The sequence below is a fragment of the Oncorhynchus nerka genome, linkage group LG7 (genome assembly GCF_034236695.1).
Source record: "Oncorhynchus nerka isolate Pitt River linkage group LG7, Oner_Uvic_2.0, whole genome shotgun sequence".
Taxonomy (NCBI): Eukaryota; Metazoa; Chordata; class Actinopteri; order Salmoniformes; family Salmonidae; genus Oncorhynchus; species Oncorhynchus nerka.
The window spans coordinates 63,205,974-63,278,062 of NC_088402.1; the positions used below are offsets into that span (position 1 = coordinate 63,205,974).

A 72,089-nucleotide genomic window follows, 5' to 3' on the forward strand; every position below is an offset into this window, starting at 1 on the left:
TAAAGTGGTGATCCTAACTGACCAAAGACAGGGAATTTTTACTAAGATTAAATGTCAGGAATTGTGAAAAACGGAGTTTAAATGTATTTGGCTAAGGTGTATGTAAACTTCCGACTTCAAATGTGTAAGTTGTGTGTGTGTATGTGTGTGAGAGAGTGTGGGAGAGGGAGAGTGTGTGTGTGTGTGTGTGTGTGTGTGTGTGTGTGTGTGGGGGGGGGGGGGGGGTCTGAGTGTGGTGTGTGTGTCATGGTTAGGTTCGTTTCTTATTGAATGCAGTCAATTGAGGAAGTAAACTGACATTCCAATTCAATCATTGAAAAAGGGGAATCTATTTTTAATGACTTCTCAATTAACCCCAACTGGAAAAGCTATTAAGGTCAAACATTCAAATCACTTCCTGAATTGACTGCTGATAGAGAGAGAGAGTAAGAAAGAATGTGTGTGTGTGTGTGTGTGCGTGCGTGTGCGTGCGAGTGTGCGTGTGTGTGTGAGTGAGAGAGAGGAGTGTGTATGTGTGTCTGGGGAGGCAAGTATCCTAGCAGTTAAGAGCGTTGGACCAGTAACTGAAAGGTCACTGGTTTGAATCTCCGAGCTGACTAGATGAAAAATCTGTCTCTATCAAGAAGTCCTGGATCCAGTTGCAGAGGGAGGTGTTTGGTCCCAGGGTCCTTAGCTTAGTGATGAGCTTTGAGGGCACTATGATGTCGAACGCTGAGCTGTAGTCAATGAACAACATTCTCACACAGGTGTTACTTTTGTCCAGGTGGAAAAGGGTAGTGTTGAGTGCAATAGAGATTGCATCATCTGTGGATCTGTTGGGGCGGTATGCAAATTGGAGTAGGTCTAGGGTTTATGGGACAATGGTGTTGATGTGAGCCATGACCAGCCTTTCAAAGCACTTCATGGCTACAAACGTGAGTGGTCATTTAGTTAGGTTACCTTGGTGTTCTCGAGCACATGGACTATAGTGATCTGCTTGAAACATGTAGGTATTACAGACTCAGACATATTGAAAATGTCATTGAAAACACTTGCTACTTGGTCAGCGCATGCTCGGAGTACACGTCCTGGTAATCCTTCTGGCTCTGCGGCCTTGTGAATGTTGACCTGTTTAAAGTGTTTAAAGTGAGCTTACTCACATCAGCTCACACACACACAAACATGCAAACTGTTTAAAGTGAGCTTACTCACATCAGCTCACACACACACAAACATGCATATTTTAAGCATACTAGTGGCTGCATTATGTTATGGGTATGCTTGTAATTATTAAGGACTGGGGAGTTTTTCAGGATAAAAAATAAATGTAATGGAGCTAAGCGCAGAAAAAAATCCTAGAGGAAAACCTGGTTCAGTCTGCTTTCCACCAGACACCAAAATAACCTTAAAAAATGGCAAATCTCATTTTCAATAAATTTGCCAAAATTTCTAAAAACATCTTTTCACTTTGTCGTTATGGGGTATTGTGTGTAGATGGGTGAGAAACAAAATCTATTTAATATATTTCGAATTCAGGCTGTAAAACAATCAAATGTGGAATAAGTCAAGTGGTATGAATACTTTCTGAAGGCACTGTATGAGTGGAGAAAGAGAGAACCTATCATTCCTAAAAAAAAACTCTCCAACCCCACACCCACCTCTGCACCCCGCCTCAAAGTGACATTGCGTAGCTGCCCATATCCCTTGGCTCCCTCTCTATCTGGGTGGCTAGGGGAAGGGATCATGGACACTTCCATAGTGAAGCCGTGGCCTCACTTCACAGCTTCTACTCCCGTGCTATAAGACTGATGAACAGCTAATTCAATGGATACCTGGACTATTTGCATTGACCCCCGCCCCTTTTTTACGCTGCTGCTACTTGCTGTTTGTAATCTATTATCTATGTATAGTCACTTGAGTGGGTTGAGTCACTGATGTGATCTTCCTGTCTGGGTTGGCGCCCCCCCTTGGGTTGTGCCGTGGCGGAGATCTTTGTGGGCTATACTCGGCCTTGTCTCAGGTATGTTGGTGGTTGAAGATATCCCTCTAGTGGTGTGGGGGCTGTGCTTTGGCAAAGTGGGTGGGGTTATATCCTTCCTGTTTGGCCCTGTCTGGGGGTATCATCGGATGGGGCCACAGTGTCTCCTGACCCCTCCTGTCTCAGCCTCCAGTATTTATGCTGCAGTAGTTTATGTGTCGGGGGGCTAGGGTCAGTTTGTTATATCTGGAATACTTCTCCAGTCTTATCCGGTGTCCTGTGTGAATTTAAGAATGCTCTCTCTAATTCTCTCTTTCTCTCTTTCTTTCTCTCTCTCGGAGGACCTGAGCCCTAGGACCATGCCTTAGGACTACCTGGCATGATGACTCCTTGCTGTCCCCAGTCCACCTGGCCGTGCTGCTGCTCCAGTTTCAACTGTTCTGCCTGTGGCTATGGAATGTTCACTGGACGTGCTACCTGTCCCAGACCTATTATTTGACCATGCTGGTCATTTATGAACATTTGAACATCTTGGCCATGTTCTGTTATAATCTCCACCCAGAAGAGGACTGGCCACCCCTCATAGCCTGGTTCCTCTCTAGGTTTCTTCCTAGGTTTTGGCCTTTCTAGAGAGTTTTTCCTAGCCAACGTGCTTCAACACCTGCATTGCTTGCTGCTTGGGGTTTTAGGCTGGGTTTCTGTACAGCACTTTGAGATATCAGCTGATGTACGAAGGGCTATATAAATACATTTGATTTGATTTGATTTAGTCACTTTACCCCTACCTACATGTACATATTACCTCAGTAACCCTGACTAACCTCTATCCCCGCACATTGACATGGTACAGCCCTGTATATAGCCTCGGCATTGTTATCTTATTGTTGCTCTTTTATTTTTTACTTTAGTTTATTTAATAAATATTTTTCTTAACTCTTATTTTTCTTAAAATTGCATTGTTGGTTAAGGGCTTGTATGTAAGTAAGCATTCACGGTAAGGTCTAGACCTGTTGTATTCGGCGCATGTGACAAATGCAATTGGATTTGAAATATGGACAGTGTATTCAGTAATGTGTTGTGTTGGATTTTTAAAGTCACCGTTGGCCTCATTTATTTTCTTCATAAAAAAAAATGTAACCTTTATTCAACTAGGCAAGTCAGTTATGAACAAATTCTTATTTACAATGACAGCCTACCACAGCCAACACTGGGCCAATTGTGCGCCACCCTATGGGACTCCCAATCACAGCCAGATATGATACAGTCTGGAATCGAATCAGGGACTGTGGTGACACCTCTTGCACTAAGATGCCTTAGACCACTGCACCACTTGGGAGCAAACTGGTGAAATCCCTGAGCGGTTTCTTTCCTCTCCGGCAACTGAGTTAGGAAGGACGTCTGTATCTTTGTTGTGACTGGGTGTATTGGGAAAGGGAAAGGGGGATACCTAGTCAGTTGTACAACTGAATGCATTCAACTGAAATGTGTCCTCCGCATTTAACCCAACCCCTCTGAATCAGAGAGGTGATACACCATCCAACTTCACCATGCTCAAAGGGAAATTCAATGTCTGTTTTTTCTTTTCTTACCCATCTACCAATAGGTGCACTTCTTTGTGAGCATTGCAAAGCCTCTCTGGTCTTTGTGGTTGAATCTGTGTTGGAAATTCACTGCTCGACTGAGGGACCATACAGATAATTGTATGTGTGAGGTTCAGAGATGGTAGTTGTTCTAAAATCATGTTAAACACTATTATTGCACACAGAGTGAGTCCATGCAACTTATTATGTGACTTGTTAAGCACATTTTTACTCCTGAATGTATTTAGGCTTGCCATAACAAAGGGGTTGAATTGTTATTGACTCAAGACATTTTAGCTTTTAATTTGTAATTAATTTGTAAAAATGTCTAAAAACATAAATACACTTTCACATTATGGGTTATTGTGTGTAGGCCAGTGACAAAACATCAATTTTATTTTATTTTAAATTCAGGCTGTTACAGAACAAAATGTGTCAAAAGCCAAGGGGTGTGAATACTTTCTGAAGGGACTGTAGTTCCCAGATTTCACATGACAATCAAGCCATTACTCTTTCACTCTATGTGGGCCTACAGCTGGCCTGATGTCCTTCAGTCCCCAGAGCCTTTGGGCCAGCTCACCTATGGCCATAGCAGCTTGCAAGTCAGGCGCAAACCACCTGTTCGATTTTGCCAGGGACAAAAAGGGCAGGATAAGTACTTCAGTAGGGCGCAAGGAGAAATGTTTGTACCCTACTTTCCCTGCCTTCCTGTCATTCTCTCTATCATGAGAACGTGTTCTCAGTCAACTTACCTGGTAAAATAACAGATAAATAAAAAAAAATTAAAAAATTCATCCCTCTGGGCTATATTTCCTATTTTAATTCCCTCCCATCCTCAGGCCTTCCACCTTTCTATATAGAGAAAAAATGTATTCCAACAAAGGAATGGCTAATGAATAATTTCTATATGAAACAGAGTTCTAGCTCAGAGAGATACGCTGCCCCTTTAGAGAGGGGGGCTGAGGGACGTAGCAGGATATAGACAGAGGGCCCTAATGCCTTTATTATGAGAACACAGGCGGGGTGCACATTGGAACACTGAGCGGGAACACACTGGGACAGATGGCTCTTTTTTTGTTGCCAGTGGACACTGTGTGTCCTGGTAGTAAAACACATAGGCCTTGGTATTGACCATCAGGCTTGATTTTGCCTCATCATCATAGATGTGTTTGGATGCACAGCAGCAGTACAGATGGCACTTGCTAGAATGGAATGCCACTGCTGTTCAACTGTCATGAGTGTCATTGAACGGTCACCCTTTTATCAACATTCTTTCTGGCTCTCTGTTCCTCTCCTGCCCCATATGGTCTCTATCTCTCCCACTGGCCCTGTTCCTCTCCTGCCCCTATGGTCTCTATCTCTCCCACCGGCCCTGTTCCTCTCCTGCCCCCTATGGTCTCTATCTCCCCCACTGGCCCTGTTCCTCTCCTACCCCTATGGTCTCTATCTCTCCCACTGGCCCTGTTCCTCTCCTGCCCCTATGGTCTCTATCTCCCCCACTGGCCCTGTTCCTCTCCTACCCCCTATGGTCTCTATCTCCCCCACTGGCCCTGTTCCTCTCCTACCCCCTATGGTCTCTATCTCCCCCACTGGCCCTGTTCCTCTCCTGCCCCCTATGGTTCTTCTTTCTTTCTTTCTTTCTTTCTTTCTTTCTTTCTTTCTTTCTTTCTTTCTTTCTTTTTCTTTCTTTCTTTCTTTCTTTCTTTCTTTCTTTCTTTCTTTCTTTCTTCCCTCCCTCCCTCCCTCCCTCCCTCCCTCTCTCTCTCTCTCTCTCTCTCTCTCTCTCTCTCTCCCTCCCTCTGTGTGCTGTCTGCTATGTACTATGTACCCATGATGCAGGCGACTGGCCAGGACTAAACACCTGTTGTCTGTTCCCAGGGTTTGTATGGAGGGTGGGGCTTTGTGCACATTGTTGAGGTCCAGTCACCTCACAAAGCAGCCCATACAGCAGCTGGGCAGGTGGCCCTGCACCAGCCTACAATAGCACTGTGTTTTCCCATGGCCTCATTATAGAGCGTTTCAGCTTTGTTTTTGTGTGGTGGCCGTTTTAACACTTTGCCCAGCCAGGTCATGTTTGTAAAAAAAAAAAAAGACACAAAAAATACAAAACAACAAACAGGCACAATGTGGGTCTATTGTCAGCGCTGCAGCATGCCCAACCCACTCACACCTGCAGCCTCACCACATCCTGGGACACACCCCAGTGTACCTACGGCTGGTGTTTCAGTCTGTTTGAGGAGTGTGTGTGCGTGTATGTGTGTGTGTGTGTGTGTGTGTGTGTGTGTGTGTATGGCCGTTCTCAGCAACAGGAAGGTCAGAGTGAATGCCAGATCACAGAGTGTGATCTGTATGGTTGCCAGAGCACCTGGGACCACAGTATCCAGAGAGACAACAATATCCAGAGAGACCACAATATCCAGAGAGACCACAATATCCAGAGAGACCACAATATCCAGAGAGACCACAATATCCAGAGAGACCACAATATCCAGAGAGACCACAATATCCAGAGAGACCACAGTATCCAGAGAGACCACAATATCCAGAGAGACCACAGTATCCAGAGAGACCACAGTATCCAGAGAGACCACAGTACCCAGAGACCACAGTATCCAGAGAGACCACAGTATCCAGAGAGACCACAGAATCCAGAGAGACCACAGCATCCAGAGAGACCACAGTATCCAGAGAGACCACAATATCCAGAGAGACCACAGAATCCAGAGAGACCACAGTATCCAGAGAGACCACAGTATCCAGAGACAGTATCCAGAGAGACCACAATATCCAGAGAGACCACAATATCCAGAGAGACCACAATATCCAGAGAGACCACAGTATCCAGAGAGACCACAGTATCCAGAGAGACCACAGTATCCAGAGACCACAGTATCCAGAGAGACCACAGTATCCAGAGAGACCACAGTATCCAGAGACCACAGTATCCAGAGAGACCACAGTATCCAGAGAGACCACAGTATCCAGAGAGACCACAGTATCCAGAGCTACAACAGACTACCTTTCAGCCTGCAGTAGTCTTTTCTCAAGGGGAAGGCTTTCTTGTGTCTAGAACCTTAACTTCTTGCGTCGAGCCAACCCGGATCCGGGATCATGACTACAGCCTCAAGTCCATTACCATAACGCAACGTTAACTATTCATGAAAATCGCAAATGAAATGAAATCAATATGCTAGCTCTCATGCTTAGCCTTTTGTTAACAACACTGTCATCTCAGATTTTCAAAAATATGCTTCTCTACCATAGCAAAACTAGCATTTAGCATTTAGCGTTAGCATTAGCATTTAGCGTTAGCATCACCAGGCAACATTTTCACAAAAACCAGCAAAAACATTCAATAAATCATTTACCTTTGAAGAACTTCGGATGTTTTCAATGAGGAGACTCTCAGTTAGATAGCAAATGTTCAGTTTTTCCTGAAAGATTTTTTGTGCAGGAGAAATCGGTCCGTTTGGTGCGTCACGTTTGGCTACCAAAAAAACAGAAAATTCAGTTATCCAAACGCCAAACTTTTTTCCAAATTAACTCCATAATATCGACTGAAACATGGCAAACGTTGTTTAGAACCAATCCTCAAGGTGTTTTTCACATATCTCTTCAATGATGTATCGTTCCTGGAAGTGTGCTTTTCCCTCTGTTATCGCATGGTAAAATGATTGCCACTGGGAATTACGCACCAACTTAGACAAAGGACACCGGACGGACCCCTGGCAAATGTAGTCTCTTATGGCCAATCTTCCAATGATATGCCTACAAATACGTCACAATGCTGCAGACATCTTGGACGAACGGCAGAGAGCATAAGCTCGTTCACAGCACATTCACAGCCATATAAGGAGACGATAGTAAAACAGAGCTTCAGAAATTCAGCTCATTTCCTGTTTGAGGTTACATCTTGGTTTCGCCTGTAGCATCATTTCTGGGGCACTCACAGATAATATCTTTGCAGTTTTGAAAACGTCAGAGTGTTTTCTTTCCAAAGCTGCCAATTATATGCATAGTCGAGCATCTTTTCGTGACAAAATATTGCGCTTAAAACGGGAACGTTTTTTTATCCAATAATGACATATCGCCCCCATGGGTTGAAGAGGTTAAAACACCTGTTCTATGGCCCACCTAAACACGGACCACTGATTCCCATCCCTGGTGGGATACTTGGTGCTTTTTGTGGAGGTTGGGCGAGGTCACCTATTGCCAGTGTAATGTGTGTCCTGCTGATTAAATGGATGATGTGTAGAAATTCAAGCTACGTAGGTCAGCCTGGATGAAGGTTGTTTGCTCTGCGTGTGAGTGAGCAGATCAACTGTGGGGTTTTAAGGGGATTTATTCAAAAGATCTGAACACTAAAGTACTATTGTGGTGAGCACAGGGGCAGTTACCGCTTTTTTATTTAACTAGGCAAGTCCATTTCAGAACAAATCCTTATTTACAATGACAGCCTAGGAACAATGGGTTAACCACCTTGTTAGCTCAGGGATTTGATCTAACAACCTTTTGGTTACTGGCCCAATGCTCTAACCACTAGGCTACCTTCCTCCCCAGTTATAGCTTATTGGTGCTCTCCACATGGGCAATTCCCTTTTTTCTCCAGAGGAGGACTGAGACAGAATGTGATGAGAGGGGAGGCCTCTCTGTCTGTCTCTCTCCATCTTTTTCCCTCTCTTTCTCCATCTTTTCTTCCCTGTCTCTTTAGGGGGTGACAGCTGTCGACTGGCTGTTAATCTCAGGCTGGTTGAGGATGAGGCTCTGTGGTGCCGTTGGCCAGCTGTGAACAGCTGGTCCCTCTAAAGGGAAGCCCCTGCACCCCACTGCACTTCCCGGGGACTTTCTATGGGTGCAGCAGAAGAGACACGGCCTCATTGTTGAGCTCATCTGGGGGTGTTTGGGAAAACAGTTGTTCAAAAGGGGCCTTGTTAGACCCGGATCATTGTCTCAGTGTAAATTAGTTAACATGTCTCCAGAGTCACTTACCCCAGACAAATCTGTTGTCACATTTTTGGAAACTAAGAGTATTCTGTTTATGGAAGTATTTTTTTTATATTTAAAGCTATACTTGGTTGGAGTGTGTTTATTTTTTAAAACTTCTTACCTAATAAAAATAAGAACATCTTTAAGCTTCTTGAGTAGGTTGTGTGTATCTTTTCTGTCTCTGGGCTATAAACAATTTTCAAATCTGATTTTGAAACCGTTCCTCTCCCACTTCACATCTGTGGATATTGAAAGGGATGTTTCAATTTCAAAGGAGAGTTTGCTAACAAAAACAGAATAGAGCTGTGGATGAAAAGGAGCATTTTGAGAAAGGGATTCTTTCCCTCCCTTTTCAACCCAATGGCAGTAGGAATTAGCATGTTTAGCAGTAGGGCTGAATAATAGACTGCAAGCTACTTGCATCAATGGAAGGGTACCACCTCTACATCTAATATATGGTATTTATCAGATAATTCTATCCAAAGCAACGTATAATCATGCATGTAGCCATCTTTCATATGGTTGGCCTCAGCAGGAATTGAACCTACAATCCTAGCATTGCAAGTACTGCGATCTACCAACTGAGCCACAGAGGACCATGACCACAATGACAATTATTTGCTCATAAGATGACTTCCAACTTCTTATCCACCTGTTACTCTTGAGCACAAAAGCTGCAATGGAGGAACTGGTAACAACTTATAAATATGCAGATGAGGTCTGTCTGGTACATTCCACATTCCACTGCACATAACATGATATGCACTGACTGAAGGAAGAGTCAGGGCTTTAGCTAATGCTGGGGTGATTGAGGAGGGGGTCAGAGAGAAGTAGCAGAGGGGTAGGTTGGGCAGGGCTGTCCAGAGCATTATAAAAGCCCCAGGCATTATTTGATTTGCTACAAGCTATAACAGTGTCTCCTATTGTGTGGGCCCTGACTGTGTATGGCTCTCAGGTCCTGGGCTTCTCCAAGCATTTCCCATTGGAGTGGAAAGGATCCCACTGCACAATGTCTATGCTCTCAATAGATCTTTGCGTGCCATTGGTGCACTGTCACTAGCAGATGGCAAGCTAATTAGAAGCTATTAAGGACCTTGAGAGTGTGTGTGGGAACCAGGCTGGTTGTTGGACCCTGGTGCTCAGGGCCCTCAAGCTGTGGCCACTGCCCCAACCAAAGCCTCGCCCTGCTGGGTGTGGGAGAGAGGGGGCAGCCCTGTGGAACCAGGCACCATGGGGAGAGAGGGTGCACCCTGGGAAGACCAGGTGACAATGTAAAAGGACAATGGTTTTTGTATTATGCCTGAGTGAGTGCCATAGTGGGGAGAAAGTTGGTGCTGCATACTTTCTCATACCTAAGTATAATATATCATGCATCACACAGCTCTCGCGGGGTGAGGGTGAGGTGCTGTGCTGTGTGTGTCTGAACTGGGCTTGACCCACTAAGACCGCATCAGTGAGATGGGTGGCAGGGGTCAAGGGTCACAGCACAGCCACAGGAGGATGCTCATTAGCTGCCTTTCAGAGGGCAGCCTGCTGCCTGCATGTTGATTCTCAGGGCTCAGTGGAAACCTATAATCTACTCGCTGACAATGGCATTAGCCTGAAATCTAGGAGTGGAATAATAACTCAAACAAACTGGTTACCAGGCTAAAATGGCATCAAATTCAGCTGAAGATGGCATCTAACGTCATAACACCATGGCATTTATGCACAATTCTAAAGCATATCAGATTTCTGAAGAACTCAGATTGACAGAACAACTTGAAATTTCCCACTCAAGTAGAAGTACTGTTATTTTAATGACATTTTACTCAAGCAGAAGTAAAATGACTCGTGAAAAAAAAAACTAAGGAAAAGTACAAAGTAACTAATTTAAAAAGTACTTTAAAAAAGTAAAAGTAATTTAGTTACTTTTAAAATAAAAACATTGACTTTGATAATTAGCTAATTTCGCTACGGTTACCTGAACATTGTTACACATGACCTTTTCCATGCATTCCATTGAAAAAGGAAGAGAGAAAATGTATGTATGGTAGGAACTAAGTCAAAAATATACTAGATTTGTCAAAAATATACTATTAAACTTTGAAAATAAATTTAACATTAAAATCAATTCTATTTGTTGATCAATAAAAATGAAATACAAAATAAAGTGCATTAAAAATAATGTTGTCAGACTTTAATATATTGTACTTCAGTACTCACAAACTCTCTCTTTCACTCACTCACAAGGGGTGGAAAGAGTACGGAAATATCCTACTCAAGTAGAGGTACTGTTACTTTATTGAAAGTTTACTCAAGTAGAAGTAAAATGACTGACTTTGAAATATACTCTAAAAAAAACAAGTACTCAGAAAAGCTCAATTACAGTAACGAGAGTAGTTGAAATTTGTTAATTTACACTTCTGTGTCTGGCTTATACGTAACTACTGATTTACGTAATACAAATTACTAACTGGTTAGGGAGCCGTGGATTCCTGTTATGCCCTGTCATTCACACCAGAGTGTATTGTGGGACAGAGATGAATATCAATGCAGACCAAGAAATTGTCCTGGATGAGACTATTCTATTTGATATACACAGGGAGTAATGCACTGTAAAGACAGAAAGCTATGCAGTATTATGTTCACATCCTGTCCTATATTTTGCAGACCTTTTATTAAAAATGTAAATTCAAATAATAATAATAATACATGTTTTATTGTCACATACACCGGATAGGTGCAGTGAAATGTGAAAAGTGAAAGGCTTATTGAAGATTGAGATCTTGAAAGCCCTTATAATCTTCTGACCCTAACCTAAATGACCATCACAATGCGTTTCTGACACCAGATGTCAATGGCTGGTGTCCATCTCAGTTTGACCTGGGGAACATAGACCCCCAGTGTGGCACATCCCCCTCCAAGCTGCACTGTGTGCTGGTGCGTAGCATCAGCTCACGCAGAGAAGAAGTGTTCCCCTTTACTTAACACCATCAATTTTTTGCTCTACTGTGGGAATTGTGCTCAAATTAACGCCATATTAGCCACTTTCAATGTAACATACGAAAACAAGACGAACTATGCAAGACTTATGCAAAACTAACTGTACAAGAGATTTCTCTACAAGAGAAACGTTAAAGTTTATGTAAATGTGAAAGGAATGTTGGAGAATATAACACATTAGATCTGGTAAAAGACAATACAAAGAAGAAAACAACCGTTCTTTTGTATTTTCTTTGTACCATCATCTTTGAAATGCAAGAGAAAGGCCTTAATGTATTATTCCAGCCCAGTTGCAATAGCAGCAGTGTATGTGCAAAGTATTAGACTGATCCAATGAACTATTGCATTTATGTTCAAAATGTTGTATCAAGACTGCCCAAATGTCCCTAATTTGTTTATTAATAACTTTTCATGTTCAAAATTGTGCACTCTCCTCAAACAATAGTATGATATTCTTTCACATTAATAGCTACTGTAAAATGGACAGTGCAGTTAGATTAACAAGAATGTAAGCTTTCTGCCAGTATCAGATATGTCTATGTCCTGGGAAATTTTCTTGTTACTTACAACCTTATGCTAATAGCGTTAGCCTACGTTAGCTGAACCATCATGTGGAAGGGACACCGATCCCGAAGAAGTTTTAAACTACACTATGTTTAGAGCATGAGCGGTTGTGGGTAGATGTGGTTGTTTGAGATCAAAGCGAGAGCTGCATGTAGCCACGTGTGCACATTTGTTCGTATTCTTCACTAGTTAGTGAGTTATTAGCCCAGTTTTAGCTAATTTCTAGTCAAAAATGGGTGAGTGATTGCTTCATACAAGAGCACAAAATGTGTGCATTTCTGGACATCTTTGAAAAGCAAGTCAGGTAAAGAGCTTTTTTTTGTCTTAGAGGGGCAGTGTTGTATTTTGAGATGGTCTTGATGAAGCTATGTAACCAATAGGCAGAGGGTAGAATAATCTGTCTGATTCAATATAATAATGGCATTTTATTTAGCATTTTATTTTGTACAGTGGGTTCTTGCATCAAACAACACAACATTTTCAGTCACTTCCTTGTCTGAAGGACAAGTGGATAAACAGGTTAATGTCAAGCCTTGCATGTTTTTTTCAAAAGTGTCATGGAATGTAGGCCTACAGTGAACTCCACACATTCGCTGCTCCTATAGGCTAGATGACAGAACAGCTATTTCCATGTAAACATGTTATGGGATGCATTTTTCTTCATTGTTGTTGATGGTAGGCCACTCACATTACGATTACGAAATAGCCAAAGTAGCCTACTTGGCCACTGTTGAAAATGTAACTTAAAGCGGGTACAGCCTCAGTGCTCATAGTAACTGTACGCCAGAAGTTGCACAGAATTCACAATGTTCAACTTTGCGCTAAGCAGACTTGACATTTGCTCAGTCAGAGTAATATACTAAAACCGAAGTGAGTAATGCCAGCATGTTAATGCTGTCTCCACCAAGTCCAGGTTCCCAGGGCCTCAGTTTGGCCATGGGCGAGGCTCAAGGCCCCACCCCCTCGGAACTCTCAGCACACCTGCTCACAAGAGATGTTATCAGTCAAGAAGGAATGGTGAGAAAAGGAAAACCACAGATGTAGCTTTCAGCTAAATGGGACATGCCTCAAAACGCATCTTTATGCCTAACAGCTCTGTCACAGCTGTTTACTGACATGTTGATATACTGTACACAGAGGTTAAACTGTGGTAACGTCACAGCTGGGGTTAAACTTTGACCAAGTGAGAAAGTCAGACATCCACAATAAATAATATGCAGATATGATTAGCAAGCATGAGATTAGTCTGGCTGACACCAGCTCTCAATGTCACAGCTTGCTGGGCAGTCAAGTGGGTCACGCGTCAGCCAGCCTAGCATTAGGAATAAAGGATTTTCCCCAAGGTCAATATACAATACACTGAGTATACCAAACATTAGGAACACCTTCCTAATATTGAGTTGCACCCCCCTAGCCCCCATTTGCCCTCAGAACAGCCTCAATTCGTCGGGCATGGACTCAACAAGGTGTTGACAGGATTCCACTGGCCCATGTTGACTCCAATGCTTCCCACAGTTTTGCCAAGTTGGCTGGATGTCCTTTGGGTGGTGGACCAGTCTTGATACACACGGGAAACTGTTGAGCATGAAAACCCAGCAGCATTGCAGTTCTTGACACAAACCGGTGCGCATGGCACCTACTACTATAACCCGTTCCAAGGCACTTAAATCTTTTGTCTTGCTCATTCACCCTCTGAATAGCACATATCCATGTCTCAATTGTCTCAGGGCTTAGAAATCCTCCCATTCGTCTACACTGATTGAAGTAGATTTAACAAGTTACATCAATAAGGGATCATAGCTTTCAATTGGATTCACCACCTGGTCAGTCTATGTCATTGACAAAAGCAGGTCTCCTCAATGTTTTGTACAATCAGTGGATAAACTGTGCATTCGGAAAGTATTCAGACCCCTTGACTTTTTCCACATTTTGTTAGGTTACAGCCTTATTCTAAAATTGATTAAATGTTTTTCCCCTCAACAATCTACACACAATACCCTATAACAGGTTTTTAGACATTTTTGCAAATGTATTAAAAATAAAAAATGTAGATATGACATCTACATAAGTATTCAGACCCTTTACTCAGTACTTTGTTGAAGCAACTTTGGCAGCGATTACAGCCTCGAGTCTTCTTGGATTTGATGATACAAGCTTGGCAAACCTGTAGTTGGGGAATTTTTCCCATTCTTCTCTGCAGATCCTCTCAAGTTCTGTCAGGTTGGATGGGGAGCGTTGCTGCACAGCTATTTTCAGGTCTCTCCAGAGATGTTCGATCGAGTTCAAGTCCGGGCTCTGGCTGGGCCACTCAAGGACATTCAGAGACCCAAAGCTACTCCTGCGTTGTCTTTGCTGTGTCCTTAGGGTTGTTGTCCTTAGGGTCGTTGTCCTGTTGGAAGGTGAACCTTCACCCCAGTCTGAGGTCCTGAGTGCTCTGGAGCAGGTTTTCATCAAGGATCTCTCTGTACTTTCCTCTGTTCATCTTTGCCTCAATCCTGACTAGTCTCCCAGTCCATGCCGCTGATAAACATCCCACAGCATGACGCTGCCACCGCCATGCTTCACCGTAGGAATGGTGCCAGGTTTCCTCCAGATGTGACGCTTGGCATTCAGGCCAAAGAGTTCAATCTTGGTTTCATCAGACCAGATAATCTTGTTTCTCATGGTCTGAGAGTCCTTTAGGTGCCTATTGGCAAACTCCAAGTGGGCTGTCATGTGCCTTTTACTGAGCAGTGGCTTCCATCTGGCCACTCTACCATAAAGGCCTGATTGGTGTAGTCCTGCAGAGATGGTTGACCTTCTGGAAGGGTCTCCCATCTCCACAGAGGAAATCTGGAGCTCTGTCAGAGTGACCATCGGGTTCTTGGTCACCTCTCTGACCAAGGCCCTTCTCCCCCGATTGCTCAGTTTGGCCGGGCGACCAGCTCTAGGAAAAGTCTTGGTGGTTCCAAACATCTTCCATTTAAGAATAATGGAGGCCACAGTGTTCTTGGGGACCTTCAATGGTGCAGAAATGTATTGGTACCCATTGTTCATGATTTTATGATCAAAAAACACTCGAACAAAGAAACAAAACGAAAGTGAACAGTTCTGTCAGATAACAGAGACTAAACAGAAAATATCTCCCCACAAAACCCAAACGGAAAATCACAACTTATATATGATCCCCAATCAGAGACAACGATAGACAGCTGCCTCTGATTGGGAACCACACTAGGCAAAAACAACAAAGAAATAGAAAACATAGATTCTCCCACAGAGTCACACCCTGACCTAACCAAACATAGAGAGTAAATAAGGATCTCTAAGGTCAGGGCGTGACAGTACACCCCCCCATGAACCTATAGCCTATAGGGGAGGGTCCGGGTGGGCATCTACTCTCGATAGGGGTTCCGGTGCGGGACGCAGACCCCGCCTCGCTTTAGGCTCCCCCCCACTTTGGTTGCGCCTCCGGTGCAGGGATCATCGCCGGGACCTCCAGACCGTAGATCATCGCTGGAGGCTCTGGACTGCAGACCAACGCTGGGGGCTGGGGACTGTGGACCGCCGCTGCAGGCTCCGGACTGGGGACCGTCGCTGCAGCCTCCGGACTGGGGACCGTCGCTGGAGGTTCCAGACCGGAGACTGTCGCTGAAGGCTCCGGACCGGGAACCGTCGCTGGAGGCTCCGTGCCATGGATCCTCACTTTAGGCTTCGTGCCATGGATTATCACTGGAGGCTTCGTGCCATGGATCATCACTGGGGGCTCCATGCCATGGATCATCACTGCAGGCTCCGGATCATCACTGGGGGCTTCGGGCCATGGATCATCACCGCAGGCTTTGGGCCATGGATCATCACGGGAGGCTTCGGTCCATGGATCATCACTGGAGGCTTCGTACGTGGAGCCGGAACAGGTCTCACAGGACTGAGGAGACGTACTGGAAGCCTGGTGCGTGGAGCTGCCACAGGGCTTACCAGGTACTGGAGGCCTGGTACGTGCAACCGGAACAGGTCTCACTGGACTGGGGAGGTGCACTGGAAGCCTGGTGGTGGAGCAGGCACCGGATACACTGGGCCGTGGAGGAGCACTGGAGGTCTCAAGCGTAGAGACGGCACAACCCGTCCTGGCTGGATGGTTACTTTCGCCTGGCAAATGCGGGGCACTAGCACAGGACGCACTGGGCTGTGCAGACGCACCGGAGACACAGTGCGCAGAGCCGGCGCAGGATATCCTAGGCCGAAGACACACACTGGAGGCCAGGCGCACTGAGCCGGCACCATCCGTCCTGGCTGGAAGCCCACTCTAGCCCGGCCAATGCGAGGAGCTGGAATATAGCGCACAGGGCTGTGACTGACCGGTCACATGTTCCCCACGGTAACCACGGGGAGTTGGCTCAGGTCTAAACCCTGACTCTGCCAATCTCCCTGTGTGCCCCCCCTAAACATTTTGGGAGCTGCCTTTCGGGCTTCCGTGCTAGCTGTGACCCCTTGTATAGTTGCTCCCTCCTTGCTGCCTCCGTCTGCTCCCATGGGAGGCAATCCTTTCCAGCCAGGATCTCCTCCCATGTCCATTCCTCCTGACCACGCTGCTTGGTCTTTTTGAGGTGGGGAGTTCTGTAACACCTGTCGTTGGAAGGAGTGGACCAAAGCGCAGCGTGAAAAGTGTTCATGATTTTTTATTATCAAAAAACACTCAAAAACAAATTAACAAAACGAAAGCGAACAGTTCTGTCAGGTAACAGAGACTAAACAAAAAAATAACTCCCCACAAAACCCAAACAGAAAATCACAACTTATATATGATCCCCAATCAGAGACAAGGCTGCCTCTGATTGGGAACCACACTAGGCAAAAACAACAAAGAAATAGAAAACATAGATTCTCCCACCCGAGTCACACCCTGACCTAACCAAACATAGAGAATAAATTAGGATCTCTAAGGTCAGGGCGTGACATCTACAATGTAGAAAATAGTAAAAATAAAGAAAAACCATTGAATGAGTGTGTCCAAACTTTGGACTGGTACTGTATATTAATATATATATATTTGTTTTATTTTGTTTGTCACTTTCCCTCAGATATCATACTAGAAACTGCAAACATGTATCTCCACCCCATGGCAAAATTAGCAGAATTGCATGAAATAAGTCATAAAATAGCAACATTTTCTCTACGCCCCATGTCAATATGTGTAGAATTGCAGGATATTATCTCTAAAATTTCAATTTTCTCTCTTCGCTGTCAAGGGGTTTGTGGGTACGCAGTCCCACGAGCCACTGTGGTCGCTCATTATGATTTCAGATTTTTTTGGTGGCTGCCATCAAAATTGTGTTATTAATGTTTTGTATTCTCAGTGTATATTACCGTATGACTTCAAACACACACTCATCCCCAGCAGCCCTACAGTATGTCACTCTGTACATCAGATATCCGTGCCTGTACCCCCAGCACAGCACACCACAACAAGTCCCTCAGCACATAAGGAGGTAGATAAGTCTATGCAACAGGAAGGGCCTATTTCTACATTCCTACACCAGCAAAGCATCATCAATCTACAGTACACCTGTATTCAAAAACATATTGCCTTCCATTAGATTTATTGAAATTATGCTGAAATATGAGCACAAACTAAGGCTGTGGACAAAAGGTATCACTGCTGTGAATGGAGAAGGTGGCAACTGGCAAAACATTCTTGGAATGTCCTTCCTCCTTATTTGGCTCCTGAGTGGCGCAGTGGTCTAAGGCACTGCATCTCAGTGCAAGAGGTGTCACTATAGTACCTGGTTTGAATCATGGCTGTATCACATCTGGCTGTGATTGGGAGTCCCATAGGGCAGCGCACAATTGACCCAGCGTTGTCTACATTTGGCTGGAGTAGGCCATCATTGTAAATAACAATTTGTTCTTAACTGACTTGCCTAGTTAAATAATGGTTACATTTTGTACTTTTTCTGCATGCTACAGTTCAGCTGGCACCTAGCTGAACTCGGTTGGCCAAACCGAACTAGTGTACCCCCTTAAAATAACTTGCTTGAAATAAGGAGAGAAAATGGCAGTAAAGTTTGTCCATTTTGAGAAGCCGTACCCAGTAATCACTTCCTCAAAATAGTCTGAATGAATCAAGAAATCTGTCATTAATTTGAAGTTTTTGCAGAGGAGATCTTAGTAGCGCAATTTTACATCTAACTAAAGATGTTTGGTGCAGTATTTCTCAGTGAAAAAATGTGCATGAAAAAGAGTTGAATGACAACATAGACTTTACTGAAGAATCCCTACTGTTGAACAATCACTGACGAAGGGGCGCAGACTTCTTCTCTGAACTTCAACTTGCCTCCAGAAAAACATTTGTGTGCCCAAACAGCCCAAAAAAAGTCCAAAACCTCACAAAATGTTGTCAGAAAATATGCACAAACTCTTCTGAACTGTTTCGGCTGGGAAGCATGGTGGATACTTTTAGCTTCTCTTGCTCTCTGTTTCCTGTCCACAGTGTGCAGCCGGGCATTACTCCCTCAAAAAAAAAAACGGAAATAAAGAGGTTGAGAGATCAAAAGTCCCCACATTTCCACCACTGACAATTCATATAATTCAACTAACAACCAACTGCTTCCAAACCACAGTGTGTCACAACAAATCTGGGAGGCTCCAACAACAGGGAAGTGAGAGAGAAGAGCGAGAAAACATTTTTACACCTCAATTAGTAGTAGCCAGTTGTAATGAATCACTACAGAAAGAACCTCCTCTCTGTCAGTTAAAATCAGGATCTAATCTGTATCACTTTTCTCTGCCCCCCCTCGCCTTGATGTGCAGTAAACAAGATTAAAAGGGCCCAGCTGTGTGGAGTTATTGTTGGTGTCAGTAGGAAGTGCTGATAGCTGTTGCAGCTGAACAAAAGCTGGATGAGAGAGCAGAGGGGCGCTCCAGACTCACTGGCCCCAGACAAGATTTCCCCCCACAATCCTTGCTCTGCACTCCCATTGTTTCAGACCACTGGCGCTCCCCATCCCCAACATGACCTGAGAAATAGGACGGAGGAAGAACAGGATGTCACACTCCTCAGGCACAGCTCTCTCTGCATGCTGGTGAAGAAGAAGAGTTTTACACAACTAGTATAAGCAAAAGCAGGGAATTTGTTTAAAAGAGGGTTGTCCAGGGGAGAAAATCTGACATATTAATTACACTTCCATAATCAATTACACGCACATTATAAGGATGCAATGTTTGGTTAAAAAAATATGTTTCCCATGCCATATTTTAACATGGTGAATTACCCATTCAAACCACACTTTTTTTTTTGCTAACAATTTTCTCCGTTTTCACTTTGTATTTTCATGGCTTCTCTTGTTTGGTTCTCTGTCTCCAAATGAATTGCAAGTTTGTTGCAAACAGCACAATATCCAAGTATTTGTTTGATTTTTTATCATGCAGACATCGCATTCTGGTGGACTCTACAGCCAGCCAGAGACAGAGGGGGACACTGAAATAGCATTATTGTAATTTGTTTTATATATGTGTGAAAGATACAATGTAGCCTATGCCTGGATACAACGTTTTACTTGAGGAATTTTATTAGACAAATTAAGGGGCGGACCTAACTGAAGGAATTCAGGAACTATCAATGCAAATTCAAAGCCTTCTGTCTTTTTTATTTCACTAGCCTTTGGAATTTGAGCAAGCTAGTGACAATGGCAGTTTGCAGGTGTGGGGCGGTAATCTCTTCAGAGTGGTTTAACTTGATAAATGAAAATGAATGCCGATATTGGGCAGCCAGTTCTCAGGGTTTGCGCTGCGCAGGTGAATGGGGGAGTGCAAGCCCGTTGTTTGCGGTCTCCATGGACACCGCCCGCGCGGCGCCAGGTTGACAGCCGTCAGGGACTTCATGAATGGGTGACGTCATGGCACTGGCGCCTGCCAGTCTGCTTCGGCTTGTTTGGACAATCTGGGGAAGATTCAGTTCAGAGCAGAGCAATGCTATTTCAATGCCGCACTCACAGTGGGAACACGTGAAAGAATCTGTAAAATGATTCATTGGAAGACTAATTTAAGAGGAACGGGAGGGTTTAGGCTGAATGTGTGAAATATGCTATTTGTAAATTGAAAGAGATTTATTGCATAGGCTAAGCTATGTGGATCCATGAGATTCGTATTCTAATGAAATGCAAGTTTTAATAGATTTAAACTTTTTATCCTACAATTCAAGTCATAATTTGCATACAATACTACAAAATTGTAATTACTTCGCCACTATTGGCCTATTTATTTACTTACCTCCTTACTTCATTTGCACACACTGTATACAGATTTTTCTATTGTGTTATTGACTGCACGATTGTTTATCCTATGTGTAACTCTGTGTGTTTTTTTTATCGCACTGCTTTGCTTTATCTTGGCCAGGTCGCAGTTGTAAATGAGAATTTGTTCTCAACTGGCCTACCTGGTTAAATAAAAGTGAAATAAAATACAGATCAAGCAGACAAATTAGTTGATTCCCTTGTCTATATTGGATACGCTTTGTTGAACGGTCATATTGTGATGCAACTTTAGTTTATAATACATTTTTATATTATTAGGCACTTTTCCATTTGATAAAACGTAATATTTCTACTTAAGCAAATAAAAGAATAAGCACTTTGGGGTAGGAAATTATTATGCACAGCTGGAATGAGCAGAATGCTTAAGTTGGCTACTCTATTTCATCGAGATTATAAATGAACTGGAATTTTAAAAATATAAAGAAATCACCAATTTAAAAAACTATATTGTTGTGACAGGTCTGGCCATTTACCGTATGATTGAGTTCAATCGGTCTACTCAGTTAAGGCTACAATTAAAAACCTATTCATCTAGTAATTGCAGCATTCTTCATGAATATGCCCCCCACCCATGTCTCCGGGCGGTCTCTACACCTGCAAAGTCCGCGGGCGACGGACAGCTGGGTTCCCACACAGGACACCATGAAAAAAAAGCACACATTTGTTTCCATTTGTAACACCATCATTTAGCAGATTGTAAAGATTGATAACACCCGATCTCTATTGGTAGAGAGAGGACTTGGAAGCCCGCCCCTCCCTTGCAGCTGGGAGTTTCTCATTGGTTCAACCCTTCAAATGTTCTCGCTTTGGTCACTCCCCGAACCCTCTGGAAAGATAAATTCAGCCCGAGTTCACCTCCGCCACAAACTGTCAAGTAGGCTACAAACTTAACGCTTACGAGGATAATCACCTGAACTTTTCTAACAGAACTAGCAGGTATTTACCCATTCTTTGTTGTATATTGTAGCAGAAATATATACCCTATATTTGTGCTTTTCAAGGCGACAAAATAAGAAAATGAAAGTTGTCGGATCTACCTGCGCCCTGAAAAACACCGAGGATGTGGTCCGTTGTCTCTCGGAGCAGAGTATGACCATCTCCAAGTGCAAGATCCCACTGTTGGACGAGCAGATGAGTGTATTTCTGCAGGACATGAACAGCTGCTACAGCAAACTAAAGGAGCTGGTGCCCACTCTGCCAGCCAACAAGAAAGCCAGTAAGATGGAGATTCTGCAGCATGTCATCGATTATATCTGGGACCTGCAGGTCGAGCTGGACACACCGGGCAAGCAGCAGATCTCAGGTGCAACCCGCACTCCTCTGACAACCCTCAATGCAGAACTCGCCAGCATCTCTGTGGAGGTATGTGTACAAAACAATTGCAGCAAATGTATTGTTGCCATAGGCCTGTTACATATTCAAGTGTAAAATGAGATCACTGCATATTTCTGTGCTAAAATCAAGTTCTGTGTCATGAAACTTACCATTATCCATTCCTCTTATTTTTCACAGAACGGATGCGCTGATGACAGAATTCTCTGCCGTTGATCAATGAAGCAACATAACGAATCATTAGCAGAAATAACGATGTTGCCAGCCATGCCGTCGCATCTTATGTCTTACATCCAGCAGTGGAACGACGTTGAAGTCCATGATGTGCATAGATAGACATTCAGGAGTTGAAACTACGAAGTGTCAGGTCAGCGGCGCTGTCCCCAAGCAGCCACGGGTGTCCTGCTGTCACCAAGAGCGGTGCGCGCCATGAAGACAAGTGTGCTGGTCGACCCGAGGATGACAATCAACAACAATGCATCCTAACCCAACGAGTTCTTAGATGTTGATACATGTTGGACTTTATGTGAAAGAATCTTTCATTCCATGTTCGATTTCTATTTTCTGTATTTTGTTCAAGTCATACCTAGAAAATATGTATATATTTTTTGCAAAAAAAAGTAAATTTCTCAGATTGAGCTATATTTGTATTGTATATTACAATGATGCAGATGTGATCCCAATATTGTTTTATAACAATGTATTTATGGTGTTTTTTATTAAAACAGATATGGTAGATGAGTGTTTCCTACTCCCTTTTCTTCATTCTTTAGTTTGAACCTTGTTTATTCACAACACACACGTTGATAGCTGTCGCCTACTACCTTGGTTTAACTTTTAGCAGTTATATTTCCACACAAAGCGTCCGTTTTAGCAGGCATGGACAATTACAATGAGTTCAATCAACAGAACCATGTCTTTGGATCTACTAAGCAACCAAATCAAGACAACAGTATGTTGCTTAACATGCACTATGAAGGTGATGACAATTATTGCATTGACACAAGTTAAATTTGTCGCGTTCAGTTTCCAGCAGGTATAAACGGTACAGCGAAAGGCTTACTTGCAAATTCCCTCAACAGTGCCGTACAAATATAAATAAAAGCAATCGAGTATGAGTAAAACATTTGTCATTCTGACAACTCACTGCCATCTTGAATCGATGGATCTTTACTCTCACTAATTCAAGAGTATGACAACGTTAATGAGCTCACATATATGCTTAATGTTACTTACACAGCTTATAACACTTGGATATTATCCAAACTATAATATCCAAACTATTCTAAAATGAATAAGTGAGCATTCAAAAATAATATATTCAGGTTTCCATAATATACCTACACCGTTGTGTACCTCTATAGGCCTACTTATAATAACTATAAAACTGCCTAATTGAAATAACCTACCAAGGCATTCAGCATAGCCCTCAAAAGTGGGTAATGAATACTAATGATATATACAAAATGGTTTGGATTATGAGAATTATTCATTTTCAACATCCAATATTATTTATGTTCTCATATTCAGTTATAACTTTAGCCTACTATTCACGATCTCTCTCTCTCTCTCTCTCTCTCACACACACACGCAGCGAGTCTCCTTTCTTGGCTGCGATCCCGGCCCATCTGCAGCCTGGCTCACGGATTACTGTTTGTTAATGTTTCAATCAGCTGTGCGCCGAGGAATGTGAGGCTATTTAACCTGAACTTCCCCAGGTGTGCGGCGGCGCCGCTCAGTCTGGGCCCGCCTGCCCTTTCCTGCCCTTGGCACGATGTTATCACATAAACACAATCCCACACTGACTCGGCTTTAAAACATTAGCGCCGCAGCTGTGCACACTGCACTGCAGGGGATTTAGAGCCGCGTTACATCTGGGAGTGGAAATAAATACAACTGTTGAATAGAGCCTACTATCTACCATAGATTTGTCCTGAGTCTCCTGAGCTATTTTAACGTGTGTTACTGACATCCACGAATGAGGCATGAACATGACAAACTGTGTTATTATAATGTACTGTGGTAAAAAGCTGAAACTGAAAAATAAACCGTATAAATGACTTGTATAATATCAATAGTAGGCATAGCCAATTACAAGTGAACCTTGTTAGTTTATGTAATGCCAACCATGAGACTGGAAATGAATGTTAATTTTACACTTGGCATAACTGGTTACTCTTTGTTGGTTATAATATTACCCTGTTGGATACGAACATAACTAAGACATATTATAAGACATAATTATCAATCTAAAATAAAAAGCAATGTGGCATTAAAACAAAATCATTATAAATTGATCAATACATCTGACATGCAGCTCCTCTTTTCAATATTATTTTTTCTCTGTTCAATAGTAATTTTATCATACGACCGTATTATGAATAGTCCTATTCAATAGTGTATATTCCATTGTATTGAATTTTACTGCGCTGAATGAAGTCTGGTGAAGCAAGAAGACACAAGGTCATATAGCGCTCTCTTGTGATGATACATGGATCGTACAGGCAGCCCCTTATCTTCTTTCCATAGGCAATCATTGGGTAATAAAGTGAGTGATACAATGTATCGAGTCTAGACTGGACACAGTGCAACCGTAAGCAGGGGCATGCGGCTACCCCAGAGCTCCAGACATGCCCTCTGTCCAGTTTGTGTGCACGAAGAGGGCCTCAAATATGGAATGCCCTGTCTAAATGTAGCCTGGTCACATTTACACATTTTAGGCCTACTTTACCGAGGTTTGTGCACATGCAAAATAATACATTTAAAAATGATATTATTATAGCAAGCCTATCAAAGTATTGTATGTATTGTATCAAACATCTCTGGGTGAAAGCGCATCCCAGTTGGATAACCGTTTTACCAGTGATAGGGGCGCTGTTCTCTGTCCTGCTGGCAGTTTTCTGTTATTGAAAGAGAACAACAGCATGGGGGAAGCCGAGGTTGTTCCAGCCGACGAAAAACAGGCGGACTCGGGGATCAGTCACATCGAAGAATCGGTGGTATGGAGTCAAGAAGTCGAGGTGTGCCTGTTCCATGCAATGCTAGGTCACAAACCCGTAGGTAAGAATATAAAGTTAGCTAGCTAACCGTATGGTAGCTTGCTAACTCAACGTTAGCTAACGAGCTGTGTGTTGATCGTGTAGGCCTGAAAGCCCCAGGTTGTAGTGGAGACGTGACGCAGAAGACGAGACAAGAGCCACAATCACAACAAACCCCCAACAAGTTAGCTAGCCAGCTTATCCACAGCTAGCTATCTACTCATAGCCAGACAATGACACATCTCAATGAACTCACACAATCATTTACAATTTTAGCTTGCTAGCTAGCTAAACATCTGCATGTTCTCTCAAAGTGTGTTGGTCAAATGTATTCACTGAGATAGCGTTCGGTAGCAAGCCAATTGAACTTCCGGTCTGACATACACATCTGGAAATCATAACACAAACAGCTTCTCTTCCCAAAATCAATTGCTTTGCCTTTAATTAAAACATTTTTTTTTACCTGCCGTTAGCTTATTGTACTAGCTAAAGAAGAAGTAAACTAGCTATCTCTAGTTTTACTTTTGGCCAACATATTGTTCTTTGTTATGATCCATAACTAGATTTGAATGGTCTGACTATAGAATATTGAATCAGATTGTCGACCTACCACTTGGTCCGGAATTTTTTTCTGTAGGGGTAAATCGTCACTTTCACATGATCTGCATCCGGGATAAATTCAGCCAGAATATTGGGAGGCAAGTGTCATCAAAGGTGATCTGGGACCACCTGGGAACTATGTATGACATGTCAGCCTTGGTGAGTAAAGCATCATGATCTTTGTCTGGCATTTGTAATAGATTGTAATAGATTGACAGTCAGCTGTAATTTTTGTTTTTATGTAACACTGAACACTAATGATAAAGTCACACATTCTGTCCACTGCAGCATGAGTCTGAAATATTGCCGTTTCCCAACTCAGAGAAGAGCTTCAATCTTCCAGACGAGATTATTCAACAAGTAAAAGAAGGTAAAGTCTCTTTTTTCAGATACCACTATATTTACTCAAATGCTGAACTACTGGAAAGTCCATACTCTCTCTCTTTCTGCCTCAAACAGGTAAACTGGTATCCGAGGACGACGTGAAAGACGATTTCAAAGAAGAACGAGACCCCCCAGCCATGCATGAAGAAGGTTCTCTCTCATTCAGATACATTAGCTATGTTTCACCTCCTATGCCCCCCTCTTCCTCTCCTCTTTCTCTCTGACGTGAGTCCGTGCATCTCTTCTCCTTTGGCACAAAAAGCGACATCCCTCACCCTGGTCGTTTGTGTCTCGTTTTTAAAGGTCTGAGTCCCAGTATGGCTGCTGGCCAGGATTTTGAGAGGTATGGACAGAAGGACTCTTTCGATCTGTTCCAAAACTCCAGCTTGACCCCAGTACAGACCAGCTCATAACCAGAGGCTTCTTTACAGTGACCACCCGCCTAGTGCACAAAAAAATGTGCGTCTGTATTTTTCTCAGTTTCTCTTTTTCTCTCCTTTAAACTTTTTTTTTTGGTTTTGAAGACATTTTCAAGCATGGCATGTCGATTTTTGTTATAGTTCTATATTGTTTTGTTTTGATGGAATTTGATGACATAAGACAGAAGATATAATTGCATGTTTCAAATGGGTGGTGATGGGAATTGGAGGCTATGACTTGGTGCTCTTGAACCGACCTTTTCTCTCTTCTATCATCATTCCTTTTCTTAAGACTATTTGAATGTCACCTGTCTGTTGAACTCTACTCTGGTCCTCTATCCACCACTGTGCCCCTGGTCTATTGTACATGATATCTTTATTGATGTACCCAGCAAACAGTACCACCTGACACTAGAATAACAACTGGTTTAATTTGAGTCCACCATACCCTACCACGTCACTGTAGTAGCTAGGACCGGAACGATACCAGTATCGCAATAGTATCGTGGCAAGGAAACAAAACACAAAGCGGCTGTAACTTCTTTAGGAAAACAGCACTAAGCTATAGCACACAATTTTACATATAGCAGGTTTTTAAAGGGCCACAGAGTTTGTTTTTCTTCGTGTTTTCATTTTTGCCATGGAAAAAATATAGTGATACTGGTATTGTTCCGGCCCTAGTAGTAGCAGTCACTTGATGCCTTCCTCACTGACCTGATAGAAGATTTCGGAACTTGGACTGAGTGATGCAGAATATTTTAAACTGTCAATCATTTGCAAAACCTCCCTCCCCTTACCTGAAAACTTCCCCTCATCTTCTCTTTCTCTCCTTCTTGTCTCTCTCAGGCAGCAACTCCTCAGTGAAGATGACAGAGAGGGTAGGCAGCAAAGACAAGGACAGAGAAAGAGACCGAGAGAAGGGTTCCGCTGAGGGCGGCCCGGGGAAGGAGGCAGCAGACAAGAGGAAGAGGAACCGTGCCACTGAGAAGGTGCTCAACTCCAGCAGCAACCCCTCCAGCCCCGGTGGAGCCAAGCGGAGAAGGACGTAGGCCAAGCCACCAGGAGGCGCCCTCGAGATATCATCCACTGCAGAGAGCAGGAGACACCAGGGAGAGGAGGAGAGACCTGGGACTGGAGAGACTAATCTGTGAAGCCTGGAGGGAAGAGGAGGGAGACAATGACAGGAGAGTGACATTTTAATAGTAATAGATTATAGAGCTACTTGGACAATGCTTAATTTGTGGACAGGTATCCAGGATACCTCATGAAGAACTTTTAAGCCCACAGAAGCTGCAATTTTAGTATGTTGTGTTTTCTCAGAACAACTAGAAAGATGTAGCATTCCCTGTTGCCACACAATCTCTGAAAGCCACACCGCAAAAGCAGTGTGATGACTACAACACTGAATCGTATCGGTCATGATGATCAATACACTGTCACAGCATCTGGTATATTTGGACCATCCCGTCCCACCAGTCCTCAGCTGTGCTGTGGATCAGAGGCCAGCATGACAGTTTACTAATATTGACACAATTCAAGCTGACGCATATCAATGCTTCTGCATTGATGTCAGAATAAGTGTAATGGTACTAGTGCTTGTGTTATGTGAAGTTCTCTTGTTTGGCCTCGGAGAAATGCTGGACTACTAAATCCCATCAATACACTGTATGTGACTGGCTGGACGCTTGCATTAATTCATTGTCATTTTGTTTAGTTCTGAACTCTTACAAGTGGTTATAAACAAATGTATAGAGCTACTCATGGTAGTGTATCTCATCCACCTCTTCCAGTGACTGCCAACCAGATGGTCATTGTGCCTCCTTATGTCTGTATAAACTGTAGTTGCCAGTGGTGCAAAATGTTGGTAATTTTCCTTCTTTTTTTCCCACAGTCATTATTTGATGTAATTTTGTCCTTGGGGATTATTAAATCAGCATGTTTTGGTAATTGCTTCAAATCATTTTTTTTGTCTGTCTCAATGACTGACTTCTCAGAATCAAATAAAACAATGTGTAGCTGTAGTCTCCATCCATGTGAGATATGTTATTTTGTTTGTCTATTTATTTGACATGCTCCATTTTAAGGCATTAAATGTGAGTTTGGACTAAGTTTGTGAATGGTTCGTTAATTCAACAGTGTACTCTCATGGAGTGTTATGATGTGTAGTATTTGTTGATTGATATCTCCCAAAAAGGATTTCCCTTAGTATGTCTTGTCTCTGAACTTCCTGGTGCTCACTCGAGAGGCATTTACTAAGCAACATGACTGTTTTTATTAAACAAGTGTCTGTCAGAGTGATAGGCCACTGACTAAACACTTCTCTGTACCACACATGAATCTTTGATACCCCATCACATTGCAGCAGAATATTTAAGTAGTTTTTTTTTTTTAGGACTCTAATTGTAGCACGCCATACCATTGTAATGAATTCATACTAATTCAAAAAAGATTTTACATGGCTAATAAGGAGTTACTTTACTAACCGTTTTTGAGTTTCCAATATGATGGTATCACCCCCTCTCTTTCCCCTCGTGTTAGTTGTTCTCCCTGTCACATTTGTCATGTTTAATGTGTTCCATATCCATTCTTTCCTCTACTGCAGTCCATCCCATGACATTCCAGGATGAGAAAGGAGAAAGTCCCATCAACATTGTGGTGATTGGTCATGTGGACTCAGGGAACTGGACACCTCATCTACAAGTGTGGGGGCATCGACAAGAGGACCACTGAGAAGTTTGAGAAAGAGGCTGTAGAGGTGAGGCCAGTGTGGATTAGTATCTCTGCATAATCCGTGCTTGACAGCTCTGCTAAACCACACAATGAGGAGGAAGACTGTCTTCATCTATGATTCACTGTTATTTTAACAAGGGGTTCTAGGGTATAACATGTCCATGACTCAATTATAAATAATTTCTCTCTAACCTGAACAGTTTCTCATTCTAACTTATCTTTACCCTATCTCTCTGCACTAGATGGGAAAGGGCTCCTTTAAGTATGTGTGGGTGCTGGACAAGCTGAAGGCAGAGAGGGAGCAGGGCATCACCATTGACTTCTCGCTGTTGAAGTTTGAGACCACTGAGTGTACAAAACATTAGGAACACCTGCTCTTTCCATGACATACACTATATATACAAAAGTATGTGGACACCCCTTCAAATGAGTGGATTTGGCTATTTCAGCCACACCTGTTGCTGACAGGTGTATACAATCGAGCACACAGCTATACAATCTCCTTAGACAAACATTGTCAGTAGAATGACCTTTATGGAAGACTTTCAACGTGACACCGTCATAGTATGCCACCTTTCCAACAAATCAGTTCTTCAAATTTCTGCCCTGCTAAAGCTGCCCCGGTCAACTGTAAGTGCTGTTATTGTGAAGTGGAAACGTCTAGGAGCAACAACAGCTCAGCTGTGAAGTGTTAGGCCACACAAGCTCACAGAATGGGACTGCCGAGTGATGTAGCTCGTATAAATAGTCTGTCCTCAGATGCAACACTTACTACCGAGTTCCAAACTGCACCTGGAAACAACGTCAGCACAAGAACTGTTTGTCAGGAGCTTCATGAAATGGGTTTCCATGGCCGAGCAGCCGCACACAAGCCTAAGATAAACCATGCACTACGCCAAGCATCGGCTGGAGTGGGTTAAAGCTTTCCGCCATTGGACTCTGGAGTAGTGGAAACATTCTCTGCAGTGATGAATCACGCTTCACCATCTGGCAGTCCGACGGACTAATCTGGGTTTGGCAGATGCCAGGAAAACGCTGCCTGTCTGAATGTATAGTGCCAACTGTAAAGTTTGGTGGAGGAGGAATAATGGTCTGGGGCTGTTTTTCAGTGTTCGGGCTAGGCCCCTTAGTTCCATTATAGGGAAATCTTAACGCTACAGCATACAATGATATTTTAGAACATTCTGTGCTTCCAACTTTGTGGCAACAGTTTGGGGAGGGCCCTTTCCTCTTTCAGCATGACAATTTTCCCGTGCACAAGCGAGGTCCATATACAAAAATGTTTTGTCGAGATTGTTGTGGAAGAACTTGACTGGTATGCACAGAGCCCTGACCTCAACTCCATCGAACACCTTTGGGATGAATTGGAATGCCAACTGCGAGCCAGGCCTAATCGCCCAACATCACGAATGCTATTGTGGCTGAATGGAAGCAAGTCCCCGCAGCAATGTTCCAACATCTAGTGGAAAGCCTTCCCAGAAGAATGAAGGCTGTTATAGCAGCATAGGTTTGATCGACTCCATATTATTGCCCATGATTTTGGAATGAGATGTTCGACAAGCAGGCGTCCCAATACTTTTGGTCATGTATTATCGCCTGACCAGGTGAATCCAGGTGAAAGCTATTATCCCTTATTGATGTCACGTGTTAAATCCTCATCAATCAGTGTAGATGAAGGGGAGGAGACAGGTTAAAGAAGGATTTTTAATCCTTGAGACAATTGAGACATGGAATGTTCAATTCAGAGGGTGACTGGGCAAGACAAAAGATTTAAGTGCCTTTGAACGGGGTATGGTAGTAGGTGCCAGGCGCACCGGTTTGAGTGTGTCAAGAACTGCCACGCTGCTAGGTATTTCACGTTCAAAAGTTTCTTGTTTGTATCAAGAATGGTCCACCACCCAAAGGACATCCAACCAACCAAAGTTGGAATCATTGGAGTCAACATGGGCCAGCATCCCTGTAGAATGTTTCCGACACCTTCTAGAGTCCATGCCCTGACCAATTGAGGCTGTTCTGAGGGCAAAAGGGGTGCAACTCAATATTAGGAAGGTGTCCCTAATGTTTTGTACACTCAGTGTATTACATTACTGTCATTGACGCGCCAGGGCACAGAGACTTCATCAACAACATGATCACAGGAACATCCCAGGTAAGGAGGTTAAAACCCTCACCTTAATGTTACGATTCCTCATCCTCACCCTCACCATTCTTCTAAACCCTGACTCTTTGATCTCACCGAGCCTAAACAATCCCCATGCCTGCTGTGTTGTACAGGCGGACTGTGCCTTGCTGATCGTGGGAGAGTTTGAGGCGGCATCTCCAAGAAAGGTCAGATGAGGGAGCATGTCCTCCTGTCCTTCACTCTGGGGGTCAAGCAGCTCATTGTAGGGATCAACAGGATGGACTCCACAGAGCAGCTCTACAGTGAGAAGCGCTGTGATGAGATAGAAAAGGAAGTCAGTGCCTACAACAAGAAGATTGGCTACAACTCTAAAGCTGTGATCTTCGTGCCAATCTCCGGTTGGCATGGGGACAACATGCTGGAGCAATCCCCCTCTCAAAGCTATAGTTGGTAGACAGTGTGTAATTCCTCAATACTCCACAATATGTCCTCATGTTCATGTAAAATGCATTTTCCTGTTTCTCAATCAACTGATACCCCAACTTCCAAAATTCAACTCTCATAAATCCATGTTGTTACTCTGTGTTGCCACCCTGTCCTCATTCCTTGGTTCAAAAGCTGGAAGCTGGAGAGGAAGGAGAACCATGGCAACAGGGTGAGTCTCCTGGAAACTTTAGACACCATCATGCCTCCGACACAGCCCGCAGACAAACCCCTCTGCCTGCCCCTGCAGGACTTCTACAAGATAGGAGGTAGGGTTGCAACTCTAACACTAAACAAAAGTAATAGGCTAGTCTCGCAGGGATGGGCAACTAGCGGGAAACATGCGGCCCATGGCCCTCCTTTTGTATGTCGCCGGAAATAAATATATATAAATATATACTGAGTTTACAACACCTTCCTAATATTGAGTTGCACCCCCCTCACTTTTTCCCCCCAAATGTTGTTACGTTACAGCCTTATTCTAAGATAGATTCAATCGTTTCCCCCCCTCATCAATCTACACACAAAACCTCATAATGACAAAGCAAAAACAGGGTTTTAGACATTTGAGCAAATGGTTTAAAAATACAAAACTGAGATATGACATTTACATAAGTATTCAGACCCTTTACTCAGTACTTTGTTGAAGCACCTTTGTCATCGAATACAGCCTCGAGTCTTCTTGGATATGACGATACAAGTTTGGCACACATGTATTTGGGGAGTTTCTTCCATTCTTCTCTGCAGATCCTCTCAAGCTCTGTCAGGTTGGATGGGGAACGTCGCTGCACAGTTATTTTCAGGTCTCTCCAGAGATGTTATATAGGGTTCAAGTCCATCCCACTCAAGGACATTCAGAGACTTGTGCTGAAGCCACTCATGCATTGTCTTGGCTGTGTGCTTAGGGTTGTTGTCCTGTTGGAATTCGAACCGTCATCCCAGTCGGAGTTCCTGAGCGCTCTGGAGCAGGTTTTCATCAAGAATCTCTCTGTACTTTGCTCCGTTCATCTTTGCCTCAATCCTGACTAGTCTCCCAGTCCCTGCTGCTGAAAAGCATCCCCAAAGCATGATGCTGCCACCAGATGTCACACTTGGCATTCAGGCCAAAGAGTTCAATCTTTGTTTCATCAGATCAGAGAATCTTGTTTCATGGTCTGAGAGTCCTTTAGGTGCCTCCAAGCGGGCTATCATGTGCCTTTTACTGAGGAGTGGCTTCTGTCTGGCCACTCTACCATCAAGACCTGATTGGTGGAGTGCTACAGAGATGGTTGTTCTTCTAGAAGGTTCTCCCATCTCCACAGAGGAACTCTGGAGCTTGAATTTACCACAAGTGGACTCCAATCAAGTTGGAGAAACATTTCAAGGATGATCAATGGAAACTGGATGCACCTGAACTCAATTTATAGTCTCATAGCAAAGGGTCTGAATGCTTTTGTGAATAAAGTATTTCTGTTTTTTATTTGTAATAAATTTGCAAAATATCGCTTTGTCATTATGGGGTATTGTGTGTAGATTAATGAGGGAAAACATATATTTAACCAATTGTAGAATAAGGCTGTAAAATAACCAAATGTGTAAAAAGTCAAGGGTTCTGAATAGAGAATGCACTGTATCTGTGAGGGCATCCGCAGAGGGAACATGTGTGGGGACAGCAAGTCTGACCCGCCCCAAGTGGCCGCTTGGTTCACAGCTCAGCTCAGGTCAAGGTCAAAGGCCATCCCTCTGGCCATCTAAGACAGATACAGTACTAAAGCCTGATATAAATATTTAATTGACCTATTTACATTAATTCATTTGTTCTCTCTGTCCCTTCCTCTCTCAGGTGATTATAATGAGCCACCCAGGACAAATCAGTGCCGGCTTTTCCCCAGTCATTGACTGCCACACGATCGCCTGTAAGTTCGCTGAGCTCGAAGAGAACATAAACCACTGCTCTGTGAAAAAGCTGGAAGACAACCCCAAGGCACCGATGGCTAGGGATGCTGCCATTGTATAGATGGTTCCTGGGAGCCCATGTGCGTACCACCCTGCATACCACTGCTGGCTTGCTTCTGAAGCTAAGCAGGGTTGTTCCTCGTCAGTCCCTGGATGGGAGACCAGATGATGCTGCTGGTAGTGGTGTTGGAGGGCCAGTAGGAGGCACTCTTTCCTCAGGTCTAAAAAATATCCCAATGCCCCAGGGCAGTGATTGGGGACACTGCCCTGTGTAGGGTGCTGTCTTTCGGATGGGATGTTAAAAGGGTGTCCTGACTCTCTGAGGTCATTAAAGATCCCATGGCACTTATCGTAAGAGTAGGGGTGTTAACCCCGATGTCCTGGCTAAATTCCCAATCTGGCCCTCAAACCATCACGGTCACCTAATAATCCCCAGTTTACAATTGGCTCATTCATCCCCCTCCTCTCCCCTGCAACTATTCCCCAGGTCATTGCTGTAAATTAGAACGTGTTGTCAGTCAACTTACCTGGTAAAATAACCAATAAATAAATGTGCGTGGAGAGCTTCTCCAAATACCCACCCCTGGGTTAGTATACGTACACATGTTAACCGTAACTGTTCAACTAACATCCACTGTCCTCAGCCATATACCCACAGCAGGAGAATGGGTTCTATTTCCCATCCAGACTTGCCTGGCTAGCTGCCCTCTAATTCATTCATGTCCCTCAGCAGCCCATGTGTGGTCAATTCATTGGTTATAATCACATCTCAGGGACTGACGTACTGGTAAGAATCCACCGTTTGTTTGGGTAGCTGGCATGCTGTCTTCCACATCTTGTTCTAGTTCCAAAAGGGAGGCTGTTTTGGTTGCACACAAACAGACAAGTCACCAAGGTGAAGCCCTCTTGGACATCTGGTTAATCTCAAACACTCTCTCTCTCGCTGATGATTGTGAGGTTGGAACATGGATTCATTAAGCAGCCATGATACAGTCCAGGGAGCAGTTTGGTGGATTTCTCTGGACTTGATTGGAAATATTTGCTGCTGTTCTGTCTGCAAACAATGGAGGAAATAATTGCATGTGTTTTTGAAGCGTGAAATCACAGTCCTCTGTGAAACCACTGTGCTTTGGCCTCCCATGTGTGTTAGACCTAGAATGGTGGAGTGAGGGAGTATTGTTTTGTTCAAAAGGAAAGGAATGCCATCAGCTGAGTGCGTACATTTAGAAAGCTCACAATACATCTTATACTCTTCCCTTGTAGGTGTCACCTTCCCAGCTATACAGTTTATGACCCCAATGATTTCCCCTCCTTTCCCCTGTGGAATGTCCATGCTCCTCTCTTGTTTAGCCAGATGTCAGAATCACACCCCGTCCATCTTCTTCCTGAGCCTGACCCTTCTCTCTGATCCAAAGCAATTTCCTCTTATCTGAATAGGTCAACCGTTCTAAATTAGCATACACACAGTTTCATGGTCTAAACTCCATTAATACTCACAGTAAACATTCGCTAAACAGGATACTAACAAACTACAGTTTAACTTGAAACATGTTACATTTGAACAGAATCCATCAGTTTGTGAGTGGTACTTGGGTACAAGCAGCCTTTTGCATGGCTGTGTTTTAACAGGCCTGCTTAGTATCAGAGAGATCGTGCAAGACGAGCAGAATACTGAACAATATTAAATACTAAGGATGAGGAGCCAATCGAATCATTGTGAAAGTGATCATTATTGAGATGTTAAACAACAATATTGAGTAATTTATGTTTCACTGTGGGTGCGTGTTACCCTTTCTATGAGCTTATAATATAAACTACAACTTGAAAGGTACTGTTTACTAGACTTTTAATCATGTCAGCACATGTAACAGCAGTTTACAGCACTTTTTGTTCATTTTTCTTCCTCTCCCCAATTCACTTACACTATATTTATTTATTTCCCATGCACTTCACCCGAGTACCCCCTAGTGCCTGGAATACAACTGTATTAAGCCCCTTTCAACACCCCCCTTCACTGGCCTCAAAACAAACACAGAGGATGTAAGTACAGGTCATGAGAACACCTGAGAAAACAGCCATACAACTATATAGACATGCCCGGTCTACCTTTATGGGCAAAGACGCAACCCCCACTAAACATTATCACACTGTGATTAGTAAACGTAAACAAGAAAATATATACACATCTGAACATCTCTAGTTGGTATCCTGATTAGTGCTTGGCAGCCCTAAAGTGATAAAGGTTAGAATGTCTCTGGGCCTCCTCTGCCTGGCCGAACGGCGGGGCAAGGTCATGGGTGACCCCAATGAATCAGTGTCCACTTCATCATGAGATGATTGAGTCTCTGAGCCCTCAGCTGTTTCCATATTTACCCCCGTCCCTTCCGGGCTCTCTCTGAGGACTGGCTGGTACTCCTTCACAGTGAAGTTTCTATCAGTTCCTCACTATTATCTGATACTAGCTGTGCTACTCTGTCTGCTCTCTTCATCCCTACGTGGCCTATTGATGAATACTGGATAAGAATTTTCTTCTGAGCTCTTAGACTCAGCGCTCTCTGCATTTTTCTTCTTTTGCTGGGGTGGTTCCCTTCTCCACAGACCTCTACTGGGTGTTTCAACGGGTTCCTTAAATGGCAGAGAATTACATGACATTTACATTTTGCGATGCAGAACCCTGGCCCTGCCTGTACCCCTCTCGGGTTTGACCTCATAGACAGGGCTGTCATCACCTTTCCTGGTACCACCACGTGTATTTGGTCTTCCCAGTGTGATCTTACCCCCCCCCACACACACACGTTCTGACATGTTCCTCACCAGTACACGGTCCCCTGAGACCAGTCCCAAACTAATGTTCTTCCGATCGTAGTAGGCTTTTCCCTTTGCTGTTGATTTCTCCATGTTTCTACTGCCGATGTCATAGGCTTCCACCATCTGTTGCTACTTCTTAGCATAATCCTGTTATGATTTCTCCTGTTCCTTTATCTGTAACCCAAAGACAAGGTCAACAGGTAGCAGTGGAGCCCTTCCAAGTAGCAGGAAGTACAGTGAGAACCCAGTAGCATCACTGGTGGTACAATTATATGCATGAATGATCTTGTTCAGATAATCACACCAGTTGGCCTATTTCTCTTTATCTAGTGTGCGCAACATTAACAATAGTGCACGGTTAAATCTCTCCACCGGATTCCTCTGTGGATGATATGGAGAGGTTCTGGAATTGGCTATTCCGTACAGTTCTGCAAGGCTCTGAAGAACTGATTTTCAAACTCTCTTCCCTGAATATGATGGAATTTTGACACAAAGCAAAACTTTGGGAAAAAATAATCGAAAAGCTTTTTTGCTGCAGTTTTCCCTGACCTTTTTCTGGTGGGGTAGGCTTGTGCAAATTTTGTAAAGTTATCTAAAATGTACTCGTAGCCCCCTCTGCTTTTCTCCAAATGCACATAGTCAATTGAAATCAGGAGCTGTAGCCCGTTCATGTTGCATTGGGGCCCTAGTTATTATACTGGGTTTCTTTTGTTAGTGATAAAGTGTTCAATGTCATGTTGCATTCGCGGCCAATAAAAGCATTCTTGTGCTAAGTTCAACGCTCTTTCTGTTCCTAGATGGGCCATTTCAGTGTGTAAGTACTTGTAAATCAGTGTTATATACTGACTTGGTACCACAACTTGTGTCCTTTTTTCTGTTTTCCTTTGTAATAATCCCTCTGGTGAGACATGGAGCCTGTTCCACTCTTGCAGTAACTGTTTGACTTTGTATGACTCTTGTTGACATTGTGTTCGTTTTGTCTTAGTCCTTTGACTTTTCAGTTCCAAGAATCTCCATACAGCCTCATCCTTTGACTGAGCCTGCATGAGATCGTGTGGAGGCAGTCGGTCTGTAACTGTTCCCCCCCACCATGACAGCTCATCCTGCTCTGATGGCCTTAGTGTGACCGTGGAGATCCACGTTACACAGTCATTCTGTTGTGTCTGAACAGTATTGAGGGTTGCTTTTGCCGTCTCAGGGGAGTGTTTCTCTGTGCATTCCTCCGTGTAATGTTCAGCATGCAAAGGAGAGCGTGACAGAAAGTCTGTGTCAGTGTTTACCTTTCCAGGACGATACTTCAGTTTGAGATTAAAGTCAGACAGCTCCGCCACCCAGCGATGACTGGTGGCATTCAGTCTTTCTGTAGTTAGTACTTATGTCAAGGGGCTATTATCACTGTACACTGTCACAGAGGGAGCATAAAATAGGTAATCTTGGAACCGCTCAGTCACTGTCCATTTGAGGGCCAAGAATTCCAGTTTCCCAGAGTGAAGGTGATAGTTCCTCTCTGCTTGTGTCAGGGTGAGGAGACACAAGTTTGCCACTTTGTCGTTGGTATAACACACCTCCCAATCCCTCTTCAGAGGCATCAACGTGCAGGATAAAAGGGTTGTTGAAATCTGGGTCAGCAAGCACAGGTGGATTAGTCAACACATTCACCAAGTGTTCTAATGCTCTCTGGTGAGCATCCTCCCATATAACTTTCTGTTGGGGCAGAGCCTGTCCCGACTGCATCGCTATCTTGGTCCTTCTCGTCCCAGAGGCTGGGGTCTCCAACTTCACTGCTAGTAAGTCATAGAGACATTATGCATGTTGTGAGAAGTTCTGTACATAACCCCTGTAGCACCCTAGAAACCCCAGTAGTTTCATCAGCTCTCTCATGCTTGTTGGTGGCCTGTTTACCAGTTCTTGCACTGCTACAATTTCTTTAACATCCATTCTGTAACCCTCAGCAGAAATTATTTTTCCTAAATAACGGTCCTCATTCTTGAATAGGTCACACTTATCAGCCCTGAGTTTAATACCCCATTTATTTTGCTGTCTGAGTACCTGACGGACATCTTCCATATGTTGTTCAAATGACTGACTAAAAATAAGAACATCATCCAAATATGGTATACAGATTCTATCTCTTATCCCCTCTAAACTTTCCTCTGTGCTTCGTTGGAAGGCAGAGGGACTGTTTGATAAGCCAACAGGAATTCTATTCCATTCATATAAGGCCCAAGGGGTGCTGAAGGCAGTGTATTGTCTGGACTCCTCTCCCACAAAGCCTTGGTGGTATGCCTTTCCTTGATCTAAAACTGTAAACCATGAGTTTCCTCCCAAACCATCAAGTATTTCCTGTATACGGGGTATGGGATGCCTGTCCGGAACAGTTTTCTTGTATAATCCCCTATAATCAACACAAAGTCTTAAACTCCCATACTTTTTGCATACACAGACCAGAGGTGATGCGTATGATGAAGTTGACTTCCTGATGAAGTTTTTGTTCAGGAGCCCCTGAAGGTGGCTTTTCACCTCAGCATATAAGGGGAGTGGCACACCATTGTATCTCTCTGCCACTGGTATGCTATCGGTCAATGTTATCTCCATTCTGAGATTTTCAATACACCATATGCCCATGTCATATTTGGCGAAAATGGCTGATTCCTCTCTGAGCATCTGTTTGACTAATTCTTGTTGTTCTTGGCTCAAGTGCTGAACATCTACAGGTGGGTCCCACCACTCTATGTGACCGGTGTCAGGGCCAGGCTCCGCTGGGGATCTGTCCTGAACTTGTGCTGCAGTTACCTTTTCTCCACTGGGCACAGGAACCATGTGACACGCTACTACTCTCTGTAATTTCCCTATCACCGTTTGTCTTGGTAAGGTAATGTCATGTTTTGTAGTATTCACTACTGCAATGTCAACTTTACGAGATGGCCGTTTTGATGTTTTCACGACCTGACTTTGTAGGTCCAGGCCACAGATCATTCTCAAGTCCGGGCCAAATAGCACAATTTCATCATCGAAGGGGGCCTCTCTTGGGATACAGGGATCAATCCATTTTGTTTGTCCACCTGGAAGACAATGTCACATCTGCCTGCTGGAAGCAACATTCCTCCATGTACTCTGAGTGCTGAAGCAGATTGAGTAGAGTCGTTGCCTTTCCCTGTCCTAGCTTAAGTGCATTTCTTAGCATCTCTACTGTATATATCAGCTTTGAGGGCTCATTGTTACTTTTTGTTTGAACTATTTCCTCAATTACATTAAACCCAATGATTGGTTTCTCCAGTTTTTCATTTGTGACTAATATCGGAACCCTCAATTGTTTTCCTGCACTGACATCAGCTTTGGGATCAAGCAAACTAAAACAAATGTCCATCCAACCCAGAAAGGCAATTTCAGTGCCATTGGCTGCCTTCAGATCCAGTTTCTCTGTATTGCCCATGATTTCTGCCAGTGGTCTAATTTGTGGGCGTGGCAAATGACGTTTTCTCCATTCCTCACTTATGATGGATACCTGAGCCTCTGTGTCTCATAGAGCTAGGGTCTTTATACCCTCCATATAACACCACACTTGACTTTTTTCCTTTTTTTTTTTACCAATGAGCTGTGCTATATTACAATGTCCTGTGGTAGCTGGGGTAGTTGCCCCCCACTTTGTTGTGGACAGTCTTGCGGGCAGTCTTACATGTAGGTTGGTGCTGTTTCCAATGATCCTGTTGGCACACTTTGGAACAATAGGCAGCTTTATGACACAATGAACACAAATTAAACTCTGAGGTTCTCTCTACCTTTCAAATCAAATCAAAATCAAATTTGATTTGTCACATACACATGGTTAGCAGATGTTAATGCGAGTGTAGCAAAATGCTTGTGCTTCTAGTTCCGACAATGCAGTAATAACCAACAAGTAATCTAACTAACAATTCCAAAACTACTGTCTTATACACAGTGTAAGGGGATAAAGAATATGTACATAAAGATATATGAATGAGTGATGGTACAGAGCAGCATAGGCAAGATACAGTAGATGGTATCGAGTACAGTATATACATATGAGATGAGTATGTAAACAAAGTGGCATAGTTAAAGTGGCTAGTGATACATGTATTACATAAGGATGCAGTAGATGATATAGAGTACAGTATATACGTATGCATATGAGATTAATAATGTAGGGTATGTAAACATTATATTAGGTAGCATTGTTTAAAGTGGCTAGTGATATATTTTACATAATTTCCCATCAATTCCCATTATTAAAGTGGCTGGAGTTGAGTCAGTGTCAGTGTGTTGGCAGCAGCCACTCAATGTTAGTGGTGGCTGTTTAACAGTCTGATGGCCTTGAGATAGAAGCTGTTTTTCAGTCTCGGTCCCAGCTTTGATGCACCTGTACTGACCTCGCCTTCTGGATGATAGCGGGGTGAACAGGCAGTGGCTCGGGTGGTTGTTGTCCTTGATGATCTTTATGGCCTTCCTGTAACATCGGATGGTGTAGGTGTCCTGGAGGGCAGGTAGTTTGCCCCCGGTGATGCGTTGTGCAGACCTCACTACCCTCTGGAGAGCCTTACGGTTGTGGGCGGAGCAGTCGCCGTACCAGGCGGTGATACAGCCCGCCAGGATGCTCTCGATTGTGTATCTGTAGAAGTTTGTGAGTGCTTTTGGTGACAAACCGAATTTCTTCAGCCTCCTGAGGTTGAAGAGGCGCTGCTGCGCGCCTTCTTCACGATGCTGTCTGTGTGAGTGGACCAATTCAGTTTGTCTGTGATGTGTATGCCGAGGAACTTAAAACTTACTACCCTCTCCACTACTGTTCCATCGATGTGGATAGGGGGGTGTTCCCTCTGCTGTTTCCTGAAGTCCACAATCATCTCCTTAGTTTTGTTGACGTTGAGTGTGAGGTTATTTTCCTGACACCACACTCCGAGGGCCCTCACCTCCTCCCTGTAGGCCGTCTCGTCGTTGTTGGTAATCAAGCCTACCACTGTTGTGTCGTCCGCAAACTTGATGATTGAGTTGGAGGCGTGCGTGGCCAAGCAGTCGTGGGTGAACAGGGAGTACAGGAGAGGGCTCAGAACGCACCCTTGTGGGGCCCCAGTGTTGAGGATCAGTGGGGTGGAGATGTTGTTGCCTACCCTCACCACCTGGGGGCGGCCCGTCAGGAAGTCCAGTACCCAGTTGCACAGGGCGGGGTCGAGACCCAGGGTCTCGAGCTTGATGACAAGCTTGGAGGGTACTATGGTGTTGAATGCCGAGCTGTAGTCGATGAACAGCATTCTCACATAGGTATTCCTCTTGTCCAGATGGGTTAGGGCAGTGTGCAGTGTGGTTGAGATTGCATCGTCTGTGGACCTATTTGGGCGGTAAGCAAATTGGAGTGGGTCTAGGGTGTCAGGTAGGGTGGAGGTGATATGGTCCTTGACTAGTCTCTCAAAGCACTTCATGATGATGGAAGTGAGTGCTACGGTAGTCGTTTAGCTCAGTTACCTTAGCTTTCTTGGGAACAGGAACAATGGTGGCCCTCTTGAAGCATGTGGGAACAGCAGACTGGTATAGGGATTGATTGAATATGTCCGTAAACACACCGGCCAGCTGGTCTGCGCATGCTCTGAGGGCGCGGCTGGGGATGCCGTCTGGGCCTGTAGCCTTGCGAGGGTTAACACGTTTAAATGTTTTACTCACCTCGGCTGCAGTGAAGGAGAGTCCGCATGTTTTCGTTGCAGGCCGTGTCAGTGGCACTGTATTGTCCTCAAAGTGGGCAAAAAAAGTTATTTAGTCTGCCTGGGAGCAAGACATCCTGGTCCGTGACTGGGCTGGTTTTCTGCTTGTAGTCCGTGATTGACTGTAGACCCTGCCACATACCTCTTGTGTCTGAGCCGTTGAATTGAGATTCTACTTTGTCTCTATACTGACGCTTAGCTTGTTTGATAGCCTTGCGGAGGGAATAGCTGCACTGTTTGTATTCGGTCATGTTACCAGTCACCTTGCCCTGATTAAAAGCAGTGGTTCGCGCTTTCAGTTTCACGCGAATGCTGCCATCAATCCACGGTTTCTGGTTAGGGAATGTTTTAATCGTTGCTATGGGAACGACATCTTCAAGGCACGTTCTAATGAACTCGCACACCGAATCAGTGTATTCGTCAATGTTGTTATCTGACGCAATACGAAACATATTCCAGTCCACGTGATGGAAGCAGTCTTGGAGTGTGGAATCAGCTTGGTCGGACCAGCGTTGGACAGACCTCAGCATGGGAGCTTCTTGTTTTAGTTTCTGTCTGTAGGCAGGGATCAACAAAATGGAGTCGTGGTCAGCTTTTCTGAAAGGTTGCGCAATCGATATGCTGATACAATTTAGGGAGTCTTGTTTTCAGATTAGCCTTGTTAAAATCCCCAGCTACAATGAATGCAGCCTCAGGATGTATGGATTCCAGTGTGCAAAGAGTCAAATAAAGTTTGTTCAGAGCCATCGATGTGTCTGCTTGGGGGGGATATATACGGCTGTGATTATAATCGAAGAGAATTCTCTTGGTAGATAATGCGGTTGACATTTGATTGTGAGAAATTCTAAATCAGGTGAACAGAAGGATTTGAGTTCCTGTACGTTTCTTTGATCACACCACGTCTCGTTAGCCATAAGGCATACGCCCCCTCCCCTCTTCTTACCAGAAAGATGTTTGTTTCTGTCGGCGCGATGCGTGGAGAAACCCGCTGGCTGCACCGCCTCCGATAGCGTCTCTCCAGTGAGCCATGTTTCCGTGAAGCAAAGAACGTTACAGTCTCTGATGTCCCTCTGGAATGCTACCCTTGCTCGGATTTCATCAACCTTGTTGTCAAGAGACTGGACATTGGCGAGAAGAATGCTAAGGAGTGGTGCACGATGTGCCCGTCTCCGGAGTCTGACCAGAAGACCGCCTCGTTTCCCTCTTTTACGGAGTCGGTTTTTTGGGTCGCCGGCTGGGATCCATTCCGTTGTCCTGGTTGAAAGGCAGAACACAGGATCCGCGTCGCGAAAATCATATTCTTGGTCGTACTGATGGTGAGTTGACGCTGATCTTATATTCAGTAGTTCTTCTCGACTGTATGTAATGAAACCTAAGATGACCTGGGGTACTAATGTAAGAAATAACACGTAAAAAAACAAAAAACTGCATAGTTTCCTAGGAACGCGAAGCGAGGCGGCCATCTCTGTCGGCGCCGGCATCTCTGCAGCCACTGCAACACTGGATGGAACTAGATGTATCTGAGGTCACTCCCCGTTTCCATGGTTGTGACCCCCAGGCGTTTCCCGATGGATGTGCGTTGCCCCTGATCCTACTGCCAAATGGCTATCACTGACATATTTGTAGCAATGATGGCAAGTCTGTTGACCAGTCTCATAACAAGTTTAGCATTTTATTTTCTCTCTGTTGGTTGGACTTGGTTTTCTGTTCGTTGATTCCTAACAGAACTGTCACCCTGGCCCCACACTGACTGTACTAATGAGGCTACCTGACAGGTCAGTTCTTTGATTGCTTTGTTTGCTCGCATCAATTTTACTCAGGAGCGGATTGTAGTTCTTTTGTTTTCGGACTGTGGTCTGTTGGGGCTCTGCCTGTGCACATTCCCCTCTGCTATCCCCGTTACCCTCACTCTGTACAGCTTTCACTCGTGTGGGTGTGAACTTACGTGAAATCCTGGCTTTTTGCATGCGTTCGCTTTCATTGCCCTGGGCAATTTACATTTTCTCAAGCAACAGTTCACTGGTGTTAATATTCTGGAGATGCACTCTCATCTCTGCCATGACATTATCATTTGAAAATCCAGTAAGAATGGCCTGCAGGCATTGGCTCTTGACTAACTCTGTGCCATATTTCAGTCCTGATTGGACATGAGCTGAGGCTGATAACACCTGTCTCAGGTCAAAGATTGGACGAGGAAGTCCAAGGCAGACTCTCCCGGCTCTTGTGTTGCTTTAGTCAACTTGTGATACGGTTCTTCTCTGCACAATGTGTTCTCAAGACTTGCCTTAGTGTGTAGAGTGTCATGCCTGTTTTTCCCTCCAGATAACTCCTCATCTTAAGCCCTGGGCTCACAGCTCTGATTACTGTTTCTAGGATTTCTAAGTCATGGTACCCTTTTCTCCATCCATTTTCAATCTGATGTTCTAGGCTGCTGAACCTGAGCTTATCTTTCTGATTCTGATTTCCTATCTGTCCATGGATTTTAAAGTCTTGTAGGCAGACTTTTCGCAGTATCCTCAGAGTCTGATATTCCTTTGATTTTGTCTTTCAGTTGAAGCAGCCAAGACATTCCCTCATTCTCTGATTCCATTAAATCATCCTTCTCACAGTAATCTTCCATCAATTTGCGCTGCAAAGCGCGATGCCTCTTTCCTTCTACTTCAGAGTCAGCTACACCTCCTATTCCACAACGTACACACAAGTGCCGTAAATTGTCCTGTTCGATTTCATCCAACAACGTTTCCCTCTCTCGACTCATATTGTTCTACTCACGTGGCAATAACGACAATGCAGGCAATGGCAAGATAGCTACAATCCGTTAGGAGGTTAGCCCGCTATGGTTAGCTAGCTAGCTACTCTCCCAATGTTTCTCACTCGTCCGTTCAAGGAATATGGGCCCGTGCTCACATGAAAATAAATCTCAGCGGAGCCTCTAAATTTGTTACCTTTCTAGGAACTTATAATATAAACTACAACGTGAAAGGTACTTTTTTACTATACTTTTAATCATGTCAGCACATGTAACAGCAGTTTACAGCACTTTCTGTTCATTTTTCTTCCTCTCCCCAATTCACTTAAAACTATATTTCTTTATTTCCCATGGGCTTCACCCGAGTACCCCCTAGTGGCTGGAATACAACTGTACTAAGCCCCTTACACGTGCTTGCGTGCATTGTGTATTTTTGTGTGCAAACAGGTAATTTTGCTGTCTGGGACATGCTGCAGACTGTTGCTGTTGGCATCATCAAAAACATGGAGAAGAAAATGGGTTGTACTGGCAAGGTCACCAAGTTTGCCCAGAAGGCTCAGAAGATCAAATAAACCAAGCTGTGGAAGATCCCAGTGACTGGTGACATCTTTATCTCCAGCCAGACCTTTCCATAATACAACCAATACACGCTGTAGTAACACACTAAATGTCAGCCAGTGGCAATGGAAGTTCTTGAGAAAAAGGCTGCATGTGTCCACATCTGTAAGGTCACTTATGAACTGTACCAATCAATGACTGTATACACTGGCTGATACAGAGAGAATCATCCATGCTTTTATTACAACATTGGTCAACTGCAAACCATACAGAATGCTGCAGCATGGGTACTGACCAAGGCCAGACGGAGAGCACACATTACATCGGTTTTAAGGTCTCGGCACTGGCTGCTGGTGAGTTGTAGAATTACTTTAAAGATTATTCTACTGGGTTTTATCAATCCACGACTGTGCCCCCCAATACATGTCAGACATGCTTTTAAGTCATGTACCCAGTAGGTCCCTCAGGTCCTCTGGCCTTTTAACTATCCCAAAGCCTAGGACCAAGAGGCATGGAGAGGTAGCCTTTACTTACTGTGCCCCCAGCCTCTGGAATAGCCTGCCAGAGAACTTGAGGGGGGCATAAACTGTGGACATTTTTAAAAGAGGTATTAAAACATACCTTGTTAGCTTTGCTTTTCCTTAGGGTGCATTTTAGGCCTTCAGTTTGTGTTGTTATTCTTTAGTTTTTTATCCTCCTATGTTTGTTGTACAGTAAATATTTCATTGTTTTTATTCATTTTTTTCTCACCTGTGAAGCACTTTGTGTAAAGTTTGATTTGAGTGTAAATATTATGAACACCTGCTCTTTCCATGACAGAGACTGACAAGGTGAATGCAGGTGAAAACTGTGATCCCTTATAGAGTATATGTCACCTGTTAAATCCACTTCAATCCCTATAGATGAAGGGGAGGAGACAGGTTAAAGAAGGATTTTTTACAGCCAGCCTTGAAACAGTTGAGCCATGGAGTGTGTATGTTTGCCATTCAGAGGGTGAATGGGCTAGACAAAAGATTGAAGTGCTTTTGAACGAGTCTGATGAGCCTGGCGTGAATGATATACTGCTTTCTCTGGAACAAGCCCAGATCCCCATGATTTGCGTGAAGAGGAGTCGGAGAAAAAGGGGCCAGAGGTCGAGCTGCCTTCTGAGAATTCGTAGACGATCGAATAAACCTCCACTTCCTTCCATTCTGCAAGGAAACGTGCAATCTTTGGAGAATAAAATCAATGACCTACGCGGAAGATTAAACTACAACTGTAATATCTTATATGAATGACGACACTATCAACAAACAGCTGGCTGGTTATACGCTGTACCGGCAGGATAGAACAGCGGCGTCTGGTAAGACAAGGGACGGCGGACTATGTATTTTTGTAAATAACAGCTGGTGCACGATATCTAAGGAAGTCTCGAGCTATTGCTCGGCTGAGGTAGAGTATCTCATGATAAGCTGTAGACCACACTATCTACCTAGAGAGTTTTCATCTGTATTTTTCATAGCTGTTTACATACCACCACAGACGGAGGCTGGCACTAAGACAGCACTGAATGAGCTGTATTCCGCAAAAGACAAACAAGAAAACGTTCACCCAGAGGCGGTGCTCCTGGTAGCCGGGGACTTTAATGCAGGGAAACTTAAATCCATTTTACCACATTTCTATCAGCATGTTAAATGAGGGGAAAAAGGTGGGTTGTGGGGGCCCGCTGGACTCCACACACAGAGACACATACACCCTCTCCAGCGCCCTCCATTTGGCAAATCTGGCAAAAAATGTGGCTACAGCTGCCACTTTCAAGGAGCGGGACTCTAACCCGGAAGCTTATAAGAAATCCCGCTATGGCCTCCGACGAACCATCAAACAGGCAAAGTGTCAATAGAGGACTAAGATCGAATCTTATTCCACCAGCTCTAATGCTCGTCGGATGTGGCAGGGCCTGCAAACCATTATAGACTACAAAGGGAAGCACAACCGAGAGCTACCCAGTGACACAAGCATACCAGATGAGCTAAACCACTTCTATGCTCGCTTCAAGGCAAATAACACTGAAACTTGCATAAGAGCACCAGCTGTTCCAGAAGACTGTGCGATCATGCTCTCCTCAGCCGATGTGAGTAAGACCTTTAAACAGGTCAACATTCACAAGGCCGTGGGGCCAGACAGATTACCAGGAAGTGTACTGTGAGCATGCGCTGACCAACTGGCAAGTGTCTTCACTGACATTTTCAACCTGTCCCTGTCCGAGTCTGTAATACCACCATGTTTTAAGCAGACCACCATAGTGCCTGTGCCCAAGAATACTACGGTAACTTGCCTAAATTACTCTGTAGCCATGAAGTGCTTTGAAAGGCTGGTCATGGCTCACATCAACACCATTATCCACAAACCCCAGACCCACTCTAATTTGCATACCACTCCCACAGATCCACATATGATGCAATCTTTTTTGCACTCCACACTGCCCTTTTCCACCTGGACAAAAGGAACACCTATGTGAGAATGCTATTAATTGACTACAGCTCAGCGTTCAACACCATAGTGCCCTTGAAGCTAATCAATATGCTAAGGATCCTGGGACGAAACACCTCACTCTGCAACTGGATCCTGAACTTCCTGCCGGACCGCCTCCAGGTGGTAAGGGTAGGTAACAACACATCCTCCATGCTGATCCTCAACACAGGGGCCCCTCAGGGGTGCGTGCTCAGTCCCCTCCTGTACTCCCTGTTCACTCATGACTGCACGGCCAGGCAAGACTCCAACACCATCATTAAGTTTGCAGATGACACAACAGTGGTAGGCTTGATCACCGACAACGACGAGACAACCTATAGGGGGCTGGTCAGAGACCTGGCCATGTGGTGCAAGGACAACAACCTCTCCCTCAACGCGATCAAGACAAAGGAGATGATTGTGGACTACAGGAAAAAGAGGACCTAGCACGCTCCCACTCTCATCGACGGGGCTGCAGTGGAGAAGGTTGAGAGCTTCAAGCTCCTTGGTGTCCACATCACCAACAAACTAACATGGTCCAAGCACACCAAGACAGTCTTGAAGAGGGCACGACAAAGCCTCTGAAGACTGAAAAGATTTGGCATGGGTCCTCAGATCCTCAAAAGGTTCTACAGTTGCACCATCGAGAGTGTGGTTGCATCACTGCCGGTTATGGTAACTGCTCGGCCTCCGACCGCAAGGCACTACAGAGGGTAGAGCGAACAACCCAGTACATCACTGGGGCCAAGCTTCCTGCCATCCAGGACCTCTATACCAGGTGGTGTCCGAGGAAGGCCCTAAAAGTGATCAAAGACTCCAGCCACCTTAGTCTTAGACTGTTCTCTCTGCTACCACACGGCAAGAGGTACCGGAGCGCCAAGTCTAGGTCCAGGAGGCTTCTAAACAGCTTCTATCCACAAGCCATAAGACTCCTGAACATCTAATCAAATGGCTACCCAGACTATTTGCATTGACCCCCCCCCCCTCTTTTACACTGCTGCTACTCTCTGTTGTTACCATCTGTGCATAGTCACTTTAATAACTCTACCTACATGTACATATTACCTCAACTAACCGGTGCCCCCGCATATTGACTCTGTACCGGTACCCTGCTGTATATAGTCTCACTATTGTTATTTTACTGCTGCTCTTTAATTAGTTGTTACTTTTAAGAAATACTTCTACTTCTCAATATAAGGAAGGTGTTATTAATGTTTTGTACATTCAATGTATATCGATGTTCAAATCAATTGTTATTGGTCACACACATGTTTAGCAGATTTTATTGCGGGTGTAGCGAAATGTTTGGGGTCAATTTAATTTAAATTTCAGTCAATTTAGAAAGTGGTGCACTGAAATACCAATTCTCTTCAATGCTGTTCAATTAGGTAAATTTGGAATTGGAATTTGGTTTACTTTCTGAATTGACTGGAATTTAAATGGTATTGACCCAAACCCTGGTATATATTACAAACCAATAAACTGGACAAATTCCTGCAAATGTCTGTGCTTCTTTTCCCAATGTTATTCCAGATACTAACAAGCAACCATAGGCCCTACAGGTCTAAAACCAGAGGTGGGACAAACACTTGTCGGCGGCAGGGTAGCCTAGTGGTTAGAGCGTTGGACTAGTAACCGGAAGGTTGCAAGTTCAAATCCCCGAGCTGACAAGGTACAAATCTGTCGTTCTACCCCTGAACAGGCAGTTAACCCACTGTTCCCAGGCCGTCATTGAAAATAAGAATTTGTTCTTAACTGACTTGCCTGGTTAAATAAAGGTAAAATAAATAAATAAAGAATAAGGTCAGTGTAGTGCAATGTGTTTAACTGGCCAGTAGAGGGAAGGCCTCACCAAGTTATCACCATTATGTTTCCACATTTTGTATACTTGAAGGTAGAGCCAAGTGATCATTTGTTTACAGTTTTTTCCAATTGCTAACACACTAAAATGACATGCACAGCACAATTATTTAAACTGACACACAGAGAGCAAAACCTCTTCTCAAGTCTCCAAAAGTCTAAACACATTTTCTGCTTTACACACATTTTGCAATTCAAAATGGCACTTATTAAATGCACTGCACACGGTTCTCTGCATAAGACACAACAATCTGACATAAAGTCACATGTTTGCCATTTCAAAACACTGCCATTCAAATGACACTACATGAGCTAATTGGCCAATACATGTGCCACCTGGCCAAACACCTCAATGGTTAAATGTTACCAATTCAATCAGGAAGTAAGCACTATGAAAAGACCACAGGTGAGCACCTTTTGTTTTACAACAACAATGGAAGCCGTTGCAGAGAGAGGAAGAGGAAGAGGGAGGGTGAAAATGAGAGGGGGAGGAAGAGTGAGAGGTATGGGTAGAGCTGGTAGAGGAGTTCATGGCCAAAGAAGACAACAACTTTCAAATGAAATCAGAGCAACCTTAGTTGATCATGTCATCAACCATGGGCTGACAATGCGTGAGGCTGTACAGAGAGTGCAGCCCAACTTGAGCCGTTTTACTGTCGCCTGTGTCATCTGGACATTTAGACTGGAGTACAGGTATGTAACCAAAATTTCCTTCACATTATGTAGTACACCCCATGTCATAGTGTATCAGTTGGGTGACACCTGTTTACTTCATGAATGGCTGATGTCATACACTAACTGCACAAATTTCCTGTAGAATTTACTCTACTGTGGGTGAAATATCTTTAGGCTGCATTGTCCAAGCCCTATATTTTTGTTTTTCTAAAGGACTGAGAGACGCAACCATGGTGGAGGAAGGGGCCACATGTTCACCGGTGTACAGGAAGCTGCCATTGTAAACTTGGTTTTGGAAAACAATGAAATCAGATTACGAGAAATTCAAAGCCACATCATCCAAGACAACACCATATTCAACAACATTCAACGAGTCAGTCTGTCCACATTGGCTCGCATTCTCAAGCGAAACAAGATCAGAATGAAACAACTTTATAAGGTGCCGTTTGAGAGAAACTCTCAAAGAAACAAAGAGGTCAGACGAGCATATGTGGATGTAAGTACAATATTGACTGCAGTACACTACACGCAACATTGTTTCCCAGTGTACTGGATAACACCATATTGACTGCAGTACACTACACGCAACATTGTTTCCCAGTGTACTGGATAACACCATATTGACTGCAGTACACTACACGCAACATTGTTTCCCAGTGTACTGGATAACACCATATTGACTGCAGTACACTACACGCAACATTGTTTCCCAGTGTACTGGATAACACCATATTGACTGCTTTGTTTTCAGGGAGTACTGGAAATGGATGCTCATGCAATCCAATGAGTTCATCTTTATAGATGAGGCTGGGTTCAACCTAGCAAAGACCAGAAGAAGGGGGAGAAACGTCATTGGCCACAGAGCCATTATAGATGTTCCTGGTCAACGTGGTGGCAACATCACAATGTGCGCTGCCATCTCCAATACGCATGGTGTCCTCCACCGTCATGCCAACCTTGGACCATACAACACAGCCCATATTCTCTGGACAGACTCCACAACATTCTCATACCACCAGAGTGTATGAATGATGCAGATCATCAAAGAAACCGGTACGTTGTAGTATGGGACAACGTGAGCTTTCATCGTGCAGCCCCAGTCCAAAACTGGTTTGCTGACCACTCACCATTTCTCGTGCAATACCTCCCACCATACTCACCATTTCTGAACCCCATAGAAGAGTTGTTTTCGGCACGGCGGTGGAAGGTATACGACCAGCAGCCCTTTGTGCACATGCCTCTTGTGCAGGCAATGGAAGAGGCATGTGATGAGATTGATGTGGGTGCGATTCAGGGATGGATAAGGCACTCAAGGCGCTTCTATTCTAGATATTGCCTGTGATGTGGACGAGGCGTTGTGGCCAGACCCAGCTGTGCGGCAAGATGCTGCCTAATTATTTTTCTTGCCTCTTTTTTTCTCTATTTTCTTTTCTGCACATTTTTCCTGCAATTTTCTTTTTCAGTTGACTGTTTTTTTGTGAGCATATTTTTGTTCAGTCCAATGTAAATATATCTGCTCTGCACATGTTGCACTGACTTGTTTGGTGAAAAATAAAATGTTTCAACAGCATGTGTGTATCTGCAAATATTTTAGTATTATGGCAAAGCATACTAAAGATGAGAGTGCTTTTCATTATGCCCAACAGTGTGTAGTTGGTTAGACAAAAATCTGGTAATATGAATGAATTGTGTGTCATTCCGTGCAAACGTTTGATTTTGATAATGCTATATGTAGTTTTGGTTGCAGTGCTTCATTTTGCAGGATATATGAGGTATTTTGCAGTTTGGGTGTGTGGTTTTGTGAATTATGTTAAGTATTTTGTTTGCAAAATTGTGTTTTAGCAATTGGGAAAAACTGTAATCTGTCTTTTAAATCAGTTTCATGAGTAAATGCTAACTAGCTTTGACTGGATGTTTACAGTACATTCTACAGGAACCATTAGCATGTTAGTTGTTCATATGACTCTGGGGAAGTAGATACATGGCTTCATTACCAAAATCTCAAACTTTCCCTTTAATGTGGAGGAAATTACAGTCATTGGAGCTAATTACAGAGTTTTTTTTCTGTATAAATTCCTAGGCAGGTCATCTAAGTGGTCATGGAAAAACAGTTCCAGTGTCAACTGAAATGATCAAAACCAGATAGAAAGCATAAAGAACTATACTGTATACATATTTTTAAATAATACCATAATTGAGAACTAACAATCAAATAAAACCTAGACAGTCAGGGAGAGTAAAACAACTAAAAATAAATAATGGCATTTCAGGGCCCATTGATTTGGTTATAATGAGCAGAGGAACATTAGCCATTGAAAAATGCATACAATAGTATAAAGTTTGCTTTAAACCTGCAAAATTGATCTCTCAACACCATGCCAAACTGTATTTGTTCTCAGCTTAATGACTTTTTCTTTTAATTGCAGAAAATGTGCTTTATAACAGCAAAATGTCCTCTCCGCTAGCAAGATACCTTTCTAGCTAATAGGCTATGTAGGGAAGTCAAAATAATGATACTGTCTACCAAATCTATTCATTTAATTGATTCCAAATTAATGACTTCTATTGCCATTATCATTCAACTGATGATCATTCACCTTCTTTTTTGCTAACATATGATGGGGGTCCCTGGATTGCCGGTTTACCTGGGTGGGGGTCCCTGGATTAAGTGACATTTGTTGTTGATTTACTTGTGAAACAAGTCTCGGCACACCATTGAATTAGATATTGTACAAACCCACTAACAGAATAAATAAAACACAACAGTGCCAATGACCTCATTGTTTATTTCTGGGCACAGTTTATTGCATAGGCCTAATTAATCCAATACTAAATCAGTTTTATAAATGTATTGTCTTTAGTTGAAAGTTTTCTTCTGCACATGAGGTCTGGGTCATTCCATTTTATTTCAGTAAGCCATGACACCCACTATCTCAGATTGTTCTGAAATCGTTTAGAAACAGATAAGGTAAGCACTTCTGCAACATTATTTTGTTGAAAGGCAACTGGAACTCTGAAATTGCGCTAACTTATTTCACCCAAATTGGCCAATTAAATTTGTTGGATACGTATAATATTCAATAAATAGTACCCAACATCCGATTTGGACCAAACCTCTTCTTAAAAATAATTAAGAAGTGAGGATTCCAAATCGATAGTCAAAAGCCACCTACGGACCACCATAAACCTCAAACCAAGTCCACCCCACCAGCCAGTCAGTTCTCTATGTTTGACAAGTAGCATGAAGTTGCGGCTTGAAGTATTGTTGTTCATACTATTTAATGTATTCACAGTGAATTTGGTTACATTTTGTTGCCCCTGTTCAGAGAAATTAGCCATTGAAGTCGCTTGCATTTTCCCCGGTAAATGAGGGTGAAGTACCATGTTTTGCCCACTAGATTCCTGCTTCTGCCACACACATTTATCAATTTTGCTGCTCTGTTGGGTTAATAAAATGGATCACAACACATAGTATGAATAAACATTACTCCAAGCCGCAGCTTCATACTTACTTGTCAAACATAGAGAACTGATACTGTACACTGGCCATTGGGGCGAGCTTGGTGTGGGATTTGGGGGGTCCGTGGGTGGTTTTTGTCTATTATTTTCTACAAAATAATGTTGCAGGAATGCTTATCTCATCTGTTTGTAACTAGAGAAACAATTTCAGAACAATCTGAGATGGTGGGTGTGCTTTTTTAAGTGGAATGACTCGACTACGAAAACAGATGATTTCAATAGAATATTGTAGGCTACAGTCATTGCATTTGCAGTTTATGCTTCACAAGCAAAAAAGAGTGGCATTATTGATCTACACTGATTGACTTGATTATGCATACAACAAAGCAGATTTGCCGATAATTGCCGATAATATATCAAACGAAAAACAGTTGTATTTATCTGGTGGTTACCCACATTTTTAACCCTATGTAGACAAACTGTGTAAGGTAAGTGTTTATGAATTTCCTCAGACCTCATACTTCATTGACTCGACCACCATAAGATGATCTATTTTAGTTATTGAACAACATTAAGTGAAGTGGATCAACACCCAGGTACAGAACGATGGTAACAGAATATCATCATGGATCCTTGATCTGTACTATATAGAAATGCATTGTTATGAATGTCATTCTCTTCATGGTGATGAAGTGCAGTATAGTACAGTAGAGTAGATTACAGTAAAGAATAGTAGAGTATAGTTCAGTATAGTAGAGCACAGTACAGTCCAGTAGAGTAGAGTATATTACATTCTACTGTACTCTACTAATGTGTGCTCTACTGTACTGTACTGCACTGTACTGTACTGAACTCTACTCTACTGTATTAAACTATTTTCTACTTCTTTTTACTACTGTACTGTACACAACAGTGCTGTACTGTATGTATTGTCCTTACTGTGCACTATTGAAACTATGATATCCCATTGCTGCCAATTAAATTGCTGTCATTCTGTTACAGATTTTTCAGTCACTGTTATCGATTTGGTAACAAAGTGACGTATTTTAATAGCTTCATAATTGATCAACTAAATTGTTATCAGTAAAAACGAATTGGTAAGTCTACTTGTTATGTGAACTTTCATAATGCTCCTTTCCCATGAGGGAGAGAAATGATCAAATAACTTAAAGCTAGAATCCTTAATTGAAACAATAACAAAGCCTTCACCCCAACTCTGTTTTGGTATAAAGTTGAGGGATGGGCCTAGAAAAATGTAACCACTCTTAAGTTTATAGACAGAGCTATGGATGCAAGGACTGACTGTCCATGATATCAACATTATAGTTTTAATCATATTTTGAGGCTATACAATGTATATTTACATTTACATTGTTTACAAAAATTGGAGTAAAACAAACGTATATTTTGGGTTCTCATGGGGTATGACAGTTGAAGCATTTGGAAGTTAAATTCTTCAAGAATCGATGGGTATATATAATTAATTTATCAGTCCAAAAATGAATGTTGCAACCAAGGATTCTAGCTTTGAAGCTATATGGGTTTTTGGTGACAGAATGACAAGACACTAGGCACTTATTAGGGCTAGGCCCATTTTTCTCTATTTTCCCCTGAATTACATGCCCAAAGTAAACTGCCTGTTACACAGACCCTGAAACCAGGATATATGCATATAATTGGTACCATTGGAAAGAAAACACTTTGAAGTTTGTAGAATTTTTAAAAATAATGTAGGAGAGTATAACACAATAGATATGGCAGGAGAAAATCCAAAGAAAAACAAACCAGAATTTGTTTTGAGAAAGAGAGGGCATACTCAATTCTAGCTGACAGGAAGCAAGCAGGCTTGTAACTTCCAAAACGAATAAGAAATAACAGTTTTAGTGGACGGACACAATCTTGGTAATTCATGTTTTCGCACGCCATGAAGACTAGACATACCTGCTAAAATCGGTTTCCTATTGAACATACTTCTTTCCGTAAGAAATATTATAGTTTGATTACATTATACGGTTTCTGAGCATTATATAGAAACGCGTTTGACTTGTTGAAACAAAGTTTAGGAGTAGATTTTCAGATTCCTTTCTCTGCATGTTGAACGAGTGGATTACTCAAATCGATGGCACCAACTAAACAGACTAATTGGGATATATGATTTTAGGAGGATTTTAGAAGGATTTTATCTAACAAAACGACACTACATGTTATAGCTGGGACCCTTTGGATGGCAAATCAGAGGAAGACTTTCAAAAAGTAAATGAATATTTAATTGCTATTTGTGAATTAAATAATAAAAAATAAAACCAGTCCCGGTGGAAAAATATTCACTTACTTTTTGGAAATCTTCCTCTGATTTGTCATCCGAAGGGTCCCAGCTATAACATGTAGTGTAACAAATAATTTGTATGATTATTTAGGGACGCCTAATTAGGGATGCCTAATCCCTGAGAGGTTTTCAATTTACAGAAGGCAAATCATTAATGCAAAGCCAAATATAAATGTTGATATTAGTTGGCAGGGTCCTTTACTTCAACATTTTTGTTTTTGATGGCTTTCTAATACCTTTTAACCATTTAAATGGCACACCAATGAATACCTATATACAAATAAATAAATACAAATATAAAATATATGTATATTTCACCTTAATATATAGACCATACATTCACATTTTTTATTTGCATGACTTAAAATTTGATAGATAACGCATCGCAAACATCTCAACCAGCCAGTTGAGTTGCCCAATTAGGGTAAACACATTTTGTATTAGCATTTGCATATCATCAAAAAATGATACAATCATTAACATTATTATTATTATTATTATTAGTTACTCATAATGGATGACAGGTCTAGTTAAATGAGGACTGATATCAAATATGAATAAAATATGATACATATGAATATTCAAATATATGTAAATTCATGTTTTTTATATTGTAATGAATTTCCTCCTCTTCTTCCCGAAGAGGAGAGGCGAAACGGATCAGAGGACCAATATGCGGCGTGGTAAGTGTCCATGGTTCTTTTTAATGCGTTAAAGGTACACATGAACAACTGACTACAAAAAACAAGAAATGTGAAAACTCAAAACAGTCCTATCTGGTGCAAACACAGAGACAGGAACAATCACCCACCAACACACAGTGAAACCCAGGCTACCTAAGTATGATTCTCAATCAGAGACAACTAATGACACCTGCCTCTGATTGAGAACCATACTAGGCCGAAAACATAGAAATACCCAAAACCTAGAAAAACAAACATAGACTGCCCACCCAACTCACACCCTGACCATACTAACTAAATACAAAACACAGGAAATAAAGGTCAGAACGTGACATATATGCTCATAATATCTATAAAATCACATGTACTGAATAATATTGTGAAACATATTAAAGATAGCAGGCAGACAGTAAATACTGATATTTATATGAAAATATTTTTCTATTTCCACAGACCAAAAATTCCCTTAACAATATTTCTCCATTGTCCATAATAGCTAGCTTTGACTAAATTGCATTCCTTTAATGGACAACTCAACAGCTGGTAGAGTATATTTTCCAAGAGTTCTTAAAAATATAAAACAACAATATTCCAAATGTATGTTTTAGAGGTAAACAATATTTTACGGTCTTGTAATTTCCCATTTTATACACAATTAGTACTGAAAATGTGTGATTAATGATGTTCGGTTTTGTTCACGTTCCTGGTTTTCAACCATCGTTGAAATTGTGTCCGATAATGAAAACTGTCACACCCTGATCTGTTTCACGTGTCCTTGTAATTGTCTCCACCCCCCTCCAGGTGTCGTCCATCCTCCCCATTATCCCCTGTGTATTTATACCTGTGCTCTCTGTTTGTCCATTGCCAGTTCATCTTGTTTGTCAAGTCAACCTGCGTTTTTCTCAGCTCCTGCTTTTTCACAGTCTCTATTTTTCTCGCCCTCCTGGTTTTAACCCTTGCCTGTCCTGTCTCTGATCCTGCCTGGCCGTCTACTCAGCCTGTCCTCACCCTGAACCTGCCTGCCGTCCTGCACCCTTGCCCCACCTCTGGATTTACCGACCTCAGCCTGACCTGACCCTAAGCCTGCCTGCCATCCTATACCTTTGCCCCTATACTCTGGATTATCGACCCCTGCCTGCCTTGACCTGTCATTGTCTGCCCCTTTTGTTATAATCAATATTGTTACTTTGACAGTCTGCATCTGGGTCATACCTTGATTCCTGATGGTAAAAACTGGCCATGACTGACCCAGCAGACCCGGGCCAGCTGTGCAATGCCATCTCCACCCAAGGAGCCTCCATCGGTAGGCACGAGGAATTGCTTAGTGGCCTTGTGGAGGGGGTTTAAACATTGTCTGAACACCATGATGGTGTTCAGACAATGTTTAAACAGTTTGCTTGAGCAATTGCACGGGTTGTCTGGGAGGCCGTCTACCATGGTGGTAACCCCACAGCTCCTCAGCGACTCAGCTGCTAGCAGCGCCGTCTCATTGGTCACTACACATTCTCTGGAGCCCCACTTACCTCCTCCAGAACGCTTTAATAATGGAGAGCCGATCACCTGTTGGGCGTTCCTAGCTCAGTGTGCCCTTGTCTTCGGTCTTCAGCCCTCCTATTTCCCCTCGGATCATTCCAAGATAGCCTGCCTCATCACGCTGATGTCTGGGAGGGCTCTCACCTGGGCCACTGCGGTGTGGGAACAACAGCCGGCCATATGCGCTAGTCTGGAGGGGCTTGTGGGAGAAGTGAGGAAGGTTTTTGATGCCCCGTTCTCCTGGAGAAGCTAATCCAGGTTCGGCAGGACTCCCACAGTGTAGCTGATTATATGGTGGATTTCCGCACGTTGGCAACGATCTCGTTGCCGAGAGAACCCGAGGCGCCGAGGGCAGCCGAAGACGGCCGAGTCACCTCTTCCTGAGCCTATGCCACTAGGCAGAGCTGGGTTGTCCCAGCGGAATGGCAATACATGATCGTCACGAAGAGTTGTCTGTATTGCGGGACTCTTGGTCATTTCATTTCTTCTTGTCCTTTAAAAAAAGCAGTCTCACCGGTAGGAGTACTCTGGTGAGCCATATGGAGAACGTTCCTGCTTCCATTGCTCGCACCCCTTTTCATGCCATTCTGCTGTGGGGAAACCAGTCCAAATCTCTCCGGGTTCTCATTGACTCTGGGGCTGACAAGAGTTTTTTTGGACACTACCTTGGCGTCCGAGCTGAACAGCCCCCTCAGCCCCTCTCCATTCCCATGGATGTTAGAGCGCTGGACGGGTGCTCTTTAGGCCAAGTCACCCACAACACCACTCCCATCAACCTACGTGTGTCAGGGAGCCAGAGCAAGGCTATCCCATTCCTGGTCCCAGCCGAACCCTGGGGGGAGCCCTGATAATTGAATGTTTGTGCCTGATGCTGTCCGCTCTGCGGTTCTGGAGTGGGCCCATTCCTCCAGGCTTGTTTTCCACCTAAGCTTCCATCGGAGCCTGGCCTTTGTGCAACAATGCTTTTGGTGGCCTACGATGGCTTGTCATATCCTAATCTGTTTCACGTGTCCTTGTAATTGTCTCCACCCCCCTCCAGGTGTCGCCCATCTTACCTATTATCCCCTGTGTATTTATACCTGTGTTCTCTGTTTGTCCGTTGCCAGTTCGTCTTGTTTGTCAAGCCAACCAGCATTTTTCTCAGCTCCTGCTTTTTTTTGTTGAGGAGAGTGATGAAGTGCTGCATCAGATGACATCAGTTTGACTGCATCAGTTCGACCGCAGAGTGAAGGAAAAGCAGCCAACAAGTGCTCAGCATATGTGGGAACTCATTCAAAACTGCTGGAAAAGCATTCCAGGTGAAGCTGATTGAGAGAATGCCAAGAGTGTGCAAAGCTGTCATCAAGGCAAAGGGTGGCTACTTTGAAGAATCTCAAATATAACATGGTTACTACATGATTCAATATGTGTTGATTCATAGTTCTGATCTATTCAATATTATTCTACAATGTAGAGAATAGTACAAATTAAGAAAAACCCTTGAATGAGTAGTTGTGTCCAAATCTTTTGACTGATACTGTAGATTTAAATAAATGTATATTCTGGTGCTCCTACTGTTTGGTGCTTAACTTTTTAAAGTTGGGTTCTATCAATTAAAAAAAGTCAGCTCCTTTTTAAGGTTGTCTGTCCTATTTGTATCGGTTTCTGTGGGAAGAGGGGGGGCCCAATACAATGTGACACAGAACCGTCGAGACTGAGCTCCAACAACATCAGCAGAGCTCTGGAACGCCGCACAGTGGAGAAGATGGCATAAGACTTACAGAAGTAGAGAGCCTTTGTTGCTGCCCTATATGCTAGCCCGCACACACACCAACCCTTCCAGCTAGCCGATGAGCTCACACACCACATACACCACCACCACACCGTTCCCATTACCATACCAGCACTCTGCCACCACACACACACAAAGACGGAACAGATGTTGTAGGGTATATTTATGTTGTGCAGTTCTTGTAAGAATTACTCTACAAAGAATATGAGTGTGCTCTGCTCTCTGAGTAAGACTAGGAGAGGAGGCAGCAGTTATCTGGTTGGACAGACTGTATCTCTCTGCTGACAAAATTGGAACTGGGCTTCAGTCATTCAGGTGTTACTGTGCAAGGAAAGACAGATGGAGCCAGAACCGTAAAGGGGTCTGAACTTACTGTCTAGTATTGATGCAACATAGGCCGTACCAGAGAAGTTGTGTATTGCCTTCAGTTACTCTTTAATGGCATTTGTGGTTCATGCACTTTTCTCTCGTGTCAAACCGCTTCTAAGAAAATCAATATCATTAATAACTGTTGAGATAACACTGTTTACGGTCATTAACACATTTCTTTAGACAACGCCAAGGATCTGTTGCCGCAAGACAGAGATGGGCATAAGAGTGGATCATGGCTAGAGATTGGAATAAAAAGCTATTAATTTTTTTCACACAAACACATTAAACCATAATGGAAATCGTTTTGAAGATTGGTTATGGGTTGGTTATGGGTTGGTTATGGGTTGGCTATGGGTAGGCTCTGACGCCTGAAACATGATACAGTCTCAGACCTCTCCTGGGAAAAGACAGTCAGGCACATTAATGGAGTCCTAATCTGACAACCAGTCTTTATGCCCAGTGACCTTGTCCTGCCTCTCTGTCTTCTGAGATTGACTGGAGGTAATTTAAAACACAGCAGACTGTACTACACAGGAATTAAATAATATCCCTCTGGTCAGAAGACTGCATTCATGTTCCTGCCCATCGAACGCTGTGTTCTATCTTCTGGCTTGTTGCAATAGTAATTAGCCTAAATGCTACAGCTCCTGGCTTTGATTATTTATTTTGTTGCTTTTTTTTTATTTTTTTGCTTTGCTCATAAGCAACCCAGTCATGGGGCAAATTTGTTTTCAGTCCAATTTTACAGGTCTCCTTGCTGGCACGCTGTCCGCTTCTCTTTATGGCTGTCAGGTTGGAGTGGGTAGTAGGTACTGGTGGCAGCAGCAGGCACGGATAGAGCAGCCAGAAAACATTTCTGTTGGTGTGGCCATGTCACTTAAAACCGGTGACTAAAAGTCTCTCTCTTTCTTTCTTTCTCGCTCTCTCTCTTTCCACTCCAGAGGGGCCAGCAGTTTGGCCATTAAAGATGTCATTCAGACTCAGAGCTCTCTCTCTAGGAAGCATGTAGGAAGGCCATCCCAAAAAAATGTAATAATGAAATAAATCAGTGAACATACGTTGGCAGGAAACTTGGATCTGTTGAGAGTGAACAATAAAAAGAACACAGGATGCTGGAGGAGATGGCTCTTTGAATAAGGGACTTTTGAAATATTATTTTAATTCTATCATCAGTGCACAAGAGGACAGACCTGCCCTGGCCATTCTCTCAGAACTGAGTGTGTGTTGAGAGCATATTAACCACGATCAGGTAACTCATGCCTTATTTATTAAATAATGAATTACAGTGTACAAGGAACTCCAACACACTGTCCATTAAAACATGCATGATCCTCCTGAGAGACCTACTCTCCCTCTTAATCTCCCTTACTCTTTGGTTCTGGGGAAGCTTGTGACAAGAACATTACTCAGAGAAAGGGGTTTAAAATTATAATTAACAATGATATTTATTGATATTGAAAATCTCTGTGGCAATTCTCTGACAGTCTATGACTCCCACATTCTTATGCTTCATAAACATAGTATAAGGACTCTATTCAATCTATATTGCTGAGGCATTACAGATTGCGCGAATAGAAATTGATAGATAATTTCCGATTGAGCCGACATATGCAGTGTTAACCGTGAATGTAGTCTCCCCTAATGTGTGAAATTGCCTTTAAATTTCAATCACACTATAAAGCTGAACTTCCGCCCTAACTGGTTTCACTCAGAATTAAGTCAGCATATTTCCCTTTGCATGCACAAATTATGAATACTAACTTGATGTGCATTTGATTTGAATGTCCTCTCAAAAAATGAAATGTAAAACTTTTTAGAATCCCAAATTCTGTGATCTTGTGCTTTTTTCTTAGTTTAAATGTTTCATTTTCTCTTGGCTGTTTTAAAAGAGACATCAGAGGGCACTAGCATTTTTTTGCCTTTGAGGTTAAAAGGCAAATAAAGTCCTCATCTGTTTTACATATTTAATCGAGACAGCATTTATACATGTGTGTATCTCGGTATAGAAAGCACAGCAGTTGAACTTTGAAAGCTATTTAGAAAGTCAAAAATGTTAGTGAGAGTACATAACTTAATAAAGCGTAACAGCGTAACTTATTGTTGGATTGCATTTAATTGAGCTGGTCCACACACACGCACGCACGCACGCACGCACGCACGCACGCACACGCACACACACACACACACACACACACACACACAGTCCATAATAGTGTGTTCTGTGTTGAGACGGAGGCGCCAGTCTCTTTCTGTGGTTTCACACAGCTCTGCTGGCACCTGACTCACTGGTTGCTCAGAACTGTCTGGCACCTGAGTCACTCTGGCTGTTTATGGGCAAGGCTACTGGTTAGGGCAGGTCTGGGGCACAAGCCAGTCTGTCCTGCACTGTGAGTTTAGGCTGGGGGGAATCAGGGGGCTGGTGTTACATAGCATAGCAGAAGTGTGAGGAGAATGGTCCATGTCCGGATAGAGTAGTTATTAGTGAAGTATTTAGAACTGGCATTATTTGACTCCACCAAACTGCCACATTACCACTTTCACCATAGCTAGATTTGAGAATGACTCTGGGGTATTTCTGAATGTTTTTTAGGAGAATACAGATATAGGTCTTTCTGGGGAGACAATAACAGAGCCCTGTCCCTGCATTCATTACGTGTTCCTCAACATCCCACATGGATGGTTTGTTTAATCATGTTTGAAATAAGTTTCCCACTGAAACACTATTGTAATATATGCATTCTCATTCTCTACTGGATTGTGTAAATAGCCAAGCAGCCCAGAGCTGTCTTTAAATGATAAGTGAAATAATTAAGGCTGGTGTGTTAGAATGCCAGACAAGACCCAGCCAAGTGAGCCTCGCTTAGTTCCATAAATGAAACCGTCAGGTCCATTGTCAGAGCTTCTTGTCATTGTTGCTCATGAATCATGTTCTGTAATGCCTATTCATTGGTTGCATGTTTCGTCACAATATTGATTTGAATATTCAATTTTGGACTGATGCTGAAGAACATTTAATCAAAAATTCGTCACAATGGCTTAGAAACGATGGCATATCAGAAGGAGGCAAATAATATTTAGGAAAGCCTTTTGTCATCCTTGTGATGTCACCAGATTGATTTAGCTAAACTAGCTAAGATTGAGGGGACAGCATTAAATTTGAGCTAGCTAACGTTAGAATTGATAACTATTTTTGACTAACTTTGCTAGCTAATGACAACATTGCTGTCTCTCTAAAGGAAATTAGTCCACATCATAATGATGGCAACATTTTTTCCTACTAATTATTTGCCTACTCTAGCAATGTCATCGTATTTCCAATCCACTCTTCGAAAAAAAGGTTATTTCGGCTATCCCCATAGGAGAACCCTTTTTGGTTCCAGGTAGAACTCTTTTGGGTTCCATGTAGACTCCTTTGTGGAAAGGGTTCTACATGGAACTCAAAAGGTTCTAGCTGGAACCAAAATGGTTCTACCTGGAACCAAAAAGGATTCTTCAAAGGGTTCTCCTATGGGTACAGCCGAAGAAACCTTTTAGGTTCTAGATAGCACCTTTTGTTAGTGTAGTGTAATTTAGACATAACAGTCATTAGCCCCCATTCAGAATGATTGGGCCATCAGCCTACTTTTGGGCATCAATATGGCTGCGGTGTCTGTAGAACGTTGATAACAATGGCAGCAATGCGACGAGTGGCGGCGGTACAAGCCATGAATAGAAAAGCAGCTTCAAATGGAATGTTGAGGGGTGGTAGGACTGGACTGGACTGTTCTATTGGTTATATAGCGGTATGCTAGAGGGATAGAATCCCACAGTGGTATGCTAGCAGCCCAATATAAATGTATAAAATGCTACCAGAGTTGTTTTCCACTCCACAGAAATCTAAATTGATCAGGTTTGAGGTCACTTCTGAATGAATGTCCACTTTTTCATCTCTCTCTCTCTCTCTCTCTCTCTCTCTCTCTCTCTGTCTGTCTCTCTATCGCTCTCTCTGGGTATGTGTGTGTTGTGTGTGTGTCATCTTTGACATTTAGAGGAACGAGATTGCTTTTGAAGTGGAGGAAGCCTTGTCGACCCACTGTGACTGTGACTTCTATTGTGTCAATGTTCAAAGCATAATGGCATAGTCACATCAATAAGCCCCATTCTCTGATCTCCCTTTCATGCCCCATGGCCATCTAACACCTCTGGATTGATGGTATTGTGTAGTGTCATTACATGTGCTTTCGATTTGACACTATTGGACCATATGTCATTGCTCTCTATCCCACTAGAAAACAGGCCTTTGTGAGAATATATAGGCAGTGTTTCATTGTAAGCTTGCCACCATTGCTGAGACTGGGAGCAATGGTGGTGTGGGACTGCTGTAGTTTTTAAGCAAGGTTCATATGGCTATACTTTTCAGTTATAACAACAATGAAAGTCATGTATCTTGGATGGTTTATGATCTAGGGCAAGTATATAGTCAGATATCACATCGCCTGTTTCTGATTCTACCAAACTCTCCTAATGTAACTGAGAACAGTAAATAATTGAGTGTAAGAAATGAATTATTCAAAGAGCGTATTAAAGTCTGCTTGTCGTGAGCATTTTGGTCGACTCCTGTAAGGAAGATAAATGCTCCAAAGCTTGGGCTATGCATGAGGCCCTGAGTTAGTCTAGACATGTGAACAGCAGCATTTGGCAAGCCAGTGTGGAGTCCATGGAAGCAGTAGATGCAACGCAAAAGAATCTTTAACACTTAAACTGCCGGGCCTAGCTACCCCCTTACCACGCCAATGAGCAGCCATTTTAACTGCAACATTCTAACAGTGTAATAAATACATTGGATTTCATATATGCTATCGGAAAACTAATATTTTGGTTTATGTTTTTCAATAGCATTTTTGTTTGTTTATGTTACTGTAGGCGATCTCCTGCTGAGTGCTCACGTCTGGAGCGCAAAGGCACAGCGGTTATTCTTGGAACATTTTGTGCACAAATTTGTTTACATCCTTGTAAGTGAACATTTCTCCTTTGCCAAAAGAATCCATCAACCTGACAGGTGTGGCATATCAAGAAGATAATTAAACAGCATGAACATTACACTATATGCTGACTGCAGGTATGTCCAACAGAGCTGTTGGCAGAGAATTGAATGTTCATTTCTCTACCATAAACCGCTACAACGTTGCTTTAGAGAATTTGGTGGTATGCCCAACAGGCCTCGCAACCACAGACTACGTGTATGGCGTCGTGTGGCGAGCAGCTTGCTGATGTCAATGTTGTCAACAGAGTGCCCCATGGTGGTGGTGAAGTTATGGTATGGGCAGGCATAAGCTACGGACAATGAACACAATTGCATTTTATCGATGGCAATTTGAATGCAGAGAGATACCGTGAAGAGATACTGAGGCCCATCCGCATGTTTCAGCATGATAATGCACAGCCCCATGTCGCAAGGATCTGTACACAATTCCTGGAAGCTGAAATGTCAGAGTTCTTCCATGGCCTGCATACTCACCAGATGACCTGCATACTCACCAGATGACCTGCATACTCACCAGATGGCCTGCATACTCACCAGATGACCTGCATACTCACCAGATGACCTGCATACTCACCAGATGGCCTGCATACTCACCCGATGGCCTGCATACTCACCAGATGGCCTGTATACTCACCATAGAGCAAGTTTGGGATGCTCTGGATCGATATGTACAACAGCGTGTTCCAGTTCCCGCCGAAACCAGCAACTTCGCACAGCTTTTTAAGAGGAGTAAAACATTCCACAGGCCACAATCAACAGCCTGATCAACTCTATGTGAAGGAGATGTGTTGCACTGCATGATGCAAATGGTGGTCACACCAGATACTGACTGGTTTTCTGATCCACGCCCCCTAAAGTATCTGTGACAAACAGATGCAGCATTGCTGTATTCCCAGTCATGTGAAATCCATAGATTAGGGCCTTATTCATTTATTTTAATTGACTGATTAACTTATATGAACTGTAACTCAGTAAAATCTTTGAAATTGTTGCATGTTGCGTTTATATTTGTATTCAGTATAATAACACATTATGTTTGTGGTATCAGAATTCTAACAACATGTGTGTTAAATAGATTTATTGACTGGAAAAATTGCAGTGATATTTCCATTTTAAATGTAAATGTGTCAAAATGACTGGCTCAGGGCTTCTAGTGTTAAGAGGACTGAATGAAACACATTGGTTTTAAAATAAGAGGATGCCAGGGCTTTTTTAGGGTAAATCAACAGCTAAATGTTTAGACAATGACTTCAACACTAACTGGCACCGACAAATATTTTATAGGCCCATTTTGTCTGCCATCTCCCTACAGACCCAATCTGGCAAGTGTTGTATGGTCCCTGTCGCAGCGAGTTAGTGCCTACTTTGATAAATGTTGAGCTGAACTTTCTCTGTACCTCTCCAGAGGGGATGCCATCTCGTAATTAACCCAGTTTTCAACCCCGATGAGAACACCACACCGGTCATCATTCAGGGGTTTAAGAATAGGCTAGCTGCAGTTTGGACCCCTTTTAAGTGGGGGGGAAGTGGTTTTCGGGCCGGTTAGCGTTGTCTCTCAGTGGTCGATACTGGTGTGTTCGCTGTCAGAGTTTACAGCAGAGTAAAAGGATTGCCTCATTGTTAACGTCAGTGGAAGTCCCTGCTGCTTCCTTCAACCTGAACGGTGACAGTTAGCTTAGGCCTGACTGGAGAGGAGAGCTTTTAAAACACCCTGTTAAAAAAGATATGCCAGACAGTCATAGAAAGGACAAGCAAGTAAACAGGCTAAGTCAGGGACAATAGATGGAGTTAAGAACTGAAATGAGTGTTGTATGTGAGGAAACAAGGGACGTAAGATATACGTTGCAGCCAGGTGTGACAATTTTCAGGCAGTTTTTTCCATGCATGAGGTTGTTTATTTGCCTTGTGCATACATCCATTTCCCCAGCTTAGTGAGCCTGGATCCATCAGTCCAAATGCATTAGTTAGCACCTCTGTATGCGTAAGCAGCTGTAATTTCTCTCTCCATTAGGTAAAATATCTGTTTCTGACAGGGTATATGGCCCTTAATGGTATTAGGAGCACTGTAAATCACGAAGACTGTGTGCTTACAAAAACAGTTTTGCTTCTTTTTCTCTGTGTGAAAGGAGCAGATTCAGAAGCCTAGCTTCATCGTGCCTCGCTAAAGCCAGTCCTGACCGCTCTGCATTTTACTCAATTAGTTTAATTGTCTAATTAATTGGATGCATTTACTGGTAGCACTTCTCTCTTCCTGAACAACCACATCATGATTCAGCAGGCAAATGACACCTTGTGTTCCATCTGCTAAACCGCGGTGCAATTTTTTTTTTGAATTTCAAAACGTGTTAACATTTGGGTCATTAAGAAGTTGAACCTTGCAGGGTTCCTAGAACAGATCCAGCGAACCTTGTTGAGAGACAGAGGCCAGTCCGTGCGAGTGCAGTATTAACATTCCCTCAACATATTAAACATAGTGCCCACTGCCAACCTCAGCCAGAGGAGACATTCATTTAGCCAGGTCAGACAGAGTCACAGGGGCAATGTGCCCCAGAACCTCATCAGCATGAAGAACAAAGGAGAATAACAGCTTTTTGATAACCCACAGTGTGTGTTGGCCCTGTGTGCTATCTGTTCTACACAGTATGTGCCCTGTCTTCGGTTGTCATGACAAACACAGGAACGTCAACTCACCTTGGGAAATAAAGGTCATATGATTATTGTTCAATCTTATACTTACAACTCGTGCTAAGTTAAGATATTATACTGAATGAAATCAACCAGACTCAGAGGTAAACTTCAGCATGTCTTTACTCCATCACTATCCGTGTAATCACCCACATTCCTTTACTGACGTGGTGACGTCCTATCTCAGTACGCCACGTCAATACACAACAATTATCTTTTTGTTTTGTCCTGCAGCACAGAATGCCTGCAGACCCATTTGTCTTGTTTCCATCGCCAGGTCCAGAGGCTGAACAGCGCATCTTAATTCAGCCCTGGCACTGCCAAACCCAGAGTGAGGACGGCAAAGCCCACAAATGCCCGAGGTTAACTGAAAAAGATAATATTACCAAAGTAATGAGTGCCACTGCTGATCCACCCGCCGGCAGCGTGCTCAGCCCGCTACTGAAGTCAGGAGGGGATTCAGGGGAGCGGAGGGAGCAAGGGGGTGCAATGGACCCTGAATACTGATGCCTCTGTGTGGCTTTGCGTGATGTGGATGTGGCATGTTAGTTCTGACAGAGCCCATGCAGCTTCACTCAGGAGACAATGCCCTTTTCAAAGGCTCTCTGTCTCTCTGGCTTTCTCCCCTGTTTAACAAGCAGAGTCTTTGCCAGTGGCTACATGTGTTATCACGTCCCAGCCCTCACCTCCATACAAACCATCTCACAGTCAGTGGATCAATGCCCGCTGCAATAGGCATTGTCTTCTGTCAGAGAGATGCACTCAGTGTTACAAAGTCTGTTCAGGAGATAAAGGTCACATATCTCAGCCTCCAGAGAGGTATTGATGTTGACCTGCTGTGTGTCCTTATCCTCACCTCGGCTTCCTACCTTGGCCTGCACTGCTACATCTCAGAGATGTGTATAACACAAAGGGTCATGTCTCATTTGACTAAGAGTTCACTCGTAATAAAAAGGTTCTTGTTTCTGCCCAAAAAAACAATCAATGTCTCGAATCAATTTGCAAGTTGAGTTCTGAGCTCGATTGGACGGACTGGTCTTCCACCCCTGGACTCAGTCAGGTTGATATAATAACATAATCTTTCTTGTGCCAGACCTGTAATTGGTTATTAGCAGCAGATTTGAAGTTGGGATCCCCTTCCAAACCTCTTTGAATGTTTGGCATAGTCTCAAGTTTTTAAAAAACAAAGCAGGGAAATGTGCAAGGTGTACGGAGGAGAATCAATACAAAGCAATTACAGCCAACGTCAGAGGGGCTATGAGTCATGTGCTGTGGAATACCAAATGCTGTTGTCAACCCTCATCCACAATGCTGCTGAACCAAGACAGAGCACATGTCAGAGTGAGACGTTAAAGTGCCAATAGGTTTTACCACTCACATTGACTTATAAAGTCTCAACTGATGCTGTTTTGCATTAGAATATGTTCTAGTTTGGCTAACTGGCAGATGTTCACAAATACACAACCGTTCAAAGGTTTGGGGTCATTGTTTTTGAAAGAAAAGCAATTTTTTGTCCATTAAAATAACATCAAATTGATCAGAAATACAGTGTAGACATTGTTAATGTTGAAAATGACTATTGTAGCTGGAAATGGCTGATTTTTAATGGAATATCTACATAGGTGTACAGAGGCCCATTATCAGCAACCATCACTTCTGGTCTCCAATGGCATATTGTGTTAGCTAATCCAGCTTCATTAAATAGTACCCGCAAAACTGAAGATCTCGTACAACGCTGTGTTCTACTCCCTTCACAGAACAGCGCAAACTGGTTCTGACCAGAATAGAAAAAGTGGGAGGCCCCGGTGCACAACTGAGCAAGAGGACAAATACATTAGAGTGTCTAGTTTGAGAAACATACGCCTCACTAGTCCTCAACTGGCAGCTTCATTAAATAGTACACGCAAAACACCAGTCTCAACGTCAACAATGAAGAAGCGACTCCAGGATGCTGGCCTTCTAGGCAGAGTTCCTCTGTCCGGTGTCTGTGTTATTTTGTCCATCTTAATTTTTGATTTTTATTGGCCAGTCTGAGATATGGCTTTTTCTTTGCAACTCTGCCTAGAAGGCCAGCATCCCAGAGTCGCCTCTTCACTGTTGACATTGAGACTGGTGTCTTGCGTGTACTATTTAATGAAGCTGCCAGTTGAGGTCTAGTGAGACGTATGTTTCTCAAACTAGACACTCTAATGTATTTGTCCTTTTGCTCAGTTGTGCACCGGGGCCTCCCACTCTTTCTATTCTGGTCAGAACCAGTTTGCGCTGTTCTGTGAAGGGAGTAGAACACAGCGTTGTACGAGATCTTCAGTTTCTTGGCAATTTCTCGCATGGGATGGTCTTCAATTCTCAGAACAAGAATAGACTGACAAGTTTCAGAAGAAAGGTCTTTATTTCTGGCCATTTTGAGCCTATAATCAAACCCACAAATGCTGATGCTCCAGATACTCAACTAGTCTAAAGAAGGCCACTTTTATTGCTTCTTTAAGCAGGACAACAGTTTTCAGCTGTGCTAACATAATTGAAAAAGGGTTTTCTAATGATTAATTAGTATTTTAAAATGATAAACTTGGATTAGCTAACACAACGTGCCATTGGAACACAGGTGTGATGGTTGCTGATAATGGGCCTCTGTACGCCTATGTAGATATTTCATACAAAATCTCCCGTTTCCAGCTACAATAGTAATTTACAACATTAACAATGTCTACACTGTATTTATGATCAATTTTATGTTATTTTAATGGACAAGTAAAAAAAAAAAAAAAGGTTTCCTTCAAAAACAAGGACATTTCTAAGTGACCCCAAACTTTTGAACGGTAGTGTATGTTCACCAAAAAGAAGATGCTCTGCCTCTGTCTATACTTTGTCTTACCATTTAGATGGGGTACCCTCAGTAAATAAACCTTTTCTTGGCTTCTGTTCCCTATTCTTGCCTTTGAACTTACATTGCCCTTAAAGAAATGCTCTTTCTCTATGTCTCCCTTCATTATTCGTTAAGAGGGAATTCCATTACCTCTGATTAGGGGGTTCGGTTATGATGCGATTCCTTATTCTATCGATTAGCGCTCCCCAAAGTGCTCCCCGGGCAAAGTGGTTGGCATGAAAACAGGGGTGTATAAACATGAAGGTCCTAATGAGCTCTAAGAGTCTTATAAAAGCCTTGTGAATGGTCTTAACACTGTACAGGCCTGGTCTGAGGCTCTCAGAGGAGGCCTGGTTATGGGACTGAGATTTTGATCATATACAGTACCTCTGCCCAGAGGGTTGTTGAAGACAATGCAGTGATTTAGATCACTATGGAGATATTTGTATAATAATAAACAGAGAGAAGGGCCATATGGTAAAGTCCTTTCCTTTCTCTGTCATATGCACTTCCTTTGTCAACCAGTATCCATCTCTTCATCTATGCCTGTGTTAGTGTTATTCCTTTCTAGACTCTCTGTGGGGAAAGTTTGACAGCAGGCTGCCTGTAAAAAAAAAACATCCTTGGTTAAGAGAGCTGCCATCATATTGTAGATTCTCTGTGAACCTTGCCACTTCCTGCACCATGTTTTAATTGAGTTTGATGTGATTATTTGTCAAGGAGTTGTGCTCTGACAGTTCTAACAAATGTGTTTTCGTTTTTTTATTTCAGAAAGACTATCCGCTAATGTCAAAAGAAACGGAATGGGGAGTGGTAAAGAACTGTGCTGAGGTGCAGAAAGAATATGACAGTGAATTGAAACATATGGAAAGAAAAAGAGAGGGGGAATGAGAGGTGGATAGAGGAGATATTTTTAACTTTACTTCTGTTTCTTTTAGTGACGTTCCAACTAGTTAGCATACCAACATTTCACTCTTGGTCACAATATGACTTCCTGATAAACCAATATCAGACTCTACAGAAGTTTATAACTTTACTCCTCACGTCGCACTCTGAGACAAAAATATTCATTGAAAGATTAAGCTGCAATGTGGACGTTGGTTATAGGCTTAACTCTGAA

General features: G+C 43.1%; 3 protein-coding genes and 1 pseudogene across 4 annotated transcripts; 3 read left to right on the forward strand and 1 right to left on the reverse strand.

The window, feature by feature from the left end:
* Positions 1–15,493: 15,493 nt before the first annotated feature.
* On the reverse strand, positions 15,494–16,620 carry LOC135572651 (uncharacterized). The gene is made up of 3 exons (XM_065021080.1): positions 16,467–16,620; positions 16,195–16,379; positions 15,494–15,979 (listed from the first exon to the last, which is right to left on the reverse strand). The coding sequence occupies exons 1-3, from the start codon at positions 16,618–16,620 to the stop codon at positions 15,494–15,496; spliced, it is 825 nt and encodes a 274-aa protein (XP_064877152.1).
* A 4,595-nt stretch (positions 16,621–21,215) lies between these two features.
* On the forward strand, positions 21,216–22,433 carry LOC115132164 (DNA-binding protein inhibitor ID-1-like). The gene is made up of 2 exons (XM_029664471.1): positions 21,216–21,725; positions 21,876–22,433. Exons 1-2 carry the CDS (start codon positions 21,381–21,383, stop codon positions 21,909–21,911), a joined length of 381 nt encoding a protein of 126 aa, XP_029520331.1. The 5' UTR covers positions 21,216–21,380; the 3' UTR covers positions 21,912–22,433.
* A 2,138-nt stretch (positions 22,434–24,571) lies between these two features.
* LOC115132163 (MRG/MORF4L-binding protein-like) lies at positions 24,572–28,244 on the forward strand. Of its 2 annotated transcripts, XM_029664470.2 has the most exons (6): positions 24,572–24,755; positions 25,371–25,492; positions 25,622–25,703; positions 25,793–25,867; positions 26,021–26,176; positions 26,983–27,070. In XM_029664470.2, the coding sequence occupies exons 1-5, from the start codon at positions 24,620–24,622 to the stop codon at positions 26,128–26,130; spliced, it is 525 nt and encodes a 174-aa protein (XP_029520330.1). In that variant the 5' UTR covers positions 24,572–24,619; the 3' UTR covers positions 26,131–26,176; positions 26,983–27,070. The 2 variants fall into 2 exon arrangements, with proteins under 2 accessions (XP_029520330.1, XP_029520329.1); XM_029664469.2 differs by lacking the exon at positions 26,021–26,176 and having other exon boundaries at positions 24,573–24,755; positions 26,983–28,244.
* A 91-nt stretch (positions 28,245–28,335) lies between these two features.
* LOC115132165 (elongation factor 1-alpha 2-like) lies at positions 28,336–36,987 on the forward strand (annotated as a pseudogene).
* Positions 36,988–72,089: the final 35,102 nt, after the last annotated feature.

Bases quoted from the DNA above. Each gene is read 5' to 3' on its own strand.
- LOC115132164 (XM_029664471.1), top strand. From the start codon at position 21,381: ATGAAAGTTGTCGGATCTACCTGCGCCCTGAAAAACACCGAGGATGTG. The intron at 21,726-21,875 runs GTATGTGTACAA...TATTTTTCACAG, and splicing joins TCGCCAGCATCTCTGTGGAG to AACGGATGCGCTGATGACAG.
- LOC135572651 (XM_065021080.1), bottom strand. From the start codon at position 16,620: ATGGGAGGAGATCCTGGCTGGAAAGGATTGCCTCCCATGGGAGCAGAC. The intron at 16,380-16,466 runs GTCAGGGTTTAG...GCTATATTCCAG, and splicing joins CACACAGGGAGATTGGCAGA to CTCCTCGCATTGGCCGGGCT. The intron at 15,980-16,194 runs GTAACCATCCAG...ACGTCTCCTCAG, and splicing joins CCCGCATTTGCCAGGCGAAA to TCCTGTGAGACCTGTTCCGG.
- LOC115132163 (XM_029664469.2), top strand. From the start codon at position 24,620: ATGGGGGAAGCCGAGGTTGTTCCAGCCGACGAAAAACAGGCGGACTCG. The intron at 24,756-25,370 runs GTAAGAATATAA...TTTTTTCTGTAG, and splicing joins GCTAGGTCACAAACCCGTAG to GGGTAAATCGTCACTTTCAC. The intron at 25,704-25,792 runs GTAAAGTCTCTT...TGCCTCAAACAG, and splicing joins TATTCAACAAGTAAAAGAAG to GTAAACTGGTATCCGAGGAC.